This window comes from Eutrema salsugineum, unplaced genomic scaffold (genome assembly GCF_000478725.1).
Source record: "Eutrema salsugineum unplaced genomic scaffold, Eutsalg1_0 scaffold_11, whole genome shotgun sequence".
Classification (NCBI taxonomy): domain Eukaryota; kingdom Viridiplantae; phylum Streptophyta; class Magnoliopsida; order Brassicales; family Brassicaceae; genus Eutrema; species Eutrema salsugineum.
The window spans coordinates 10,058,521-10,130,609 of record NW_006256901.1 but is presented as its reverse complement, the minus strand read 5'-3'; the positions used below and the strand labels follow the sequence as shown (position 1 = coordinate 10,130,609).

At 38.1% G+C, this 72,089-nt stretch overlaps 3 protein-coding genes across 4 annotated transcripts; 1 reads left to right on the top strand and 2 right to left on the bottom strand.

Moving 5' to 3' along the window:
- The first annotated feature begins 27,239 nt into the window (after positions 1–27,239).
- Positions 27,240–29,104, top strand: LOC112089975 (phosphopantothenoylcysteine decarboxylase subunit VHS3). The gene is made up of 4 exons (XM_024160877.1): positions 27,240–27,345; positions 27,447–27,593; positions 28,361–28,401; positions 28,521–29,104. Exons 2-4 carry the CDS (start codon positions 27,477–27,479, stop codon positions 28,858–28,860), a joined length of 498 nt encoding a protein of 165 aa, XP_024016645.1. The 5' UTR covers positions 27,240–27,345; positions 27,447–27,476; the 3' UTR covers positions 28,861–29,104.
- Positions 29,105–50,880: 21,776 nt separating this feature from the next.
- LOC18026218 (monogalactosyldiacylglycerol synthase 3, chloroplastic) lies at positions 50,881–54,333 on the bottom strand. Of its 2 annotated transcripts, none has more exons than XM_024160873.1 (8): positions 53,867–54,333; positions 52,525–52,697; positions 52,264–52,425; positions 52,032–52,173; positions 51,720–51,944; positions 51,575–51,637; positions 51,366–51,443; positions 50,881–51,278 (listed from the first exon to the last, which is right to left on the bottom strand). In XM_024160873.1, the coding sequence occupies exons 1-8, from the start codon at positions 54,188–54,190 to the stop codon at positions 51,036–51,038; spliced, it is 1,410 nt and encodes a 469-aa protein (XP_024016641.1). In that variant the 5' UTR covers positions 54,191–54,333; the 3' UTR covers positions 50,881–51,035. The 2 variants fall into 2 exon arrangements, with proteins under 2 accessions (XP_024016641.1, XP_006409706.1); XM_006409643.2 differs by having other exon boundaries at positions 51,366–51,440; positions 53,867–54,332.
- A 1,308-nt stretch (positions 54,334–55,641) lies between these two features.
- On the bottom strand, positions 55,642–56,052 carry LOC112089850. Its single transcript, XM_024160604.1, has 2 exons — positions 55,878–56,052; positions 55,642–55,820 (listed from the first exon to the last, which is right to left on the bottom strand). The coding sequence occupies exons 1-2, from the start codon at positions 56,050–56,052 to the stop codon at positions 55,642–55,644; spliced, it is 354 nt and encodes a 117-aa protein (XP_024016372.1).
- Positions 56,053–72,089: the final 16,037 nt, after the last annotated feature.

Sequence of the window (72,089 nt, the reverse complement as noted above, 5' to 3'; positions counted from 1 at the left end):
CTCTCATGCAGTAAAAACGAATTCAGAAGAAAAAGTTCTAAGATTCAGCTCAATAGCCAATGGAATCCTCATCGAACATATAAATCCCCATCGAAAATCCCTTAATCCCAACAAAAAAAACTACTCAGACATAATGAACGAAATCAAAGACATAATATTAAGAAGTAGAATAGAAACCGAAATTGAAAAAGAAAGAACAAAGGTTCAAGAGAACAAATCTCTCTCTCCCTAAAAGCTAAAGCAAAAACAATAAGAATATGAAGTAAATATTTCGGTGGTCTCTAAGGTTACACGATTTCTAGGGCTCCTAAGACATGTATTTATAGTGCTCAAAGCCTCTCTGGACGTCACTTAGGGTTTCTCCAAATGTGGGCTTCAGAAATGGGCTTTTTGGGCTCGGAGGTTGAAGGCCGTGGTCGGGACAAGTGTGACCGCGGTGGATGAGTGATTTGCCGCGGTCGGGATACTCCTGACCGCGGGAAAATGCTTGTTGGCCGCGGATGGAAGTGCTGGCCCGCTGGTTTACGGGACATCTTGCTCTTCGCGTATCTTTTGATTGAACCGTTGGATTGCCAAGCTGTAAAGTGCACTGGAAAGCTGATACTTCCATCTTTAAGGTATCCAAATTTGAGCTGGATCAGACGGTGAGAAGGCCTTCAATCAGGGGTGAACTTCTGACGGTTTGACTCTGAGCTGAAATCTGGTTTTCTATCCATTTTGTTAAGCTTTTCCCTAAGTTACCTGAAAAGAGTCTTGAAACTACAAATACTAGAAAAACGTAATAAAAATACTTAAAAGCAATTAAAAACATAGAAAAAGTATTTCAAAACGATCCATAAAAGTGGTCAAAATACGGTGTTATCAACTCCCCCAGACTTAAACCTTTGTTTGTCCTCAAACAAAGCAAAAGCCTAAACTGGTCAAGTGAAAAAAAAAATAGGGAATGCACAAATCTCATAGACATGAACTCCTAAACTAGGACCAAAGATAGTGCATGAATCCACAACTTAGTCTAGAAAATTTTCACTAATGCACAAGAGATACTAGTCCACATTTTCCGTTATGCAAAACTTAAACAATTTAAATCTTGATTTCAGTCAACTAGCTCTCTACATTCATTAAGTTTAATAGTGAGTTCTCATTAAAGACATCATCTAGGGTAGACGGCGTTTGGCATTAAAGGGCTATTTAAGTGGTGGAGTTAAAGTGTTTTAGGTTACCTGAAGATCTGGAGGATGCAAGATAATATGCAAAACCGCAAGAGAGATAAGGATCTGTTGATGACCACAGTTTTCAATCACTTCTTCTTGCCAAATGTTGTTGCATAATCCTTCCTCCTTTGTTGTAAACAGCTGTTCCCCCAGACTTAAATTTTTTCTGGGAATCAGAAAATAATCTCCAAAACTCCATAAAATCAAACTCCAGTTGCCTTGGGACTTAAAATTCGACCTCTCTAGACTCTCTAAGGCTTTTATCTTCTTTCTTTTCTTATTTTCGGATTTTTTTTTTTTTTTTGGAAAGGAAATGCCTTTTTAAAGAGAGAGAGACTAGAGGACGAGATTGTACCAAAATTTTAGATTTTTCTAAGGCAAACTGAGTTTCCTCTTGTGTTGAATCCTTCCGGGAACTTTTCCGGCAAATCGCAAGTCTTTGTCCTTGGTGACTGAAAACTGCGTCGTTCCTCTTTCTCTCCAACGTTTTTGCACTTATCTGCATATAAGACAATAGAAAACAAGAGTGCATGTGGTTTGAAAGAGGATTGGTTAAGGTGGGGAACTAGCTAAAGATGAACTAGCCATTCAGGATCAACAGAGAGTGGTAAAAGGATAAAAGAGTCCTGAATGTATGATTCGTTTCCCTGGTCTAATACTTCAATGAGAAAATTAAGTCCAAATTAAGTCCAAATAAAATAGAGCTAGTGTATCCCTTCATCTAAATCGATATCATTCAAATTCCTCTGGGGTACTTCGTTTCAAATGTGCTTAGCTACCGCCTAGTCTAGTCCTAAATCATGAATGAGCATGTCACTAGGAACAGTCTAAAAGCACACAGTCAACTATCATTGATTCATGTTCACCATTCCCTTTAAAACGTATTTTGTTTTGAAAACCGATTTTGAAAAACTTTAAGGAAAATGCAAAAAGTGTAGATAATGCAAGACTCATGAAAGAAAAGTGGTTAGAAAGGGATGAAATCCTCCCCAGACTTAAATCACACTGTCCTCAGTGTGAAACAAGTCGAGATTGGATGAGAAAAATGCATAAATAATCGAATTGGTAAGAACAAAGAGAACTTACCTGGATCCGGGATGCTGGTGGAGATGAACCGGATTCATTCGAAGGGGTTTGGGAAGGTGGTTGGTGGTGATGAAGGTGGAGGGTGATTGGTGAGGTGAAATGAGGTGAAAGGGGTGGTTTTGGTCGGGTTTGGATGTCAACGACCAAGTGTCGCGGTCAGGGGCTGCACGACCGCGGCAAACAAGCACTTGGCCGCGGTCAGGATTACGCGACCGCGGCCGACGGTAGGTTTCCCGCGGTCAGAACGTCTGCGACCGCGGGGGCTTATATCGCGGCCTCTTCCTGCTTCTCTTTGGTTCTTGCTGGGCCGAGCAGTCAGGTACCATCCTTCTCTTTGGTTTTTTCGAGTTTTTTGATTTTTTTTGGCTTTTTTTTTTGTTTTATAAGAAACACTTGAAACTAAGAAAAAGAAAGATATCAAAAGAAAAAGAAAGAAAAATCCTAAAGAAAACAATACCTAAATGGGTTGCCTCCCATTAAGCGCTTTTGTTTTAAGTCGTTTAGCTCGACTTTCGGTATTGGACGTGACTTATTCCAATGAAGAAGACCTTGTCCTGAGACAAGTCTTTTTCGACATCTCCTTGCTTTGCTTAGCAGGTTCTTCGTCACTCCAAAGTTCTTCTTCAAACTCTTCTGCTGCAGAACGTTTTCATGCTTTGCTGTTGTATGGAACAGCTTCTGTGAAGACATCTTTGTCGATATTAGCAAATGAAATCCTCCGGTTTGGCCAGTCCATTATAGCTCCGGAAGTTGCTAGAAAAGACCATCCCAGAATCACTGGATATGTTGCATCTCTCGTCTCGACAATGTAGAAGTCGACAGGCACTATGCAATCTCCTATTCTCAAAGGAATTTCATGAATTATTCCTTGAGGTGTTGCATTAGAATCATCAGCTAAGCTAATCTTTGCTCTAGTCCTGCGCAGGTGTCTAATACCAAGTCTCAAAGCAATTGTCTTGGACATCATGTTAAGACAAGCTCCAGAATCACATAGCACGTTTTTAAACATTTCTCCTCTAATAGAACAAGAGATAAGAAACTGACCTGTAGTCTTTACCTTATGGAGAATTCGAACTTGCTTTTCTCTGTAGGTGTTGGCTGGTGTCTCAAACGCAGAATATGATTCACAAAAGAAAGCTGCAGCGTCATATTCAATGATTGAATCAATGTATGGCATCTTAATCTCGCTGCATGTCTGGTCTTCTTGGATTGAAGAATCAGCTGAATCTTCAACACCTTCCTTTGCCATCATACAAGGTAATGATTCCTGCCAATCTGTTTCTTCATCTGAAACTTGGGTTTCTTCTTCCTGAGTTGCTTTTTTAGGTGCTGGAGGCTGAAGTTGGGACAGAAGGTGTATTATTTTCCTCTCAAAACCCGGAGGAGCATCTGAACGACCAACTCCCGCGGTCAGAGGAGTCGCGACCGCGGGAAACAAGGCATTGGCCGCGGTCAGAACGCTTGGACCCGCGGCCCCGGATGTAAACTGCTCGTAGTCCGTCTCTTCCTTCTTGTACTTGATATGAACCTCTCCAGCTTCTTTATTGGGTAGACTAGCATCATATGAACTCATACCAGGGCGTTGATGTGCATCTTCATCAGGATCTTTGGGAGATTTCTTAGAAAACCTCTCAAATTGCTCAATGTTGGGCATCTGCTCCATTCTTGCATCAATCTCCCGTGCTTTGAGCTCGAGTTTGTTCAGCCTGTGCTCGATCTCTTGCAACTCTTCGTCTGTCTTCTCTCTATACCAGGAGGCGGATTCTCTGACTTCTTTAATCTCCTGTTTTGATTCAACAATATCACTTGAGTTTTGTATGATGTCATACCCTTGTCTTGTCTGCTCTGTTGCGACTTGTTGGATCATCCCAGCTAGTGTTTGTGAGTCCTCGTGGTTTTGCTCTTCCAAAACTCGAACATGATTGGCCATATCATCGAGTTTTTTGTTGAACTCTTCAGAGATTGAATCAATTTTCTTGAGCAGGGTGTTCTCGGTGAGAATCTGCTGATCAAGGAACTGGTTTATCATTCATTCGAGGCATCCCAAACGTCTGCTGATCCTCAAGTTGTCCTCTTGCTGACTAGGGTTCTGAAGTGGAGGATTATAGGCGTGTGGCTCGAAGTAGGTCGGAGGAGGGCCATAAGGATCTTCACGGCGTCGAACAGTCTCTCTGCACCGGTGGTAAGGGTGGTTTGGCTGGCTGTATCGATCCATGTAGCTCAAATTTCGGCCTTGGTATTCTTCGCTGCGTCTTGTGGCTTGAGGAGTGTTATAGAAACCTTCCTCATAGTGTATATTTTGATTTATAGGATCCATTTCTTCTGAAATGGAAACAAAATAACCGAAAAATGGAAAGTTGCAGAAAAGGGGGTTCTAGAGTCGATTTACTAACCTTTCTCGGGGTTTTGCAGAAAAGAAAACGCGTGCCTTCCCCGGCAACGGCGCCAAAAACTTGATGTGTCGTCTTGATGTGTGGGTTGTGGGTTGTCAAGTTTTACCCTAATTGAAATCAATAGCCGCAAGTGCACAACTGATCAATTGTAGTACTTAGGGATCGAATCCACAGGGAAGGAGGATTTTTTTCTGCAAAAAGCCTTTGAAATAAGTTAAAGTAAGGAAGTCTAGAACAAAACGGTTTAGTGGGGGTTTGGTAGTGTGTTTAAAATCTAAAAACGAAATATTAAAAGAGAATACGGAAATTAAATGACGTAATAACTAAACTTAATGAAAATGATTAAAAATAATAAAAACGGATATTCTAATGCTTAAATGAAAATGAACTAAAAAGGAAAGACAATATTGAACTAAAGCTTAAAGAAAAATCGCAGGAAATCAATGGAGAAAAAAGCGTTGGTGTTCAGGGAAGTTTTCTCAGGGGTACGAACGATTCAAAACATTGCTAGAGAGTAAATTGATAAGATCTTAGCTTAAACTTTTCGAACTGGAGTCACGGACGTATGAATACGCCACTGTTGTGATCATAGACAACTATCTCTCTCAACCCTGACCAGTAGGTTTCCACTCTGGCCCTGGAAGAGAAGAGATGCATTATGTTTAAGACTCGTCCTAATTCACAAATCGCCCATAGGTAGGTTTCCACTCCTATGTTTGTTTTGCTCTCCCAAACTAGATCTGATACCTGATGAACACTTTCGTGTCACCAAGCATCTGGATCAGATTGTAGTTCATGACGCTACTCTCATGCAGTAAAAACGAATTCAGAAGAAAAAGTTCTAAGATTCAGCTCAATAGCCAATGGAATCCTCATCGAACATATAAATCCCCATCGAAAATCCCTTAATCCCAACAATAAAACTACTCAGACATAATGAACGAAATCAAAGACATAATACTAAGAAGTAGAATAGAAACCGAAATTGAAAAAGAAAGAACAAGGGTTCAAGAGAACAAATCTCTCTCTCCCTAAAAGCTAAAGCAAAAACAATAAGAATATGAAGTAAATATTTCGGTGGTCTCTAAGGTTACACAATTTCTAGGGCTCCTAAGACATGTATTTATAGTGCTCAAGACCTCTCTGGACGTCACTTAGGTTTCTCCAAATGTGGGCTTCAGAAATGGGCTTTTTGGGCTCGGAGGTTGAAGGCCGCGGTCGAGACAAGTGTGACCGCGGTGGATGAGTGATTTGCCGCGGTCGGGATACTCTTGACCGCGGGAAAATGCTTGTTGGCCGCGGGTGGAAGTGCTGGACAGCTGGTTTACGGGACATCTTGCTCTTCGCGTATCTTTTGATTGAACCGTTGTATTGCCAAGCTGTAAAGTGCACTGGAAAGCTGATACTTCCATCTTTAAGGTCTCCAAATTTGAGCTGAATCAGACGGTGAGAAGGCCTTCAATCAGGGGTGAACTTCTGACGGTTTGACTCTGAGCTGAAATCTGGTTTTCTATCCATTTTGTTAAGCTTTTCCCTAAGTTACCTGAAAAGAGTCTTGAAACTACAAATACTAGAAAAACGTAATAAAAGTACTTAAAAGCAATTAAAAACATAGAAAAAGTATTTCAAAACGATCCATAAAAGTGGTCAAAATACGGTGTTATCAAGAGGCAAAACACATTCTGGCCGCGCCCCATCATTTCATCAGTCCCAGAAGACTCTCACCCGTGGTGCATCACAACTCGGCCCAAGGCCCAACATCTAGCCCATTTCGTCATTTCTCTTCTCTGAAGCCCTAAAGAAGACTTTAGGACCTATAAATACATTTCTTAGCAGTCCTAATCAGATGTGTCCTCCTGTAATGAGTTTTTCAGCCACCAAAATTTGTTTCTTAGGATTAGGTGAAGTAGAGAGAGATTCCTCCCTTAAACCTTTGACCTATCTCCTTTCTTTCTTTTTATCTATCTATTCTCTTTTGAGTTTATGCATATTTCATATTTGTTTATCTTTTCCTACATCATGTTCGAATAGTTTAGTAGTTGAGTTAGAAGGACCCATCAAAGGGACTGATGTGGGTGCAGTGGGTAACACAAGTTTTACCCTAGACAAGCTGCAAGTGCACAGCAAACGCAGTAGTACTTAGAGATCAAATCCACAGGGATTTGTGTGTTGAGGACTTCTAACTGATGCTAAAAACAATTGTAAACCTAATCTAATAAAAAGAGGTTTCTGTTTGTCACTAAATCTAATTAAACAGGGAATTAAAAAGCTGGAAATTGAAATTGGTTGAAAACAATAAGAAAAACGGCGCTGGGTTTAAGGTTCATCTTTAAGGTTCATGTTCTAAAACACAAGGAATTTAGACAAAGATTTTCTATGACTCTAAAACTAGGATAGACACCTATAAGATTAGCCAACTCTCGTCACCCTAATCATCTAATCACTCATTCATGGCAATTAACTATTGCTCTCATGCCAGAACAAGATCATGCTTTGTAGATAGGAATCCATCTTGGCTTACGTATCCTCTGTAGGTAGCTTTCGTCTCCTATGACAGTGACGTCCATAAAATCCAGTTCAGGCAACCCGGATACAACACTCTCGTGGCTCGGAATTAACCTAGGATCGGATTCTGGGTGATCAATCCAGAATTACCGCTTTGAGATTTGGATGAATGGGAGAATCATGTAAAAATCAAAATCATTTTTCCTAAAAACCTAGATGTCATTCGAACATGGGATCCCTTTGGATTACACCCAACTAGGTGACTACTAACACATGGCTGAGATCACTACAAGAATTCACCTATTTAGCGACATCATATACTATCGCTAAACAGTCGGTAAAGTCCAATTTACGACTGATTCACGACTAAATTCTTGTGTCGGTAATAATTCATCGCAAAACAGAGCAGTCGTAATACAGTCGTAATACAGTCCTAAAGTTACGTCTACATCATGACTAATTATCGACTAACATACATCGTCGGGAAACAGTGGCAACTTAGTCGTAAACTTTAACGACTAATTAACGACCAATGTAGTGACTAAGTTACGACTGGTATGTAGTCGTAACAAAGTTTGAGAATATAGTAGTAGATCAGTCATAAAATATAGCGACTTTTTTACGATGACTTAACGACCACACTAGCGACTAAGTTACGACTGGTACTTAGTCGTAACAGACTTTGAAAACGTAGTAGTACATCAGTCGTTAAATATTGCGATTATTTCAGATTTCTGACCTAGACAGCTACTAAATAACGACGGTTTGACGACTGACCCATAATCGAAATCGAAAATTGTTTGCATATTTACGACTGTTTTTTCACTGAGCCCCGACTAAGTAACGACTGATTTACGACTTCCTTGCCACTAATTTTAACAACGTAAATACGATTTGGTATTGCTCTTTATTTGGTAACCTGAATACAATAATTTGTTAAAAGGCATTTTGAAGTCTTTAAACATGCTAAACAAAAACCAAAAAACATATGAAACATATAATATACAAAAAGGCTATACAATGTTCACCACCATACCAAAATAAACTCCAATGGTTACAATATACAACCATTAAAGATAAGTTCTAAATAACGCTAACAAACATATGGTTTGAGAGACATAAAGAGAGAAGAGTCCTAGAGGAACCTACTCTTTTGGGGTGTGATGAGAGTTTTGATTCTCTGAATTGATCGGAGCTGCATTTGGTGGATTGTTTGAGTTCGGATCAGCAGTGCTCGACACAGTTGTTTGAGTAGCCAAAAAGTCATTGAACCTTAGATCAGTTTCAGTCAAGTACCTTTCAACCAGTGTGAATTTCTCGATCTTGGCTTCTTGAGCAGCTGATCTCTTCGCAAACTCTGCTTCACGCCTTGCATTCTCAGACGCTTGCACTTCTATTTGGTGTTGAGCTTGATGTAGCTGTTCCTGCAGAGTGTTGTACGATGAATAGCTTCCTGTGTACTTGCGTTTACCGTTAACATACAACTAGGACAGGCTTCCAACTCCATAAGGAACTCCTCGTTCACTCATGATAGTGGACTGCCGAAACAAAAAAAAAATGTCATACATCTGGTTCACGAAGACTCTAACCATACTAACAACACACATAAAGCAAAAAAAAAACAAATAAAGAAAGATAAGTATACCTGAAGAAATAACTCATTTTCCTCATCTATAGATAGCACTCGAGGCAATGTACCCTCACCAGTCTTTGAGTTCTCAGTCCCGATGGCATCCAACTTGGCTTGCAAGTTTTTCTTATATGTCTCAGCAACTCTCTGCGCTTTTCCCAGAAAGAACAAAAGTAAAGAAACAAAAGTTGCAGAAAAACATCTTTTATTGAAGACAGAGTGGCGAGGAAGAGCTTCTACAGATGCATAAAAATAAAAAACAAAACTACAGATGAGTTTCTCTCAAAGAGAAGAAAGATGCTCTCTTACAAAACACCTAAAAATGAGTATTTATAGAGTTTCTCCAAGTCTTGGGTGTCTAGGGCTTGTACAATAGGTGCAGGAAGTGTCTTAGGCCTTAGTTGGGCTCATGAGGTTCAGACATAGGTCCACCGGGGTGAAACCTCTTGAGCCGTGGTGGGAAAAAGTCTGGCCACGGGTGAAAGCTCATGTGCTTGACTGGACTTGTGTTGATCTAACCGTTGGATTGCTTTGATTCCAAGTGTGTTGGAAAGCTGGTTGTCTCCTCTATAATGTCTCTAAATTTTGGGGATGATCAGACGGTGAGAAAGTCTAGTTACCTGCAGATCCTAGAAACATATTAAGATATTCTTCCTGAAACTAGTCGGAAGATACTTAGATATCGATTAGGATAAACAGGAGATGTCTGCGTTGACCCCTATGAGTTTAGAACTCTAGTTTGAATAGAGCATCCCTAGATTGTCCTTAGCAAATCAACCTTATTTCATTTTTAGTCCCTTATCGATTTAGTTTAGAATTAGGTCTAGTTTTATTTTGTCTTTTCTTTTCTCGTAAAAACCTAAATCAACAAAAACCCACTTGAGTTTATTATTTCGCTTACTTATACCAGTTTGAAGTTTTTCCAGATTAGACATTCTCCATGTAGATCGACACCCTAAGTGTTACACTGCACGACTCTGCACTTGCAGGATACTAGGGTTTTATAAATTTAGAACTTATTTGCGATCCGTTAACCCTAGCACGCATCAAGTTTTTGGCGTCATTGCTGGGGAAGCTATAAATGTTGAGTTTCTGCTAAACTTCATAGGAAGTAATTTCGAATTCTAAATACCTTATTTCTTTTCTTTTAACTCTCTTTTATTTTTACCCTAGTTTCAGACTTCTGAGACATGGATCAACCACAAAGGAGAAACCCTAATCCCGAGCGAAGGTTTTGCAACTTGTGTGCTGCTCCCTGCTCATGTGAATCACCATTCAGGCGTGATTCCGGACATATGGATCAGATCCCTCATCCAACCTATTATCATGGAAGCCGCAAGCCTCCTTTTTACAGAGATGAACCCTATTCACCTCCCTTGGTGAACCGTCATCCATCTCACCCCCTGCATCATCAGATTCTGCACCAGAACTCTGAGAATAATCGATTTAGTTTCCAGCTTAATCGATTAGAAGACATGTTGAATCAATTCCTTGATTCTCAAGTTGTCGTCAAAGCTGCCCTACATATGAAGATAGATGCCATCTCCATTGATCTGAACAAGAAGTTTGATAATGTATATGATCATGTGAAGACCCTAGAAGAACAAAGACTCAAAGATAGTGCATTAGTGAATCAGAGAATGGAATCTATTGAAGAAGAGCAAGGGAAAAACACCTTTAACCTTCGACAAGCCGAGACGAGAATGGTGTGAGTGCGGGAACAAGTTTTACCCTAATAGAATCACTTAAATCCGCAAGTGCACAGCTAATTTATTGTAGTACTTAGGGATCGAATCCACATGGAAGGAGGATCTTTTGTGCAAAAACCTTTGAAAGAACTTGAAGTAAGGAAGTCTATAACTAATCGATATTTTAAAAGTTTTTGGGGTATTACTAACATGTAAATCGTAAACTAAACAGAAAAAGGAAGAAACGACTAAAAAGTAAATTTGACCTAATGCTAAAACTTAAGAATATTGGCTGAGAAAATAAAGAAGACTTAACGTAAAAAGCTTGAATGAAAATTGATGTACGACTAAAAAACGAGACGCTGAGATTTTTAGGAAATTATTTTCGGGGTATAAACGATCCAAAACATTGCTAAAAATTCACTTAAAAGATCCTAGCTAAAACTTTTAGAACTTGAGCTCCAAGGTATGACTACGTCACTGATCGTGATCGCAACCAATTGTCACCAACGACCCTGACCAGTAGGTTTCCACTCTGGCTCCGGGAGCGAGTGTACGCAATCTTGTACTAGACTCATCTACATTCACAATTCACCCATAGGCAGTGATGTGCTTGTTGTGTGTGAGGGTGTCAAGTTTTACCCTAAATGAAATCAATAGCAGCAAGTGCACAGCTGATCGATTGTAGTACTTAGGGATCGAATCCACAGGGAAGGAGGATCTTTCCTGCAAAAGCCTTCGAAAGAAATATAAAGTAAGGAAGTCTAGAACTAGGCGAGTTTTGTGAGGGTTTTGGTGGTGTATTTAAAACGTAAAAACAAATTTTAAAGAGAAACTACGGGAATTAAAATGACCTAATAACTAAACTTAATGAAAACAGGTAAAAACGATAAAAACGGCTAACCTAATTGCTTAAATGAAAATCGATTGAAAGAGTAAATAAACTAGACTAAAGCTTGAATGAAAATCGGTGTAAATCTATAAGAAAAGAGGCGATGGGGTTCAGGGAAGTTTTCTCAGGGGTATGAACGATTCAAAACATTGCTAGAGAGTAAATTTGATAAGATCTTAGCTTAAACTTTTCAAACTGGAGTCACGGACGTATGAATACGCCGCTGTTGTGATCATAGACAACTATCTCTCTCAACCCTGACCAGTAGGTTTCCACTCTGGCCCTGGAAAAGAAGAGATGCATTATGTTTAAGACTCGTCAGCATTCACAAATATCACATAGATAGGTTTCCACTCCTATGTTTGTTTTGCTCTCCCAAACTAGATCTGACACCGGATGAACACTTTCGTGTCACCAAACATTGTATTAAAAAGTAGAACAGAAACCGAAAAAAAAAAAAAGAAAGAACAAGGGTTCAAGAGACAAATCTCTCTCTCCCTAAAACCTAAAACTTAAAAAGTATTCTAAAACAATAAGAGCATATGAGGTCCTACAAATTAGGGTTCCTAAAACATGTATTTATAGTGCTCAAGACATCTCTAGGGTCTAGGGTTCCGGAATCAAGGCTGGGAAAATGATATGGGCTTCAGAAATGGGCCTTCGGAGTCAGAATTAGCTGGCTGCGGTCGGGATGTGCGTGACCGCGAGAAATGGTCTGTTGGCCACGGTCGCGGTGGTTGTGACCACGGAGAATGGCTTGTTGGCCACGGGTGGAAACGCTTGCCGGCTGGTTTACAAGACATCTTGCTCTTCGCGTATCTTTTGATTGAACCGTTAAATTGCCAAGCTGTAAAGTGTGCTGGAAAGCTGATACTTCCATCTTTAAGATCTCCAAATTTGAGCTGGATCAGACGGTGAGAAAGCCTTCAATCGGGGGTGAACTTCACGGTTTGACTCTGAGCTGAAATCTGGTTTTCTATCCATTTTGTTAAGTTTTTCCCAAAGTTACCTGAAAAGAGTCTTGGAACTACAAATACTAGAAAAACGTAATCAAAGTACTTAAAATCAATTAAAAACATAGAGAAAGTATTTCAAAACGATCCATAAAAGTGGTCAAAATACGGTGTTATCAGGCAGGTTTCCACTCCCATGGCAGAATTGCTCTTCTCAAACTAGATCTGGCCCTTAATGAAAACTTTCACAGCACTACGAACCTAAATCAGATTATAGTTCATGATGCTACTCCCATGCATTAAAAATAAGTTTAGAAGAAACAGTTCTAGGATTCGGATTTAATATATAATGGAATCCTCATCGAACATATATAGTCCCCATCGAAAATCCCTTAAACCCAATAAGTAAATTACTCAGACATAAACTAAAGAAAGCAAAACATTGTATTAAAATACTGAATAGAAATCAATATTGAAAAGAAAGGGTTCAATAGATAAATCTCTATTTTCCTAAACCAAAAAAGCTAAAAGTATGAAAAAAAACTCTAAGAAATGAATTAAAAAAAAAACTTAACATACGTCCTAGAGTTCCTAAAACATGTATTTATAGCGCTCAAGTAATTTTTGGACGTCACTTAGGGTTTCTCCAAATGAGAGAATCGATTTGGGCTTAAAAATGGGCTTCTAGGCCGAACAGACCATTCTCTGCGGTCAGAGGAGACATGACCGGTATAAAATGGGTGCTGGCTGCGGTCAGGAATGCTTGCCGCGGTCAGGAATGCTTGCCGGCTGGTTGACAAGACATCTTGCTCTTTGCGTAACTTTTGATTGAACCGTTGGATTGTCTTGTTGTCAAGTGTGCTGGAAAGCTGATTGTTCCATCTTTAAGGTTTCCAAATTTGAGCTGGATCAAACTGTTAGAAATTCTTCATTTGAAGGTGAACTTCTGACGGTTTGACTCTGAGCTGAAAATATGTTCTTCTATCCATTTTGCTAAGTTTTTTCTTAAGTTTCCTGAAAAGTGTCTTGAAACTACAAATACTAGAAAATCATAATAGTATTTAAAAACGATCCATAGAAGTGGTCAAAATATGGTGTTATCAACTCCCTCAGACTTAAACCTTTGTTTGTCCTCAAACAAAGCAAAAATCAAATCAGGTGAAGTGAAAACAAATATAGGAAATGCACAAATTTCAGAGACAACCTCTAAACTATGACCATCAATCGTACAACAATCGCAACTTAATCTAGAAAATTCTCACCAAGACACAAAAGATACTAGTCCATTTTTTCTGTCATGCAAAATTTAAACAATCTGATTCTTGATTCCAGTCAACTAGCTCTCTACAAATTAAGTGTATAGTGAATTCTCATCAAAAACATTATTCAGGGTAGACGGCGTTTGATATTAAGGGCTGTTTAAGTGGTGGAGTTAAAGTGTTTCAGGTTATCTGAAGATCTGGAGGATGCTAGACATTATGCAAAACCGCAAGAGAGAGTGGACCTGTTGATGTCCAAAATTTTCAGTCCATTCTCCTTGCCAAATGTTGTTGCACAATCATTCCTCCTTAGTTGAAAAACAGCTACTTCCCTCAGACTTAGATCTTTTCCGGGAATCGGAAAGATAATCTCCAAAACTCCAAATAATCGAACCAAGGCTTGCCACAAGGATAAAATTCGATCCTCCTAGACTCTCTAAGGTTTTTATTTCCTTTCCTTCATTTCTTTTCTTTTTTTTTTTTGAAAGAAAATACACCTCTTATTAAGAGAAAGAGTCTAAGGGACGAAAATATACCAATATTTTGCAGTTTTTCTGAGGCAAACCAAGTTTTTTCCTTTGTCGAATCATTCCGGTATCGCAGGTCTCCGTCTTCTATGACTGAAGACTGCATTGATCCTCTTTCTCTCTGACGTTTTTGCACATATCTGCATATAGGAAAATGAGAAACAAGAATGCATGTGGTTTGAAGAGGTTGGGTTAGGTGGGGAACTAGCTAAAGATGAACTAGCCATTCAGGATCAACAAAAAGTGGTAAAAGGGTAAAGGATTCCTGAATGTACGATTCGTTTCCCTGATCTAATGCTTCAATGAGAAAGTTAAGTCAATGTTAAGTCCAGATAAAACAAAGCTAGTGTATTCCTTCATCTTAATCGAAATCATTCAAATTCCTCTGGGGTACTTCATTTCAAATATGCTTAGCTACCTCCTAGTATAGTCTTAAATCACAAATGAGCATATCACTAGGGAATAGTCTAAAAGCACACAGTCAACTATCAACGATTTATGTTCACCATTCCCTTTAAAACATATTTTGTTTTGAAAACCGTTTTTGAAAAAAATTTAAGGAAAATAAGAAAAATGTAGATAATGTAAAACTAATGAAAGAAATATGGTTAGAAAGGGATGAAATTCTCCCCCATATTTAAATCACATTGTCCTCAGTATAAAAGAAATCGAGTTTGGATGAGAAATATGCATAGATGTATGGAAAAAGATAAGCAAAAGAGAACTTACCTGGACGCAAGACTTAATGTATGATGCAAATGCTGGCGGAATGCACTGGGGGATGGTGTTGATGATGCAAGTGATGTTGTGGCGGCTGAATGATGCATGAACTTCAAACCGGAATGTTGACGGGAATGAACCGGATCGATGCGGGAAGATGCAGGAAGATGCTAAAAGGTTATTGGAAGTGGTGGGAAGTGGTGGATGGGGTGAGATGATTCATGGTGAGGTGGAATGGGTGAAATTGGGTTGGAGGTTGTTTGAACGACCATTGGCCACGGTCTGGGCTCACGCGACCGCGGGTGGAGCATGTTTGGCCGCAGCCACGAGTACGCGACCGTGGGCGAGGTATGGTTGGCCGCGGTCCAGACTTAAGCGACTGCGGATGCTTAAATTCGGCCTAATCTTGATTCTCCTTGGTTCATGTTGGGTAGAGCAGGTGGGAACCAATCCTTCGTTATGCTATTTTCGGTTTTTGATTTTTTGGGGTTTTTTGATTTTTAAGAAACGCCTGAATCTAAAGATAAAAAGATCAATAGAAAAAGAAAAAAAAAATCCTAAACAAAAACAATACAAAATGGGTTGCCTCCCATTAAGCGCTTCTGTTTTAAGTCGTTTAGCTCGACTTAGTGTAGGAAGTGGCTTAGTCTGACGGAAACCTTGTCCTAAGACAAGTCTTTTTCGAAATATCCTTATTCTACCTTGTAAGTTCTTCGACACTCCAAAGTTCTGCTTCAAACACCTTTGTTGCAAGACGTTTTCCTCCTTTGCTATTAAAAAGAAAAGCATTGAAGAAGTTGTCCTTGTTGATATTAGCAAATGAGATCCTCTGATTTGGCCATTCCATGATGGCTCCGGCAGTTGCTAGGAAGGACCATGCAAGAATGATCGGATGTGAATCATCTTTGGTCTTGAAAATATAGAAATCGATAGGAACAATACAGTATCCTATCCTTAAAGGAATGTCATAGGATACTCCTTTAGGTGTGGCACTGGATTCATCAGCTAGGCTGATCCTTGTTCTAGTCCTGCGCAGATGCTTAATACCAAGCCTCAAAGCAGTTGCTTTGGACATCATGTTGAGACAAGCTCTAGAATCACAAAAAACATGGTTAAATCTTTCACCTCTAATGGAACAAGAGATGAGAAATTGACCTTTGTCTTCGATTTTATGCAGGCTTTGAAAAGGTTCTTCATCTTCAATGCTGGTGAATGTTTCAAAGGCTGAATAAGACTCACAATATGAAGCTGCAAAGTCAAAACAAACATATGAGTCTATGTATGGCATCCTGATCTCCTTGTGTGTCGGATTTTTGTGGCTTGAGGAGTCCGTTGAATCCTTGTCATATTCCATTGCCATCTTGCAGGGAACATTAGGAATGTGTTCTTCTGGATCCGGTTCTACAGCTGGAATCTGATCTCCTCTTTCCCAGATTGCTTTTTCAGGGGCTGGAGGTGGAGAGAAGGTCAAAGAGGTTCCAACATTTGTTGCGAATTTCGGAGGTGAGATTGAAAGACAAATCCCTGTGGCAAGAGGTCTCGCGACCGTGGTGGATGTGCCCTTGGCCGCGGTCAGGTAAGGCGTACCCGCAGCCATATATGACGTCTGCTCAAAGCTTGCTTCTTTTTCTTTCTTGGGGATGGGCTCCTCTTTATTGTCTTGCTCTAGGGATTCATTAACATCATCAAGTGGTTCCTTGGCTCTTCTTATGCTTGCATTGGGACTCAATATTTCCTTCTCTTCATGTTCCTTAGAAGATTTTCCAAAAAAACTTCTGGCCTGCTTAGAGTTGGAAATATGATCCATTCTCGCATCAATTTCTCATGCCTTGAGTTCAAGTTTTGATTTGATTCTTGAAAGCAATAAGGACTTAGAGTTGGAACCAGAAGATGGAGAGCAAGTATCCGAGGAACAAGAAGTTGTAACTGATCAAGAAGATCCCTTAAGCGTTCAAAGCGGCCCAATGACTCGATCCAAGGCAAGGAAACTCAAGCATATTATTGGAGTTATCATCAAAGGTCTTGATCCCATTCAAGAGGGAAAGGAGATGATTACAAGCACAGTGATTGTGATCCAAGTCCAAAATGGCTAAGTGGGCTTGAGATCCAGGCTTGTACTCTTTTTCCCTATCTCAAGTTTTGTCCCTATCTCAAGTTTTGTCCCAATGGGTTTTCTTGAGATAGGTTTTTAATGAGGCAAGAATGGATCTCTAATTCGCCTAAGTCCACAAAGCCTTAAGCCTAAGCTGTGCTGAACAAGAGGAGCGTCTAAATCAAATTAAAGCTTGCCAGCTTGTGCTTTGTTTATTTCCGAGATGTGTTTAATGTTTGCCAGACTCATCTCTTCTTTCTTTCTTCTTTATATTCTCTTGTAACCCTTTGTATCAAACTATCTTATCTTTTATTCTCAAACACTTTTCAAAGATTATGATCACGTTTGCTGGTGTGTTATATCCATCAAACAATTTGAATCAACTTTGTATGTGTCATATCACTTAGGAGATTCATGCCAGTATATCAAGAGTGTTCCGCGACTCTTGTGTGTGTCCATTCACTTCCCCAAACCTTGATTCAAACTTTGTTTGTTAGCAAGGCCTATCCCTTTTGTTTTCCAGTCATTAGAGTGTCGATCAAGGGCAGATCCTATCCAGGATCACATCAAGTGGTATCAGAGCACCAGTCTAATCATTGGATCGTCGAGTATCAGGTCGTGTCGATTCATATCTGAGTTTTCTTTCTGTTTTAGTCATCATATCGATTGAAAGAAAAATATAACCTTCGCTATAACCACGTTTTATGATCACTTGTGTTAGATCCATTGAGAATTCACTTGTTTGCATCACAAGACACATAGATCAAATTGTTTTGTGCTGTAAACTGACTTATCATTTCATATTTGCATCAGTTTCGATTTGTCTTTTCAACTTCCATCGCCGATCTGTTCTCTAAGTTCTTAAAGTGTCTATTAGGATTCCGTGTGGATCATGAATAGTTATCATCAAACAGAACCGATTGCTAGTGATTTTTGCTTGAGTTGGATTTCAGAAAGTCATGACAGAAGAAGAAGACACCAGTCAACAGCGAGACAACAAGCTTCTGATGGAGGCCATAACCGCAAAGATGAAAAAACTGATGGCTGCTCAGTTCGAGTTGTTTAAAAAAGAGATGCAGCAACAATCAGATGCGAAAACCGATAGAGAAATAAGGAGAAGGAACCATGTGCAATCCCCTGAGAGAACCAGAGAACAACTTAGACCACCGAGAGATGATGCGGCTGAAGCATATTACAGCTGAGATAGTAGTTCTTCCAGAAGCTATCATCGACGCCAAAGAAGAGCCAGAGAAGAGCCCATATCTCTTCAAGACAGTTTAGGAGGAATCAAATTGTGAATCCCTTTGTTCCGTGGAAAAAATGATCCAGACGCTTATCTGGAGTGGGAGAAGAAGATCGAATTGGTCTTTAACTGCCAACATTACACCGAGATCAATAGAGTAAGGGTCGCAGCTACTGAGTTATACGACTATGCCTTAAGCTGGTGGGATCAATTGGTTACTTCTAGGAGAAGAAATGGAGAATACCCTGTGGAGAGTTGGCAAGATATGAAAACTATCATGAGGAAGAGATTTGTTCCAAGACATTACCATAGGGAGTTGCATCAAAAGATCCGACGGCTTATTCAAGGCAATCAATCAGTTGAAGAGTATTACCAAAAAGAATGGAAGCTGGCGCATGTGTGTTGATTGAGCAATTAACAACATAACGGTTAAGTATAGGCATCCAATTCCTAGATTAGATGACATGTTAGATGAAATGCATGGGTCTAGCATTTTCTCTAAATAGATCTTAAGAGTGGGTATCACCAAATTAGGATGAAAGACGGAGATGAGTGGAAAACCGCTTTTAAAACCAAACATGGCCTATATGGATGGTTATTTATGCCTTTCGGCTTATGAGATTGATGAATCATGTTCTTAGGGCATTTATAGGTGTATTTTTGGTCGTATACTTTGATGACATATTGGTCTATAGTAGGAGTCTAAGTGATCACATTTTGCATTTGAAATCTGTCGTAGAAGTGCTTAGGAAGGAGAAACTGTATGCCAATCTTAAAAAATGCACATTCTCTACAGAGAACCTGGTGTTTTTAGGCTTTGTTGTAAGCGCAGATGGAATCAAAGTCGATGAAGAAAAGGTGAAGGCAATCAAAGAATGGCCAAGTCCCAAAACCGTGAGTGAGGTGAGGAGTTTTCACGGATTGGCCAGGTTTTATAGAAGATTTGTGAAGGACTTTAGAACTATTTCTGCTCCACTTACTGAGATTATCAAGAAAGAAGTTGGATTCAAATGGGAGCAGGCACAAGAGGATGCGTTCCAAGCCTTAAAGGATAAGCTTACTAATGTTCCCCTCTTAGTTCTTCCTGATTTCCTTAAAACATTTGAAATCGAATGTGATGCCTCCGGAATAGGTATTGGTGCTGTTTTGATGCAGGACAGAAAGCCCATTGCATTCTTTAGTGAGTAACTCGGAGGAGCCACAATTAACTATCCCACATACGACAAGGAACTCTATGTCCTAGTTCGAGCATTACAAACGTGGCAACACTACCTGTGGCCTAAAGAGTTTGTCAAACATACGGATCATGAGTCTCTCAAACACCTAAAGGGACAACAAAAACTCAACAAGAGACACGCAAGGTGGGTGGAATTCATAGAAACATTTCCCTATGTGATCAAATACAAACAAAGTAAAGATAATGTAGTTGCTGAGAGGTATTCCTTGATCTCTACTCTTTATGCTAAGCTTATAGGATTTGAACAGCTCAAACATATGTATGCATCAGATTCTGACTTAGGAGAGAAGTATCAATCTTGCGAAAAGTTTGCTAAAGACCATTACTTTAGGAAAGATGGTTTTCTTTTCTATGATAACCGTTTATGCATCCCTAATTGTTCTATTCGAGATCTTTTAGTCAGAGAAGCACACAGAGGAGGTCTTATGGGTCACTTTGGTATTACCAAGACTTTGAAAGTGATGGAGGATCACATTTACTTGTCGCACATGAAGAGAGATGTGGAGAAAATCTGTGAGAGATGTGCAACTTGTAAACAGGCTAAGTCTAAGGTTAAGCCTCACGGTTTGTACTCTCCCTTACCTATTCCTTCTCTTCCTTGGGTTTGCCTAGGACTAAAACAGGAAAAGATTTCATATTCGTTGTAGTGGATAGATTTTCAAAGATGGCTCATTTCATTGCATGTAACAAACAAATGATGCATCTCGTGTAGCTAACTTGTTCTTCAAAGAAGTAATTCGTTTACATGGCATGCCTAGGACCATTGTTTCTGATCGTGATACTAAGTTTCTTAGTTATTTTTGGAAATTATTATGGTCTAAACTAGGAACTAAGCTTCTATTCTCTACTACATGTCATCCACAAACTGATGGGCAAACTGAAGTAGTCAATAGAACTCTGTCTACTTTACTGCATGCATTAGTTAAGAAGAATCTTACGTCATGGGAAGAATGTTTGCCTCATTTTGAATTCGCATATAATCACTTTATGCATACGGCTTCTAAGTTTTCCCCATTTGAGATTGTTTATGGCCTTAATCATATAACTCCTTTGGATCTAACTCCCATTCCGTTTAGTGAAAGATCTAGCCTTGATGGGCATAAGAAAGATGAGTTAATGAAACAAATCCACGAAAAAGCCAAGAAAAATATAGAGGAAAAGACTAAGCTTTATGTTGAACAAGCCAACAAGAAATGGTGAGAAATGATCTTTGATGTTGGTGATCATATCTGGGTTCACCTAAGGAAAGAAAGATTCCCAGCCGAAAGGAGATCCAAGCTTATGACAAGATTTGATGGTCCATTCAAGATCACAAAGAAGATTCATAACAACGCTTATCAACTTGATCTCCAAGGTAAGTATAACATCAGTCCTAGTTTCAACGTTTCTGACCTTGCTCTTTTTTGCGCAGATGATCCAGATTTGAGGTCAAATCTTTTTCAAGAAGACGGGGATGATGTGATTCTAGTAAGCAATAAGGACTTAGAGTTGGAACCAGAAGATGGAGAGCAAGTAGCCGAGGAACAAGAAGCTGTAGCTGATCAAGAAGATCCCTTAAGCGTTCCAAGCGGCCCAATGACCCGATCCAAGGCAAGGAAACTCAAGCAGATTATTGGAGCTATCATCAAAGGTCTTGATCCGATTCAAGAGGGAAAAGAGATGATCACAAGCACACTAATTGTGATCCAAGTCCAAAACGGCTAAGTGGGCTTGAGATCCAGGCTTGTACTCTTTTTCCCTATCTCAAGTTTTGTCCCAATGGGTTTTCTTGAGATAGGTTTTTAATGAGGCAAGAATGGATCTCTAATTCGCCTAAGTCCACAAAGCCTTAAGCCCAAGCTGTGCCGAATAAGAGGAGCGTCTAAATCAAATTCAACTTGCCAGCTTGTGCTTTGTTTATTTCCGAGATGTGTTTAATGTTTGCCAGACTCATCTCTTCTTTCTTTCTTCTTTATATTCTCTTGTAACCATTTGTATCAAACTATCTTATCTTTTATTCTCAAACTCTTTTCAAAGATTAAGATCACGTTTGCTGGTGTGTTATATCCATTAAACAACTTGAATCAACTCTGTGTGTGTCATATCACTTAGGAGATTCAAGCCGGCGTATCAATAGTGTTCCGCAACTCTTGTGTGTGTCCATTCACTTCCCCAAACCTTGATTCAAACTTTGTTTGTTTGCAAGGCTTATCCCTTTTGTTATCTAGTCATTAGAGTGTCGATCAAGGGCAGATCCTGTCCAGGATCACATCAAGTTTACTAAGACGATACTCAATCTCTTGAAGTTCCTCATCTGTCATTTCTCTATACCAAGAGGCGAATTCTCCAACTTCCTTGATCTCTTTCTTCGACTCAGCAATATCACTAGAGTTCTGGATGATATCATAACATTGTCTTGTTTGTTCTCCTGCGACCTGCTCTATCATCCCGGCAAGTGTTTGTGCGTCCTTCTGAGTCTGTTCCTCCAAGGTTTTGGCGTGATCAGCTAGGTCATCAAGCTTCTTATTGTACTCTAAAGAGATAGAATCGATCCTCTTGAGCACATTGGTCTCGGTTAGGATCTATTGTTCAAGGAATTGGTTGATCATTTCCTCAAGTTGCTCCAGGCGTCTGCTAATATTCAAGTTTTCCTCCTGCGGGCTTCGGATTTGATGAGGGAGAGGTTGAGCGTATGATCTAGAGTAGAACATAGGTGATGCATAAGGGTCATCACGGTAATGGGGAGGCTCACGGCGCCTGTAGGGCTGGTAATTTGGATTTTGAACCATCAAGCAGTAGTCACGATGGTACTGCTCTTCTCTGCGTCTGGTTGCTTAAGGAGGGCTGCAGAAACCGTCCTCGTAGTGGGGATTTTGGGTCATGGGATTCATTGCTTCAAAGTCTAAAACAAAGAGAACCAAAAACAAAAATAGGTAGAAAAAGTGTTCTAGAGTCGATTTATTAACCTTTATTCGGGTTTTGCGGAAGAGAAAATGCTTCCCTTCCCCGACAACGGCACCAAAAACTTGATGTGGTGTGAGTGCGGGAACAAGTTTTAGATCCTAGTTAAAAATTTTAAAACTCGAGCTCGAAGGTATGACTACATCGCTGTCATGATCGCAGCCAACTGTCACCAACAACTCTGACCAGTAGGTTTCCACTCTGGCCCCGGAAGTGAGTGTACACAATCTTGTACTAGACTCATCTACACGCATAACTCACCCATAGGTAGGTTTCCACTCTTATGGCAGAATTGCTCTTCTCTTACTACATCTGGCCCCTAATGAAAACTTTTGCAACACTACGAACCTAAATCAGATTATAGTTCATGACGCTACTCCTATGCATTAAAAATAAGTTTAGAAGAAAAAGTTCTAGGATTCGTCTTTAATAGCTAACTAGGTTTTAACCCCGTGCGTCCGCACGAGAATATTTTATTTTTTATTTCTAATATAAGTTGTATTTATCTTTTTTGTTTAGATATAATTTGTTTTTGTTATTTATTTTTTTTAAATCAAAAAATTGTTATCATATTTTAATTTTAAACAGTAAAATTTGTATATTAGTAGGATAAGAGTATGCGTTAATTAAGTATACATTGATCTAATGTTAATTATAAACTTTGTTATTATGTGAATTTAGATTTACACATAAAAAATCTATATATCTATGAATTTGCTAATCCATCCGTTTAGTTTCTTAAATCATTTTTAATATCTTACATGTTTTAACAAACTAATCCGTATAAGACTATAATTATAATTGTATAACCCTATAAATATTTACTAATATGGAATATTTGGACCAATTGATTATGAAAAAATATAATAAGATATTTATTTATTATTTGTGCTATTAAAAATATATATATATATATATATATATATATATAAACTGGCTAACCTGTTAGTTTAATTGTCTCAAATCATCTTAATATCTTACATGATAAATTAACTCATGGACCTTAAATATATTTATATATATATATATATATATAACTCTAATCAGCTCGATCATATTATTGTATAATATAAATATTTATTAATCTCAAATATTTGATATTTTAGACCAATTGATTATGATAAAATACGATAAAATATTTATTTACTATGCATTTTTATAAAAATATTATTTAAATTTAAAATTTTAAATTAAATCTCTCCTGTATTTAAGAAATTTTAAACTATTAAAATTATTATCTAAATTTTTGTAATAAAATTTAATTATAATTTTTTTGATTTTTTGAATTTAAATTAAATTGAATGCAAATTTTTGTAATTAAATTTAATTAAATTTCTAATAATATGAAATTTAAATTAAAGATGACCTAGATTTTAGGAAATCTAAAAATATCTAAATTAATAACTAATTTTTGGAAATTAAATATAAAAATAAAATAAAATATTATAAAAAACTTTAGGAGTGTTTGGATGCAAGCACTAAATGTGCTTCTGTTTTAATAGAATAGATGGAATCCTCCTCAAATATATACCCCATTGAAAATCACTTAAATCCAACAAGTAAATTACTCAGACATGAATAAAGAAAGCAAAAACATTGTATTGAAATACTGAATAGAAATTGATATTGAAAAGAAACAAAAAGGGTTCAAGAGATAGATTTCTATCTCTCTAAACCTAAAAAGCTAAAATTATGAAAAAAAACTCTAAGGAATGAATAAAAAAAACTTAACATACGTCATAGGGTTCCTTAAACATGTATTTATAGCGTTCAAGTCATTTCTGGACGTCACTTAGGGTTTCTCCAAATGAAAGAATCGATTTGGGCTTGGAAATGGGTTTCTAGGCCGAACTGACCATTCTCTGCGGTCAGAGGAGACGTGACTGGTGTAAAATGGTGCTGGCCGCGGTCAGGAATGCTTGTCGGCTGGTTGACAGGACATCTTGTTCTTTGCGTAACTTTTGATTGAAACGTTGGATTGTCTTGGTGTCAAGTGTGCTGGAAAGCTGATTTTCCATCTTTAAGGTCTACAAATTTGAGCTGGATCAGACGGTGAGAAAGTCTTCATTTTTAGGGTGAACTTCTAACCGTTTGACTATGAGCTGAAAATTTGGTCTTCTATCTATTTTGCTAAGTTTTTTCCTAAGTTTCCTAAAAAGAGTCTTGAAAGAACAAGTACTAGAAAAATCATAATAAAAACACTTAAACAAAATGAAAAGCATTGAAAAAATATTTAAAATGATCCTTAAAAGTGGTCAAAATACGGTATCATCAATCTTGTAGCAAGTCTCCATTGTATGTCCATTATACATGCAGTGAGAGCAAACAGGCCTTGGTATTGCAGTAGTTTGTGTTGCATTCACTGATATCTGATCATTTGCAGAAACATTGAAGGCTGATGCATTTTGAAGTGGAAGAATATTCCTTTGACGGTGATCCTGATCAAGGGGATTGTAGACTTCAGACAATTCAGGAACATGATTCTTCATGATAATTTGACTTTGGATGACAAATAAGAATCATTCAAACCAGCAAAAAATTTTGTCATCTTCGCATGAGATGCTTTAGTCTCAGTCGCCTTGCAACAACAACAGTTTCTGCAGGTTTCAACATAGTTTGCTCCGTCTAATTCATACCAAAGTGTCTTCAGCATTGTATAATAGGTAGCTAGATCCATAGAACCTTGATTAAGAGACCAAATTTGCTGAGACAACTGGTACGATCGTGGAAGATTTGTGATGTGAAACCTAGTCAAAAGATCCTTCCATATCTCTGATGCATCATTAAACCTCAGTATACTATAGATCTGCTTAGACACCGAGTTTAAGAGCCAAGACTTAACCATTGAGTTACACATAGACCAGATTCTGAAGATTCATTCTGATTCACTAGGTCTAACTATAGATCCATCAATAAAATCCATCTTATTCTTTGCATCTAAGGCTATAGTCATGGCGATACTCCAATTATCATAGTTAGAACCAACGAGTACCTCTAAGATGATGGAAAGACTTGGATTGTCACCGCTTGTTAGATAGTATGGTGAATGAATGCTATCTACCGATTGAGACAGCGAACGTTCTAAATCCGATGATGGCGAAGATAAACGTTTGTGCGAAGACTTGTTTTGCGATTAATCACCATTTTGAGGATTTCAAAGTTCAAGATGAAGATAGATTGTGAAAATCGTGATTCTTGGAAGAATAACCAAAAGAATCGATTGCAAATCAAAAGAAATAGATTAATCGAGAAAATCACCAATTAATCTAGGTCAAAACGAAAGATAAAGTGAATTCGGGATCGCATTAAGGTTATTGCCTCAAGCTCTGATACCATGTTAGAGATCATGAATCACGAAGAAGAAGATCGAAAATGATTCTGTTATTCAACAATGAAGAACTGTTTACAACTACTTGAGCTTATATACGAGAGTGTTTTCTCTGTCTCGGTTTACTATATCATAACCGGAGACATTGACTTAACCAAACTAACCAAGTTATACCAGTATAAACCATACTCTAATAACAGCTAAAGAGCACTGAGAAGTTCAACAAGTTCTTTCTTGGGAAGAAGGAATCCAATTGTAAGTTCATAGAGTGTGCATGAAGGTAAATCTCAAGATGAAATATGCCATAATTTCTCAAAAGAAATTGTGTCATTATGGTGAGTGAATCCACATAAAATTATAGTTTAATTTGACCTATATTCATTTTTCGATAGTGAAAATTTGATTGGGTTGCTTAAAGAATAATTTCGATGAAACGTATTTCCATGTTATTATTAGATTGATAAATAAAAAATCAGTCAAAAGATATATAATACAATTAATCATAGTTTATGCTAAGAAAAGAAAACAAGTAACAATTTTGTTTTTTTTTTTCAAGCACAATAATTTAGTTTGTAGTTGTATTAATTATTTTTGAATGTTTTTTTTTTAACACTACTAAATTGTAGTAGAAAATTTTATATTAATAGTTGACAAAAAAAAAAATTTATATTAATATTACATATCTTATATATAAAAGTTGCTCAACTTTCTCCATATGCTTGACACATCAGCATTGGAGAAGTTGACATCTGTCACTTAAATTTTAATTAATAAAATTTAATATTAAATTTTAAAGCAGTTAAAGAATATGAAAAGTTTATTTTATTAATTAACTCTTAACTAATATTTATATTAATGTTAAACAAAAATTTATGTTATAACTAATTAAAAATATCGATAGATATGTATTTAATTTTTATATAACTGTAAATCACTTAATAATATTCAAGATATATTTTAAATTAATTTTTTAAAATTATTTACAATAAAATACTAATAAGTAACAAATGAAATGATGATTATATTAATTTTAATTTTTTATTAATTGATTATTAATTAATATTTGTGTAAATATTAAACAAAAATTTATGTTATAACTAATTCAAAATATTGAATGATATTTATTAATTTTAATATAATTTTAAATTATTAAATAATATTCAATATGTATTTTAAATTAATATTTTTTAATTTTTTAAAATAAAATATTAACAAATAAGTAAATAACAAGTAATGATTATATTAATTTTTATAAAAATATAAATAAAAAAAATTGAAAATTTTGAAGAAAAAATTGTACGTAACGTGCGCGGATATTCACTTAGTTCTTAAATAAAACTTTCTAATTAATTTTATTGCATTTAAAATTTTAATTCTAAATAAATACTTAGTTTTTTATCAAGTTATTTTTAAATATTGTTATTTCAAACTTATCCGATTTTTTTTTAATTAATTATTCCTTAAGAAGTCAAGGACAAAATATACTGTATACGATTCGCACCAATCAAAATATTTGTTACATCTCTCGACATAGAAATTAAATCTGTCTATATATGAAATTTAACCTCAAAGACAAAAACCCTACTCGTACCAAAATCTAGGGTTTACGCTTGACCGGATCTAGACACATAAGCTGTTCAGGTTCTCCTCACTCCCTCCTCTTATTCTCCCTCTCTCTCTCTTCGTCTCCTTACAAATTTCGTTAAAGTTTAAGACTTTTTCTGTCTTCTCATCTCTTACAGGAGTCCTTTTAGGTTCAATTTCGAGTAGATATGGAAGTGCTTCCCGTTAGGTTGATGGAGGCACAGAGACAACAGACATGGGCTTGTTCTGTCACTGAGACGCTTCTCATCCTCGTCGGAAGAAATCTCGCTTGTCTGCTCCTTGCGGTATAGAACAGTTTTTGAAAATTCCGAGATTTTACTTGTTCGCTTGTTAGCTTGAATTAGGGCTTGTTCGTCTCTTGTTGTGTACTTCTGTTCTGTTGGATTTGTCATGTATTTGAGGCCGAAATTGAAACATACCATACCGGAGATAACTCTGTGTTCCTGAATATAAAGGTTTATAGATTTGTTTTTGAGTCCGTTGTGAGAAATTGCTTCGTATTTAAATACTCAGATTTCTGTTTAAGGGATGAGATTTTGTCTTGATTTGAATTTGGACAAGCTAATTTAACTTCTGTGCAAATGGTTTTAGATGGGTCTGTGCACCCTTGAAGTTGACTGCAGATTGGAACAATGTCAAGTTCGATTCCATCTGTTAAGTGGTCACTTTTACGCTGTGGCTTTATCCAATTTCTGAAAATTCGTTGTGGATTGCTCTCGTGTACTTCTTTGTAATGAAAAATGTGTTATTGGAGTTGGGTAATAGAGCAAAACTCAATAAAACTTCATCTATGCAAAGTTTATATCCATACAAATTGACTGCTATCTTGGAGATTATCATGGCTTATTGTTGTGTTGGTTGTTTTTTGCTAGGTCATTTTCATGCTCCTTTTTAATTTATTCCGTTTTCGCCGAATATTGGATTAATATACTAGATGGTTTTCACATTCTGCTGTTTTGTTCTTTATCCAATTAAGCTGATTATCACTTATGGTAAGTTCAGTATTGTATAAATTACATAAAACCTTGTCTAACATTTATTCTAATCGCAGGTGGAAAGTTTACTGTTAGGGTTGATTGCTGAAGATCAGAGGTGAGTATAACGGCCACACTTTTCCCTTTTTCCCTTTCTTTATCGAGGCAATCTGAGTTTATCTTTTCTGTACTTTTCCCTTTCTTTATCGACGCAATCTGAGTTTATTTTTTCTGTAGGCTTTCTGTGAAGGAGGGTTACAAAAAAGGACGCCGTGATGAGGAAAACAAAGATGCCAGCGACTCTGATGATGACGATGATGATGACGACGCTGATGAGGACGATGATGATGATGATGCTAATGATGAAGATTTCTCGGGCGATGAAGGGGAAGAAGCTGATCCAGAGGATGATCCAGTGACAAATGGTGCAGGAGGAAGCGATGATGATGATGATGATGATGATGATGATGACGATGGTGATAATGATGATGATGGAGATGAGGACGACGAGGACGAAGATGATGATGAGGAAGAGGACGAAGATGTTCGCCAGCCTCCTGCTAAGAAGAGAAAATGAAACATGAGATAAGAGAGGCGTGTTATGTGTGCTTAAGACTTGAAGAGGATCCTTTATGTTGGTCTAAGTAGTGTAGGGAAACTCATCCTCTTATTCAATTTCATCTTGTTGTGTTACTATTTGTTGTCAAGTGTGACTTTTCGGCCTGGATTTTAGTTATCTTCCCTGTTTAGAATGTTGGTCTCTTCTTTATTCTTCTTTTAGCATCTGCCTATGAATATGATAGAGGGAAGATCTTTCGCAATGCTTGACAATTTTTTATTTTAAATTTTTATTTTTTTTTTATTAAATTTGGTTACACTTTCCCTCAGGGTTACAGCACCATTGCATCAGAGCATATACAAAAAGCGATCTGCAAATTACATGGAAGCTTGAAGCTTCAACTTGAAATAAAGAAAACCAAGAAGTAAGATCTGAGATTGTACGTACTTGGGGTTTTTGGTGGTTGAGCCCGAGAAAGAGGGTTGAGCCTAGCTCTTATCATCCTATTAATGTCAGTGATGGTGACCGAGGCTGGCTGAAGGTGGAGGTGTGAAGCCTTGCATTCCTTTCTTTCCAAATCCCTCTTCATGATTAGCGAGATGTTGCCGTCTCTTGAGGGATTGATGATCCATAGTAGTAGCTGATCAAAATCATACTTCACGTCTACTTTCATTGTTGCTGTTGCCATATTTCTTGCCATTGTTGCTTCTGTTTAAAAGGAAACGTACATAACACTAAGCTAGTCTATTTATTGCGAGGATTTGTGGAAAAACGTAAGAGTAAGTGGCCATATTAGACAAACCCAAGCAAGTTTTTGTACATCACTTGTTATTCACATAAAGAGCTGAAAACAAAAAGTAGAACCTCTGTAACTTAATTCAAAATAAATTAATAATCACTATAAATTAATAAATTTTTCTGGTCTTGAGTTAGATTAGTGTAAAAATTCATCAAATTCGATATTATAATAAGTTAATAATTTTTTTGAAACCCTTATGTAAAAATATGGTCCCATTATAAGCATAAATTAATAATTATATAAATTTATGTATATATATGTTAAATATAATATACTAAAATATGATTAATGTGATGTTTGTTTTTATTTAAGTTTTAAAATTTTATTGAAAATCATCTCTTTATTTATTTACGTCAATAAATTTTAATGTTGTTTTTTTATCTCTATTCAAAATTTGTGAACAAATTTAGATGTGATAGTTAATTTTCTTACGCGTAACTGTTTTCAAATATATTATGTTATTGTCTTTAATTTCAGCACCAACATTAAGGATAATAGTCATATTTTTTATAAATTTTATACAGTTAAACTTTTATATTTTTACATAGATAATTCAGCTCACAATTATTAAATAGAAATAACTATTCTTTTACGATTATTATGATTAGTAATTATAATTTAAATTTTTGCATAGAATTTTATAAGGATATGAGTTTAGATTCTTAATTATAACATTATTTGAAAAAACATTAAGAATAAAATGAGCGAAAAACGATTTTCTTTTATAAATTAATAATTATTAATTTATAAATAAATTAATATTACGATAAATTAATAAAATATTATGGTTCCGATATTTTTAATTTGTCGAGGTTTTACTATAATATGGTTCACACACTTCATGCTGTATTTGGATTTTCAAAACAGAACACCAACCAATATTAAAAGCGGTATGTCTCATCCTATTTATGAACCATGTTGCTTCATATACTATGAACCCATGCTATCTATGCTATCTGTGCTACCTATGAACCCATGTCGTGTGATAACGCACGGTCTAACAAGATTTCATAGTTTAGAAAAATGTAGAGCAATCTCACATAATTACCAAAACCACAGAAGTGATATAAGTTGCATGAAATGGGAAGCAGGTAGCCGAAGCGAAGCGTTCTCAAAAATTTAGAAAACGGGTACGCGTATATATAATGAAACACTAAACATCAAATCATATTTCTGATTTTTTTTACAAATCATAAACGTAATACAGAATATTTAATATCAAAAAAGTTAAATTCATCATGCTCAAAATCAAAGGTATTAGCATAATAATATAATATATTATTGCTAACATTTTAGGCTAACTCAGCAAGAAGAAACCAGAAAGACGATCTATGGTTTTAGGGTTTCTGCACCAAATAGGATATTGGAGATGAAAACCGCATCTCTGATTTTCTTTGTATGAACCGAGATTGGTCCAATTGAACCTGATTGACGATGGTAAAATACTGAGAGGATTAAACCAACCAAACATATGGACCAACATAAGCCAAGAAGAAGAAGGTCGGCGGAACCTTCCTATAGGAAAAAAATAAAATTTTCATGTTTCGACCTAAGGAAAAGGAAACTATTTCAGATATCCTAAGTCAAAATGGAAAAGGAAAATTACATCTAAACCGACTACAAGACTGTATAAAAAAGAGGGAGAGCCCTCATTCCGCCACACAGAAAAATTGAGAGAAGCTTTGAGATTGAAAGCTCAAGACCTTCAAACTTTTGATTTCGTAGTTCTTTCTAAGTCGCAGTTTGTTTATTATTCTTAGATGAACGAACTCAGTTGTATTTCCGAACTCTTTAATATCCATAAAGAAACTTTTGATACCAGATTCCGATATAAATTAGTGTTATACCCTTTTGTGTGATATTGCAAATCAACATAGGATTTTGGAGGCCATGGAGACGCTGGAATGTGAGCCTCCACTGCTGCTGGTTGTAGAGAATCAGCCAAGTCAACAATCTCAATCAGCACAGAAGGGTTTGTGGGTCAATATCATCAAAAATAAACCATCATTATCAAGTCATGTCGTCGAAGTGGAGATGGTGGATGGTGCATCCACAGTCGAAGTCCTTAATGAACTCATCAGCAACTTAGTTCTCGCTTTGGGAGGATCTCTTGGAGGGAAAAATTTTTTTTCTATGACTCCACATAACAAAATAAATGTAATTGTCAGTAAAATATGGCCAATAGGGGAAAAGAAGTTTGAATCGATGTTTTTCCAGTCAAGTCAATGACGGTTAAATTTTGGATTAGAGATAAAGCAACAAGGAAGAGTGTTCTAAGGAGAGGGATGTGAAATATTGCAGACATCTTGATGATCATTTCAAAGCGATCACCAGTTATTGAGGAAGAACAAGAGCCAGAGATTAAGGTGATCTCGATATGGATTAAAATTGAAAACGTCACTCATAAGATCTTTTCTTAGGAGGGTTTAAGTTTCATTAAAAGTGCAATGGGTCATCCAGTCCGGCTACACCCAGGCACTAAGCTATGCACAAGCTTAGAAGAGGCAAAAGTATACGTGAATGCTAACATGGAAAAGGAGTTACCAAAGAAGTATCGATTTAAATCAAAGATGGGAGTTGATGCTGTAGTCGAATTTGTGTATCCTTGCTTACTATTAAGATGTTCTCACTGTTCTAAATGGGGTCGTATTGAGAGTAGATGTTCAACCAAGGGAGGTAGTAAGAATGTCAAAATGTTGAAGAAGCAGGTATTGAAAAAAGATGCAGAGATGGTATCGAAAAGTGTGGACTTGGCAGAGGAAACAGAGGTTAATGGAAACTCTTCAAGTAAAGAAGATTCATCAATTTTGGCCACTGTTGTTGATGCGCCAAAAAAATTCTGATTACTGAGCCTGTGTTGCCTTTAGCAATTGTGGAAGACACAATAGCAAAGGAGGCTTTGAGTGATAAAACAGAGGAATCAGCAGAGGAGAAACAAAAGGAGCAACAACCAGTAAGCTCTCCATCACAGTTTGCAATTCTAAGCACAACCGAAACGAATACCAAGGATAATTGTGAAACGGAGGAAGACAAGAAGAATAAATTTGAAGACAATGAAGAAGATGATAGTAAAGAAGGTATTAGAGGATAAAAAAGTAGTGCAAGAGGAGTAGCATGTGGACAGATCACTACGATCAAACTTGTAACGCTTTACGATAGGCACAAATAAAAAGAAATCAGTTTCTTTTGCTCACACCACAAAGGATGTAAATCCGAGTGCTGCAAGTAAAAGAAGAATCCCAAAAAATACTAATTATGACAGGGTTCTTTTGGAATGTTCGGGGCTTAAATCAAATTACAAAATATTCCATAGTAAGGCGTTGGATAAGAAGTGGATCTTTTCAGTTTGGAGGTTTGTTGGAGACACGAGTTAAAGAGTAAGTCTCAGCAGCTTGTGGCTTCGATTTTTGATTATTGGTCAATTATGACGAATTAACCGTTTGGGTCGTATTTGGGTGGTGTGGAATAAGAATGTGAGAGTCACACATTTCTTTAAGAGTGGACAGATAATTACTTTTTCAATAAAGATGGAAGACTACAAGGAGTTCTTTTGTTCATTCATTTATGCTTCAAACTTTGCGGATGAACAGAAATTTCTATGCAGTGATATTTGAAATCATCACGGCTCTCCTATCATTCAAAATAAGCCGTGGTTAGTATTTGGGAACTTTAAAGAGACACTCAATGTAGATGAGCATTTGGGTTTTGAAAATTCGCCGCTGGTAACATCGCGGATGAGTGATTTTCAGGAGGTGGTGAGGCATATCTTGTTTATGGACTTGGCATTTCATGGTCCTTTGTATATAAGAGGGGAATGGTCTGATTTTAAAGAAGTTGGATCGAGTGTACTGAATGAGCATCGGTTGCGTGTTTTCCCCAATCATAGCATTTTTGACGTTGGAGGCTGCTCCGACCATTTTCATTGCAGGATTCATTTAAATTCTAATATGGTTTCACGGCGAAGGCCTTTCAAAAAATTCCAAATACTATTGCAGATATGGCTGACTATATACCAATGGTGGAGAGCTACTAGAATAATACATAGCCTATTTACTTGTCAAATTCATCGCTTTTTCGGTTCTCTAAGAAACTAAAAGGGTTGAAGCCTCTGATTCGTGAATGGCCAAAAGAAAGGATGAGGAATTTGTTAAAGAAAATCAAGAGATGTCACTACAAGAAAATAATCGTTTTCCAACGGTCTATTACGACGGTTTTCAAATCGTCGCAAGTTTACGACGATTTTACGACGATCTTACGTCTAATTTTAAAACCGTCATAACACCGTCGTATAAAAAAATCGTCGTAAACTCGACGTACAATTTACGACGAATTACAACGATTATACATCGATAACGAGAGATTTGGTAGTAAATGTAAAATCGTCGTAAATTCGATGTAACATTACGACGAATATACAACGACTGCATTTCGATGTACATATTACGACGATTTTACGTCAAAAAGAAGTTAGGTGGAAAACATTTAAAACATGTTTACCTAAAAATTGCAGGGGATAGATTTTATCGCATAATCGTCGTAAATTCGTCGTAATATTATTTTTGAATGTAAATTGTCGTAAAATGTTGTCGTAAAAGCGTTGTAAAGCCCGAAATTTTCCTATAAATAGATCTTCATTCCTTCTTTCAATCACAACACATCATCATTCAAACATAAGAGCATCTTCATCTTTGAGACCCATTGTAGGTCTCTTAAATTTTAGTATAGTGTTGTAAATCCTTATATATTGGGTTGTCCATTGCTGGAAACCCGAATTAAGAGTTATATTACTTTGAAAAAAAGAAGTAATAATATTATTATAAGGTTAATTTACTCCATTCACGTGGCTAGATCGTGACACAATTGTCTAATCAATAAAAAGAGATAGTATTTTGAGTTTATTTTCAAGATGTCTATATACGAGCTAAGAAGTTGGATGTATATGCGTAAAAATTCAGATGGGGCATTGACAGAAGAGTTCAAGAACGGGTTAGAAATATTTATGTTTCAGGCTACAAACATGGAGAGAACGAAAGATAGTGGGAAGATGTTTTGTCCTTGTTTGAAATGCAAGAATACGAGGTATACACTAACCAAAACCGTGTGGACGCATTTATTAAATAGAGGGTTTATGCCGCAATATTTTGTTTGGTATCTACATGGAGAAGGATATGGCAGTAATACTCATGGGAATGCTGGTAGTAGTAGTAATTATCAAAGTCATGTTGATATTGATGAATCAAATTATGGTCATCAGCCTAATCAATATCAATATGATCAAAGTGTAGATCATGATAGGATGCACGAAATGGTGACTGATGCATTTCATGAAACGTATACTGGTAATGCTGTTGAGGAACCTAATGTAGATGCCAAACGATTTTATGATTTGTTAGACAATGCTAATCAGCCAATCTACGAAGGATGTAGAGAAGGCTTGTCTAAATTATCGTTGGCAGCTAGGATGATGTCAATTAAAACAGATCATAACCTGGCTGAGTTTTGCATGGATGATTGGGTTGATCTTCTGAAGGAGTATCTACCGGAGGATAACTTGACAGCGGGAACATACTATGAAATTCAGAAGTTGATTTTAGTCTTGGTCTACCTTCTGAGATGATAGATGTATGTGTTGACAACTGTATGATTTTTTGGAAAGATGATAATCAGCTGGAGGAATGTCGATTTTGCCAAAAACCAAGATACAGGCCGCAAACTGGTGGGCGTAAAAGGATACCGTACCAACGTATGTGGTATCTCCCTATAACTGATAGGTTAAAACGGCTTTATCAATCTGAAAGGACAGCTGCATCAATGAGATGACATGCAGAACATACACAAGTAGATGGAGAAGTTGTTCATCCATCAGATGCAAAGGCATGGAAACACTTCAATATGGTATACCCAGATTTTTCTAAGTTCAAACGGAATGTCTATCTTGGTATGTGCACTGATGGTTTTAGTCCATTTGGTATGTCTGGTAGACAATATTCATTATGGCCAGTAATCCTAACTCCTTATAACTTTCCTCCAGATTTGTGCATGCAAAGGGAATTTCTTTTCCTAAGTATTTTGGTTCCAGGTCCAAATCATCCGAAGCGAGCTCTCGATGTATTTCTGCAGCCACTCATACATGAGTTGAATCAGTTATGGTATACTGGCGTTCGTACATATGACTGTTCTACGAGGAAAAATTTTACTATGCGGGCTGTGCTTATGTGGACAATAAGCGATTTCTCCGCTTATGGTATGCTATCAGGATGGACTACACATGGGAGGCTATCTTGTCCTTATTGTCTTCATCGAACTGATGCGTTTCAGCTAAAACATGGTAGAAAAACTTGTTGGTTTGATTGTCACCGGAGGTTTTTACCGGATAACCATCCATATCGGAGGAACAAGAGGTTATTTATGAAGAACAAAAGTGTACATGTCCCTCCACCCGTTAATTTAACAGGAGCTGATATACAGGCGCAAATCGATCATTGGAGGGCAGAGGAAACAGTAACGCGTGGGGGAAACTGGCACACTCCTGCAAATATGCCTGAAGGTTATGGAGTTCATCATAATTGGCACAAGAAAAGTATCTTTTGGCAACTACCTTATTGGAAAGATCATCTGCTCAGACACAATCTTGATGTCATGCACATTGAAAAAAACTTTTTTGATAACATCATGCATACAGTTATGAACGTAGCGGGAAGAACAAATGACAATAGTAAGTCAAGATTGGACTTGCCTGATTTATGCAACAGAAGTGAGTTGCATCTACTGAGAAACGGGAAAGCACCAGTTCTTGTATTTCGGTTGAGTGCAGATCAAAAGTCAGCATTGTTCAGATGGGTTTCTTCTGACGTTAAATTTCCTGATGGGTATGTCTCTAATCTTTCCAAATCTGTTGAGAAGGTGGTAAAGTTTGCTGGGATGAAAAGCCATGACTGTCATGTGTTTATGCAACGATTATTTCCATTTGCATTTGCTGAACTCTTGCCCAAAAACGTCCATGAAGCTATTGGAGGCATTGGTGCTTTTTTTCGGGATCTTAGTACACGAACATTATCAGTTGATGTAATATCACAACTGACATTGAATATTCTAATCTTGTTGTGCAATTTGGAAAAGATCTTCCCACCATCATTTTTGATGTTATGGAACATCTTCCTGTTCATCTCCCACACGAAGCAGAGCTCGGTGGACCCGTTCAGTACAGGTGGATGTATCCGTTCGAGCGTTTCATGAAGCATCTTAAAGGTAAAGCCAAAAACCTAGCTAAAGTGGAAGGCTCAATTGTGGCGGGAAGCTTGACGCAAGAGACTTCACACTTCACTTCATACTATTTTGCACCGAAAGTACGAACACGCAAAAGAGCTACTCGTCGATATGATGATGGAGGAGTTGGCCATACATATGCCGTTGAAGGTGTAACTGACATATTCTCGCCGATCGGACGTCTTAGTGGAAAACTAAAAGATGTTTGGTGGTCCAGTGAAAAAGATTATCACAGTGCACATACGTATATCCTGTTAAATTGTAAAGAGTTGTCATCGTATGAAATGTACTTTTTAATTAATAATATCTTTATATGAGTTGTCAGTATTAATAACTATTTGTTGTTTTTCTCAGCACATTTGTTGATGAGGTTAAAGAATGCATATCTGGGGTTTCTGAAACTGAAATCAATGATCGTAAAGATCAACACTATGCCCAGTGGTTAAAAGGGCAAGTACGTATAAAATTTTAATTAAAAGACTACTTTAATTTGCTATATATCCAAATCAAGAAATTAAAGCGGAATTTTTTTCTTATTAGGTGGACCCGAATGATCCGGATGAATTTCCAACATGGTTCCATGAGTTACTACTAGGTCCGATGGCAAAAATAACTACAGCCTCAATGTATTTCACTCGGGGCTATGTTTTTCACACATACCGTCACGGTGCAAAGCGGGCGACAACTAACTATGGAGTTTGTGTGAGGGGTGAAATCGATTTTTATGGAGTTGTGCAAGAAATAATTGAAGTAGAGTATCCTGGATTGTTAAGGCTGAAAACTGTTCTCTTCAAATGTGATTGGTTTGATCCAACTGTTGGACGAGGGGTACGTCTAAACAAGTTTGGAGTTGTTGACGTGAACAAATCACGACGGTACAACAGGTTTGAGCCATTTATATTAGCTTCTCAAGCAGAACAGGTAACATTTCTGCCATACCCTCAAGTTCGATCAACAGGAATTTCATGGTTAATTAGCTGTAGTTAAAGTGGCTCCGAGGGGCAAGATTGTAGGGGTTGAGGATGTTCCACTTCAACAGGACACTTGCGTAGATCTGTCTGACCAGATGTTGATGAGGAGATTTTCTTAATAGACCCTCGGAACAGGCAAGTTGAAGATCTTCCCGATGATACAGAAGAAGAAGGTGGTGATGAGTTTGTTGAAACCGATGATGACGATTTGGCGGAAGAAGACGGTGATGGTGATGAAGTAATAGAGGAAGATGAATCTGATTGAGTTTCATGCATTGTAATTAGTGAATGTTTGTTATTATGTAATTTGTAACTTTGTTTGTTTGAATTTTTTTAAAACCCTAAAATTCGATTTTACGACGGTTTTACGACGGTTTTTCTAAACCCTAAACCCTAAGTTTAGGTTTTAAGCCCTGAATGAATAGGGTTTCAACATTACGACGTCTTTACGACGAACCATCGTAATATCGTCGTAAAGTTACGATGGTTTTACGACGAGTACACTATTTCGTCGTAAAATCGTCGTAATGTTGAAATCCAAGAATTTGAATCTTTTATATCTTATTGGTTGTAAGGTATTTCACAAATGTTTTTGATTGGTTATCTTATTTTATATGAAATGCTATCAATCTGATCAAAATCAAAATTTTGAAAAAAAACATACATATTTACAAGTTCATGCATGTTTTCGTAAATGTTAAGTGAAAGGTTATATATTAGATTACGGAATTTCAATTTTTACTATCTCATGTCATAAATCCATCATACATGCAAAGTTGTAAACCTTTTGTTATATGTTAGGATACAATAACCTTTGCATTGTTCTTTATGCAATATCCCATTTATAAGATTTAGGGTTTACTCACTTCTTTAAAAAACTTCGTAAAACCGTCGTAATATAATCGTAAATTTACGACGGTTTTACGTCTAAGTTCTCTAAAACCGTCGTAAAACCGTCGTAACATTTGCACCGGATAGGCTCTTGATCCGAGATACGAGGTTATAAATGTTTAGACGTTACGACGATTTTACGACGGTTTTGGGTAAAATCATCGTAAAACCGTCGTAACGGTCAAATGCTCCCATCACGACACGTGTCATGTCATGCAGTGGACCGACTGTTATACAACCGAATCATCGTAAAATCATCGCAAAGTTCCGACGATTTTACGACGATCACAAAATCTATATAAGGGACGCGAGTTTTCCCCCTTTCGTCGCTCATTCCTCTCTTCTCCCCTCTCTCTCTACAATACTTTCTCTCTCTAAACCCTAAACCACTCCCTCTCTCCCTACTCTCCCAGCCAATACTTGTAAGTTTTTTTTTAAAATTAATTTCATTACATATTCTTTTAGATTTAGGTTTGGAATTTAGATTTAGGATCAGAATTTAGATTTAGGTTTCGGAATTTAGATAGGCCCGGATTTTGTAAATTTAAATAAATATTTAAAAAATTAGTAATAAATTTTTTTAAATTTTGTAGATTATGTCGATATGGCTCCTCGGGCTAAGAGATTTCACTACCGACAGCTGGTCGATTCTGTCGGTATGGCGCCGTCTACCTAGGCGACCGGATCAGCCATCCCGGAGTCCTCGGGAACACAACGGACGGTTTCCCAACCGGTCGTTGTACCGCAGCCGGCACCGCCTCCACCACCACTAGCCGAACCAGCGGCTCCCGCACCGGCCGATCCTGAGGCTGATCCGATCCCGCCTGTACCGTATGCCCAGTTTACGGTACAGGATCTTCTGGCAGAGCCGGGTCGTGAGACCATGAACAAACTCGACCCGGATCGAGCCCCGGGCACATTGTGGTACGTAATTTTTTTCCTACAATATTTTTAAATTAATTAATATTTATTCTTATATATTTGATATTAATTTACTTTTCTCTTTCTATTTGACTAGGTTTACGACCGACAATGCAGTCGGTCGTAACGTTGCGGATATCATCAAGGGGTTTTTCGTACAACCCTATACCAGCTGGAAGAAGCTGGATCAGGCCACACTTGACACTTGGTTCAAGTGTTTTGCGGTAAGTAATTTAGAATTTCGTTTAATTTTAATTTAAATTTTAACTTTTTACAATAATTACTAACTTCTTTTTTTTTCGTAGCAAAACTGGCATTGGGAAACATCCGCACACGGACGTGTGGAGACGGCCTTCAAGGAGAAGGTCAAATTCCGCCTCAACAACACCGTTTCCGACTGGAAACGGAAGTGGGAGGTTGATGGCGACAAGACCAAGCCGGCGCCTATGGCCAATACCGTCTGGCGGGGCTTTGTCCAATACTGGTTGGATCCGCACAACCAGACTACGGCCGCCAAGTGTTCCGGATCTAGGTAAGTAGTTAATTCCAATAATATTATATTATTTGTTTTCTTATAATAGATTCTAATGAAAATATTTTTCAGGAACGCTACTGACGATGCGGGAAATCGGAAGAACGTTTCGCACACTTCCGACCAGATTCCTTTTGCCGAAAGACGGCTTATGATGGTAAGTAAATTACAATTACTAATTTTTTTGTTTTCAAATAATTAACCCTTATTTGTCGATACTAGTTTTTTCATTTTGATTTTGTAGGTCGAAGATAACGGAGGAGAACTTCCTCCGATGACAAAGGTTTTCGCCGAGACGCATAAGAAGCGGAACGGCGAATTCACGGATCCTCGGGCGGAGGAGATCTACAACGCCGCCTGTGCGGCGATCGAGGAGCGACAGACGCAGCTGACTCAGCAGGCGCGTCAAACGTCTCCCGGAGATAGCTCGGTCCAATCGATCCCGGTGCTGACGGTGGCGGAGATGGACCAGATCTTCGAAGAGGTAAATTTAATTACTATATTTAATTAATGTAACTTTAGTTTTAAATTGAATTTCTAACCATAATGTTTTTAAATATTTGTAGGTTGCCCCAAAGAAAAAAGGGCGGGTATTAGGGATGGGGTCCATCCGTGATACCCCGAGAGCTACGGCGACTGGTCACGTCCGGGTCCCGGATCCGGTTATCTGCCAAGAGATCGATCAGATGCGGACCCGTTACGAGACGAGGATCGACCAGCTCTACGGTCTCTTCGAGATCATGGGAGCCGACAATCCAGTGCTCATGGCGCAGTTGGACAAGCTGCGGGCTGATGGGGTTGTCGGATCGTCTGCCGCCGGGTCATCCACTAGGACGCAACCGCCGGTGCAGACGGACGAGGAGATGTTCCGATCTCTCGGAGTTGAGCCTCCTAGAGCCGGAGATCAGGCGCCGGCGGAAGCATCAAACCGAAGACCCGGCAAGGAACACGTCCAGGACGATGGGGAGGAGGCCGGTGACGGGATCGACGATATAGATTTAGGTTTAGATTTAGAGCTGTAGGGTTTTTATGTAAATTACAATTAATTTTAATTTGAAATTTTAATTTCAAATTTTAATAAATTTTAAATTGTAAATTATTTTTTTTTAATTTAAATTTTAATTCGAATTATTTTTTTTTTTAATTTTCAATTATATTAAACGTCGTATAATCGTCGTAATATCTTTATTTAAAACCGTTGTACATTCGTCGTAAATATTACGACGAATTTACGACCACAATGTACGACGACAAATACGACGATTATACGTCCGTGCTTTACGACGACTTTACGATGAAATGATTAAATTTTTTACGATTGATTTACGACGATTTATGCGTCGTAGACCATTGACGACCACTTAACGACGGTCCAGGCGAAGACCAAGTCGACGCAATTCGATGTAAAATAGTCGTAAAATGTACGACGCATTTACGACGATTTTGTTTCCCTCGATGTTACAACGAAACGAAACCGTCGTATATTATACGACGATTTGACGACGATTTGTCTATTACGACGATGACTTTACAACGATTTCGAAATCGTCGGTAGTTCGTCGTAATAGCCCTATTACGACAGCAAATATGGAGGTGGAGATGGCTGCTCATACACGTTGGGAGATTGTTTCTGGCTTCAAGGAGAAGTTTTCCAAGCAAAGATCCAAGATGCATTGGCTCTAAGTTGGGGATAAAAACAACAAAGAATTTTTTAACGGAGTGGAGGCACGAGTAGCTCAAAATATGATAAGAGAGATTCAATGTAGAGATGGACACATTGTGACAAACGGAACTTAGATAAAAGCTGAAACAGATGATTTTTTTCGAAATTTTCTCGAGAACAGAGGATATTGAGGGCATATCTATAGCAGATCTTGAGCAGGTGATACTTTACTGTTCTGATGATGATCATGACAAGCTAATACGAGAGGTGACAGGGAAGGAAATAAATAAGATATTATTCTTGATGCCAAATGACAAGTCACCATGACCAGATGAATATAGGACAGAATTCTTAAGCGAGCGTGGCCAATTGTTGGGAAATAATTTATCATTGCTGTCTAAGTGATGTGGTCGTGTGTGAGGGTGTCAAGTTTTACCCTAAATGAAATCAATAGCTGCAAGTGCACAGCTGATCGATTGTAGTACTTAGGGATCGAATCCACAGGAAAAGAGAATCTTTCCTACAAAAGCCTTCGAAATAAATATAAAGTAAGGAAGTCTAGAACCAGGCGAGTTTTGTGAGGGTTTTGGTGGTGTGTTTAAAACGTAAAAACGAATTTTAAAGAGAAATTACGGGAATTAAAATGACCTAACAACTAAACTTAACGAAAAAGGGTAAAAACGAGAAAAACGGCTAACCTAATTGCTTAAACGAAAATCGATTGAAAGAGTAAAGAAACTAGATTAAAGCTTGAATGAAAATCGGTGTAAATCTATAAGAAAAGAAGCGTTGGGGTTCAGGGAAGTTTTCTCAAGGGTTTGAACGATTCAAAACATTGCTAGAGAGTAAATTTGATAAGATCTTAGCTTAAACTTTTTGAACTGGAGTCATAGACGTATGAATACGCCACTGTCATGATCATAGACAACTATCTCTCTCAACCCTGACCAGTAGGTTTCCACTCTGGCCCTGGAAAAGAAGAGATGCATTATGTTTAAGACTCGTCAGCATTCACAAATCGCCCATAAGTAGGTTTCCACTCCTATGTTTGTTTTGCTCTCCCAAACTAGATCTGACACCGGATGAACACTTTCGTGTCACCAAGCATCTAGATCAGATTGTAGTTCATGACGCTACTCTCATGCAGTAAAAAGGAATTTAGAAGAAAAATTTCTAAGATTCGGCTCAAAAGCCAATGGAATAATCACCGAACATATATATCCCCATCGAAAATCCTTTAATCCCAACAATAAAACTACTCAGACATGATGAACGAAATCAAAAACATAGTATTAAAAAGTAGAATAGAAACCGAAATTGAAAAAGAAAGAACAAGGGTTCAAGAAACAAATCTCTCTCTCCCTAAAACCTAAAACTTAAAAAGTATTCTAAAACAATAAGAGCATATGAGGTCATACGAATTAGGGTTCTTAAAACATGTATTTATAGTGCTCAAGACATCTCTAGGGTCTAGGGTTCTGGAATCAAAGCTGGGAAAATGATATGGGCTTCAGAAATGGGCCTTCGGAGTCGGAGTTAGCTAGCCACGGTCGGGATGAGTGTGACCGCGGGGAATGGGTGGCTGGCCGAGGTCGGGATGATTGTGACCGCGGGAAATGGCCTGTTGGCCGCGGGTGGAAACGCTTGCCGGCTGGTTTATGGGACATCTTGCTCTTCGCGTATCTTTTGATTGAACCGTTGGATTGCCAAGCTGTAAAGTGTTCTGGAAAGCTGATACTTACATCTTTAAGATCTCCAAATTTGAGCTGGATCAGACGGTGAGAAGGCCTTCAATCGGGGGTGAACTTCTGACGGTTTGACTCTGAGCTGAAATCTGGTTTTCTATCCATTTTGTTAAGCTTTTCCCAAAGTTACCTGAAAAGAGTCTTGGAACTACAAATACTAGAAAAGCGTAATAAAAGTACTTAAAAGCAATTAAAAACATGGAAAAAGTATTTCAAAGCGATCCATAAAAGTGGTCAAAATACGGTGTTATCAACTCCCCCAGACTTAAACCTTTGTTTGTCCTCAAACAAAGCAAAGTCTAAACTGATTAAGTGAAAACAAAAATAGGGAATGCACAAATCTCAGAGACATGAACTCCTAAACTAGGACCAAAGATCGTGCATCAATCCACAACTTAGTCTAGAAAATTCTCACCAATACACAAGAGATACTAGTCCACTTTACCGTCATGCAAAACTTAAACAATCTAAATCTTGATTCCAGTCAACTAGCTCTCTACATTCATTAAGTTCAATAGTGAGTTCTCATTAAAGACATCATCCAGGGTAGACGGCGTTTGGCATTAAAGGGCTGTTTAAGTGGTGGAGTTAAAGTGTTTTGGGTTACATGATAAATCTGGAGAATGCAAGATAATATGCAAAACCGCAAGAGAGATAAGGACCTGTTGATGACCGCAATTTTCAGTCACTTCTTCTTGCCAAATGTTGTTGCATAATCCTTTCTCCTTTGTTGTAAACAGCTATTCCCCCAGACTTAGATTCTTTCCGGGAATCAGAAAATGATCTCCAAAACTCCATAAAATCGAACTCCAGTTGCTTTGGGACTTAAAATTCGACCTCTCTAGACTCTCTAAGGCTTTTATTTCATTTCTTTTCTTATTTTCGGATTTTTGTTTTTTTTTTCTTTTTTTTTTTAGAAATGAAATGCCTTTTAAAGAGAGAGAGACTAGAGGACGAGATTGTACCAAAATTTGAGATTTTTCTAAGACAAACTGAGCTTCCTCTTGTGTTGAGTCCTTCCGGAAACTTTTCCGGCAAATCGCAGGTCTCTGTCCTTGGTGACTGAAAACTGAGTCGTTCCTCTTTCTCTCCAACGTTTTTGCACTTATCTGCATATAAGACAATAGAAAACAAGAGTGCATGTGGTTTGAAAGAGGATTGGTTAAGGTGGGGAACTAGCTAAAGATGAACTAGCCATTCAGGATCAACATAGAGTGGAGTGTGATTAATGAGGTGGAGTGGGGATTGGTTAGGTGAAATGAGGTGAAGTGGGTGGTTTGGGGTCGGGTTTGATCTCAACGACCATTTGCCGCGGTCAGGAGCCACGCGACCGCGGCAAACCGGTGCTCGGCCGTGGTCAGAAAGACGCGGCCGCGGTCGATCGTGCATTTCCCGCGGTCAGAACACCTGCGATCGCGGAGGCTTATATCGCGGCCGTTCCTGCTTCTCCTTGGTTCTTGCTGGGCCGAGCAGTCAGAGACCATCCTTCTTTTTGGTTTTTTCGGGTTTTTTGATTTTTTGGCTTTTTTTTTTTATAAGAAACACCTGAAACTAAGAAAAACAAAGAAATCAAAAGAAAACTAAAGAAAACAATACCTAAATGGGTTGTCTCCCATTAAGCGCTTCTGTTTTAAGTCGTTTAGCTCGACTTTTGGTGTTGGACGTGGCTTAGTCCAATGAAGAAGACCTTGTCCTGAGACAAGTCTTTTTTGACATCTCCTTGCTTTGCCTAGTAGGTTCTTCGTCACTCCAAAGCTCTTCTTCAAATTCTTCTGTTGCAGAACGTTTTCCTGCTTTGCTGTTGTATGGGACAGCTTCTGTGAAGACATCTTTGTCGATATTAGCAAATGAAATCCTCCGGTTTGGCCAGTCCATTATAGCTCCGGAAGTTGCTAGAAAAGACCATCGCTGGATATGTTGCGTCTCTCGTTTCGACAATGTAGAAGTCGACAGACACTATGCAATCTCCCAATCTCAAAGGAATTTCATGAGCTATTCCTTGAGGCGTTGCATTGGAATCATCAGCTAGACTAATCTTTGCTCTAGTCCTGTGCAGGTGTTTAATACCAAGTCTCAAAGCAATTGCCTTGGACATCATGTTAAGACAAGCTCCAGAATCACAAAGCACGTTTTTAAACATTTCTCCTCTAATAGAACAAGAGATGAGAAACTGACCTACACCTTCGATTTTGTGAAGTGTTCGAACAGGTTTACCTCTTCTGGCGTGGTTGAACAAGTCTTCTATCTCAGGGATTGATTTCTTGCTCTCACAGAAGTAATGGCCTATCATGAAGTCCTTGCAAGCTCTGGCAAAGGTGATTCCTTCAGGCAAATTTCAGACTACATCATTGAATTCATCGAGCTTTTCTTTGCTGATTTTGTTGGTGTAGTGGCTACAGTCTTCAGGCTTTTTGAGGTGAATCGCATAGACAGCTGCTTCTGGTGTTTTCATGTATCGAGCTCGCATAAAGTATCTATGGATATCCTCTTTAGACTCCTTGCAGTACCTGAAAAAGACTTGCAAACGACCAAGCTTCCAGATTTCATCAAAGCTTAGGTGAGCAGGGAATGACTTGACCACGTTGTTGAACTCCATGAGCTTCTCTCTACTGATGTTGTTGGTGATCCATTTAATTTCTCCTGAACTGTCGTCTGAGGAATATCCTGCGTTTGGATCTTCTACAAACAACCCATACTCTTCATCTTCAGAGTATTGTTCTTCATACTCATCTTCACAAGACAAAGCCATGTTGCAGGGCCATGACTTGTCCTCGTCTTCAGATCTTTGGGTGCTGATGGAGCAAACCAGTTGTTGATGGAGTGGTTTAGTCATCCCAGGAGGTGTATCAGACGCACAACTGCTTGTATGAGCTGAACGGGACTGTTTTGGAACGTTTTTCCGGTTGGCTTTGACTGCAGGGGACGCGACCGCAGGAAAACGCCCATGGGGCGCGGGTAGACCAAGCACGACCGCGGGAGAAGGCATCTTGGCCGCGGTCGGAAGCGACGCGACCACGGGAAAGTGTCTCTGAGTTGATTTGCTGCTGTTGCTTGCTCTTTTGCTTCCTAGATGATCTCCTGGGTCTTCTGGCTTGATGTACCTCCTCTCTGGACTTGAGTCTTTAGTTCTGGCTGCTGGAATCTGCTCTCCAAGTCCTTGTATGATCTCCTCAAACTTTTTTTCAATTTCATCAAGAGCATAGACTACTTTGTCCATGGTTGAGTCAAGTTCTTCGATTTTGTCAATGACTTTGTAAACCTTCTCTGAAACTTCGACTGTGAAGTCATAAGACTCGTTCTTAGCTTCGTTTAGGGCTTTTTTCCACATCATCAAGTTTGAAATCCAGGTCCATGACTTTGTTTTTGGTGTTGCGAAGCTCGTAGGTGTGCTTTGCTTGCTCTTCCTCCATGGTGTCGAACCTATTAGCGATCATAACTGCGTCCTTTGTTGCTCGTTCTTCTATTGATTTGACTTGTGAAGCTAGGTTATCAATCTTCTCATTGAAAAGTTTTGATATCCCGTCAATCCTTTCGTTTAAAGCTGCTGTAGCTGTTGCTTGAGCTTCTATAAACTGCTTGATCATGCCCTCGAGCTGACTCAATCGGTTACTGAGCTGGACATTCTCATCTTGGTGGAGAACTTGGTGAGGTAGGCGATACATAGGATATCTAGGGTTTGCCATTGGAGGTACGTATGGCTCGTTCTGGAACGTTCTGTAGTCTTCGGTTTGAATTTCTTCGTAGAGATCGCGTAACTACTGCTTCTCTCTGCGTCTGGTGGCTTGAGGAGTGTTGTAAAAACCTTTCTCATAGTGTGGATTTCGATTTATAGGATCCATATCTTCTGAAATGGAAACAAAATAACAGAAAAATGGAAATATGCAGAAAAAGTGGTTCTAGAGTCGATTTACCAACCTTTCTTAGGGTTTTGCGGAAAAGAAAATGCGTGCCTTTCCCGACAACGGCGCCAAAAACTTGATGTGGTTGTGTGTGAGGGTGTCAAGTTTTACCCTAAATGAAATCAATAGCCACAAGTGCACAGCTGATCGATTGTAGTACTTAGGGATCGAATCCACAGGGAAGGAGGATCTTTCCTGCAAAAGCCTTCGAAAAAAATATAAAGTAAGGAAGTCTAGAACCAGGCGAGTTTTGTGAGGGTTTTGGTGGTGTGTTTAAAACGTAAAAACGAATTTTAAAGAGAAACTACGGGAATTAAAATGACCTAATAACTAAACTTAACGAAAAAGGGTAAAAACGAGAAAAACAACTAACCTAATTGCTTAAATGAAAATCGATTGAAAGAGTAAAGAAACTAGATTAAATCTTGAATGAAAATCGGTGTAAATCTATAAGAAAAGAGGCGCTGGGGTTCAGGGAAGTTTTCTCAGGGGTATGAACGATTCAAAACATTGTTAGAGAGTAAATTTGATAAAATCTTAGCTTAAACTTTTCGAACTGGAGTCACGGACATATGAATACGCCACTGTCGTGATCATAGACAATTATTTCTCTCAACCCTGACCAGTAGGTTTCCACTCTGGCACTGGAAAAGAAGAGATGCATTATGTTTAAGACTCATCAGCATTCGAAAATCGCCCATAGGTAGGTTCCACTCCTATGTTTGTTTTGCTCTCCCAAACTAGATCTGACACCGGATGAACACTTTCGTGTCACCAAGCATCTGGATCAGATTGTAGTTCATGACGCTACTCTCATGCAGTAAAAAGGAATTCAGAAGAAAAAGTTCTAAGATTCGGCTCAAAAGCCAATGGAATCCTCACCGAACATATATATCCCCATCGAAAATCCCTTAATCCCAACAATAAAACTACTGAGACATGATAAACGAAATCAAAAACATGGTATTAAAAAGTAGAATAGAAACCGATTGAAAAAGAAAGAACAAGGGTTCAAGAGACAAATCTCTCTCTCCCTAAAACCTAAAACTTAAAAAGTATTCTAAAACAATAAGAGCATATGAGGTCATACGAATTAGGGTTCCTAAAACATGTATTTATAGTGCTCAAGACATCTCTAGGGTTTAGGGTTCCGGAATCAAGGCTGGGAAAATGATATGGGCTTCAGAAATGGGCCTTCGGAGTCGGAGTTAGCTGGCCGCGATCGAGATGAGTGTGACCGCGGGGAATGGGTGGCTGGCCGCGGTCGGGATGATTGTGACCACGGGAAATGGCCTGTTGGCCGTGGGTGGAAACGCTTGCCGGCTGGTTTACGGGACATCTTGCTCTTTGCATATCTTTTGATTGAACCGTTGGATTGCCAAGCTGTAAAGTGTGCTAGAAAGCTGATACTTCCATCTTTAAGATCTCCAAATTTGAGCTGGATCAGACGGTGAAAAGACATTCAATCGGGGGGTGAACTTCTGACGGTTTGACTCTGAACTGAAATCTGGTATTCTATCCATTTTGTTAAGCTTTTCCCAAAATTATCTGAAAAGAGTCTTGGAACTACAAATACTAGAAAAGCGTAATAAAAGTACTTAAAAGCAATTAAAAACATGGAAAAAATATTTCAAAACGATCCATAAAAGTGGTCAAAATACAGTGTTATCATTAAGCTTTCTTTGTAAAAGGCTTTTTACCAAAATGAATCAATACGACGATTCTAGCTCTGATTCTAAAAAAGCTAGATGCGAAGGATATAAGATTATACGCCAGTTTCATGTCGCAATGTGATATACAAGGTAAGGTAATATCAAATCATCGCCAATAAGTTAAAAGTATCCTCCTGAACCTTATATCCTTGAACCAATCCACATTTATTAAAGACGTTTTATTGATTGAGAGTCTGCTCCTGGCAACAGAATTGGTTAAGGATTATCGCAAGAATTCAATCTCTTCTCGGTGTGCCATGAAATTAGATAGATCAAAGGCTTTTGACTCCATGTAGTGGCCTTTCTTTCTGAACACTCTTTCAGCCATGAATCTTCCACCGAGGTTTATCCACTGGATACTCCTTTCTCAGTCTAAGTAAATGGAGAGCTAGCACAGTTTTTTTTGAAGTGAACGAGGATTTAGACAAGGCTGTTCTTTGTCTCCATACTTGTTTGTAATCTGTATGAATGTGCTGTCAAAACTTCTGGATGGAGCAGCTATTGTGTACGAGATTGCCTATAATCCGAGATGAAAGAACATTAGTCTCAACTCATTTGAGTTTTGCAGACGATATAATAGTACTCACCGATGGTAATATTCGATCAGTGGAGGGGAGCATTAAATTTTTTTGATGTTTTTGCAAAGATATCGGTCGGAGAATTAGGATAGAGAAGTCGACGATTTACTTGGCAGGAGTTTCATATATCACTAGACAGAGCATTGAGGATCATTTTCCTTTTGCATCAGGTGAATTACCAGTGTGTTACCTTGGGTTGCCTCTCCTTACAAAGCAAATGACAACTCGGGATTATATTCCGCTCCTAGAAAAAATTTGAAAGCGGATTAGCTCGTGGACCACTTGGTTTTATCATTTGCAGGCATGCTCCAGCTTATTAAATCAGTCATTCTTAGTTTGACAAAATATGGGCTCTTGGCGTTTAGACTCCCCTCAGAATGCCTTCGAGAGATTGATAAGCTATGTTCTGCATTTCTTTTGGTCTGGTCAACCTTTAAATGCTAAAAAAGCAAAAACTATCATGGACTGAAGTTTGTAAACTGCTGAAAGACGGCGGACTTGGTTTGCGACCTTTGAAAGAAGTAAATACGGCCTGTTGCCTTAAGCTAGCATGAATTGCTTCTTCTCACCCTTCCTTGAGGGTGAAATGGATCAAGCAATAATTGATTAAAGAAGGGTCATTCTAGGCAGTCAAGGATAACACCAAGTCAGGTTCATGGATGTGGAAAAAAGTGTTGAAATGCAGGGAGAAGGCGAAACAATTTTACAAGATTGATATTGGTAATGGTCAAGTGACATCGTTTTGGTTTGAAGCATGGTCGCCTATGGGTCGACTAATTGAGATAACGGGGTCAAGAGGCTTTATAAATATGGGGATTCGAATTCTTTCATCGATGGCACATGCTCTGGTTAATCGACGAAGAAACCATCATGTGGACTGCCTAAATAAAATTGAAAACGTGTTGGCTGTGCATCGAGAGAGAAATCCAGGGGTTTTGGATAATGATATCCCTTTTTGGAGAGGCAATGCTACTGATTACAAGAAGATTAACGCAAAGAAAACATGGGATCTGATACGAGAAGATCCAGGTTGGATATTCCAAATTGTGTTGTTCACCATATATAAACTTTTTGGTTATTAATTAAAGCACAGTTAAAACAATTAAAAATGTGTTGACAAACATATATAAATATTTTAAAAGAGTGATCAAAGAATGACTATGTACTAAACAATATGCAACGAAAATGATCATGGAATCCGAGAAATCTAGAGGCTTCAGTAAGAAAAATCATTAAAAAGTTGAATACGTTGTTGCTGCTGTTGGGATAGATGATGAATATCCTTGACAATGTCAAACACTGCCTCAGGCTGCGCCAACTTAAGAGCATTCTCGGACATGTTCTTTAATTCTTCTTTATTGCTGCTGAACCAATCAGCCACAATTTTTGCCGTCTCTTTGGGACTTCGGGTGAAAATTCCAGCCCCGTTGTCCACAACATATGGCACATTACCTTTTTCCTATGTAGAGTTGCATTCACACGAGTTAGTTTTTGGATTAATGATAATTGATTAATATAAGAGTAAAGCAGAAAAGTTTATATGTACCTGCCCAGGAATGTAGTCATTGAGGATAATTGGGAGGCCGCAAATCAATGCCTCTGCAATCGTACCTGGACCGGCCTGCTTGGTGTCATAAAACTTGTAAAACATAAGTTTTGTGATGATGCAATCACAAGCTCATGGCGTTTCTAATATAAGAACATAAGTAGTACTAGTACTATGAAGCGGATGGAGGAATCAAAGATATGACTAACCTTTGTGATGATGCAATCACAAGCTCCCATCCATTTCTCCATTTGTGTCTCAAAGCCACGAACCTATAATCATCACAATAATATTTATTAATCACTTGCGACTAGAATTCACTAGCAATGAAAATCTCACATTTTAAAATCCTACCTTTATCGGAATCTTCCATTCATGGGATATTAATGCAGAAGCAAGGATTTTGTTCCGGCCGCATATGACAATCAATTGTCCTATAGGATTTCTTTCTTTAGAGTTATATAAAGAATCTCCGAGGGCTTGAGCAGTTTTCTGAACCGGACCCATTCCTTCACCGCCTCCCATTAATAAAACCGCAGGTAAATCTGAATTTATGTCAAGCTCTTTCCTTAGTTCATCCTGACAAAACATAATAAATAAATATGGATGATCTTCTAGTGGTTGAAAAACAAAACCTCTAAGTGGTATGAATTGGACAAAGTTTACCTTGTAGATAATAGTTCGAGGGAATGATGGGCGGACCGGTAAGCCAAAGACCCGAACCTGAGAGTCTCCAAGGCCGTCTAGTAATGCTCTCTTTGCAACTTCCTTTGACGGGCAATAACATCTGCTGACTCCATGATGGAACCTGATTACATCAATATTGAATAATGCATTTTGAGCTACAAAATTAGTAAACAATTACTTAATATTTTAAACCCGAGCAGCATCATCTTACCATGTACGGTGGCAAGTGTTTAGATCAGTGATGACCGTCACGAAAATGACTTTCTTTTGAAGTTCTTGCCTTTTCATTACCCATAATGGGATGTGTTGCATCAGAGGATGTACGCTAATAATAATCTCTGGTTTGTACTCCATTAAACCGGTTTCAATTTCTCTATACACCCAAAAATAAAAATAGAAATTCCATTATATAAATGAAATCTTGTGAAACTAAAGTATCATAAGGAAACCGAAAAGGCAAAATAGAGTGTACTTCGCATAATAAGCGGCAAGAGCACTGAGATAACTTCTGTGAATCCATTTGGGAGAGGTACCATGAAAGGCGACTGACCAAAGACCAACATGTTTCACCATGAACTTGTACTGTCTCTCCATGTCGTTCAGTGGCCATCCTGTGTATTCTTTCCAAACGTCTTTTATGATTATCTGTAATTAAAAAAAAACATTAGTTCATAGAAGCTAGAAGCATAAATAATTCGAATTTTAAATTATTAATATTAACAAAAACAAAAAAAATGAGTAAGGAACGTGGGACAGGTTATTAAGAACATCAAATGTTGACATCACTCAAGTATCTCCGACAACCTGGCAAACGCCGAGATACACACTAGACTACAAAACTTCCAAGTAGATATTTGTTTTTTTTTTTTTTCAAAATTAAGGAGACTGCGACAGCTTTAATATTGACGGCTGAGATTCATCGCGATTACAATTACAAATCAGAACTTCTTGGTGTTATATTTGAGCATTATCAACACATGTTTTGAAAATTTCTAAATTTTATAAATATATATATTTTTTTGTTTCTTTTCAGAATAGGTCTTTAAACAGAAACTAAAAAGAGAGACATTTGAATAGTTAGAGATATTTGTAAAGTTTTAGACCCTTTAAACAAAACCAAAGTGAAATAGTTTTAAAATTCTTTACTAAAATAGTCTAACGTAGGAAAAGTGGTTACCTTAATCTTTAAGAACTATAATTTTTAAAAATATTGATTGAAAGATTTATATATGTTATATTGCAAGCATAATCAATTGGAAAATATGTCAGAATCAATACAAATTTATTCCGAATATATATTAACAAGATTTGAAATCTTTAAATGAACCCTTCAAATTATATATATATATATATATATTAATTTTTCTTTCAAAATAGATTCTAAACAAAAACTTTTAAAAACCTTATATGGTTAGATATTTCTCCAAAAAGAAAAAAAAAACATGGTTAGATATTTTTGTAGAGTACTAAATTTTGGTTTTCAGTTTTTTATAAACCCAAAGTGAAATGGATTTAAAAGTCTCTACTAGAATACCACACGTAGAAAAATAGCCTTCTTAATTTTAATAAACTTAATTTTTCGAAAACTTAATTCAAATGATTTAATGAGTTTTAATTTCAAAACCAAAAACTATAAAACCCATTTGAAAAGAAAATTACTAATTAATATGCTGGAATTTTGTAGCTTATATGGTTCAAGAAGCAATAAAATTGGCTCCACCTCCAGTGTATGCGTTCGAGTTAAGGTAAAGAGAAAGAAGATGCATAGAGAAAGAAAATATATGATTACGTCATAAACAAATATTTATAATTACCCGATAGTCATCTCCGAATTCGATCTTGAAAGCGTCACGGATAGCCTCGGCGGAGGCACGGTGGCCACCGCCGGTATCACTCATCAGAATAAGAACAGTTTTGATCCTCTCTGCTCCCATCTGTTCCATCTCCATAACCTCTTCATTTTCTTGGAACCCTCTCGCCCTTAAACTTTGTTTCCCATACTCACCCGATCTCGATCTCCCGCGAGAATGGTTGTAATCACCTTCGACCGTCGTGAAGCTAAAATTGCTGTAAACTCGTCGGAAAACTTTCTCGGTGATTGAATCAGCCTGTGTACGAGGTGAAACCACTTTCATCATCACTCTTTGATGTTGTAAGAAACAAGAAGAAGAACGATGGTTGTGGTTTTCTGCGGGCTGGTTGGTAATCTTTATGTATTTTTTTTCTTTTTGACGTGTTTTAAAGTTTTCGAAGCAAAAGAATGGAAGACCAAGTTGATGCTTTGAATATTTATTTAATTAATTGAGGAATGATGCTGGAATTATTCTTCTTCTTTTTTTGGATTCCTATAGTTTTGCTTCTGCTTTTTATATTTCGTGTCTTTATTGTTTTAAATGGGGTTTAATTTTGTGGAGGAGTAACTGAGTAAGGAGGGAATAAGGCAGCTTGTAGCCGTCGGATCTACATTTGGTTTCGGAATCTTCGGATATGAAGATTCGGATCTTTCGTTTTATCATAAAAAACAAAAAAAAAAATTATTCATAAGTTTCTGGCCAAAAATAAAATAAAATAATTCATAAGTTTTTAAACAACTTAACATTTTATTTCTTTTTAATTTTTTTTATGACCTGGAGTGTCCTTTTGTTTGGTTGTTCAATTTATGGTGATTTTCTCTAACTGAGTTAAATCCAAATTTGTTTGGTTTGGTTTAGTTTATTTAGGTTTAATTCGATTCAGTTTACTTTGGCTCAACTTTTGATATTCTACACATAGTTATTAAAAGTTCAATTTAATAATTTTTTTTGGTTCAAGTTAATTTCGACTTAGCTTAGTGTTTGATTCCGTTCGTAGGTACTATGACTGTTTGTTCGTGAGAGTTTTTCAGTCCAGCGGTTTTGTTGTGAAGCCTAGGGTCCTTTCCCATTTTTTCTCAATCTCTACGCACTTATCGCTATGGTATTTTACGGTCAAGTTTGATTTACCTATTAGTAATAATGTTAGACATCGTCTTCTTTGTATGGTTTTTCTCTTTTCGACTAGCACGTCCTTTTCCTCCGAATTTGTTTCCAGGGAAATATAGATTATAACTTCAATTACAGTAAAAACTTTTTAATAATGCCGATATTTTGATATTTTATTAATTTATAAAGTTATTATAAATTTCAAAATACTTTTTTATTAATTTTAAAAGAGATTTTATTTAAAACAAAGATGATAATCTTTAAAAAATATATATTCTAAAATTAAAGATGAGTTCCAAGAAGGCGTTAAGTTAAAATAAATACAAAACATTACTAAACTCATATTTTAGTAAACTATCTCATTTATATATTTATATCAAATTTTATTTATGGTAATTATTAATTTATGATATATATATTTTTTTCATCAGCCTTTATACCTAGAACGGTTCGACAAGCCAAACCGGATGTACCGAGTTTACATAAATAATATTATGAGGGTAGATCCGAGCACTCCTTGCTAAGGTGTCCGCTTTCAAACTCATCACGCGCTGGATATGTTGTAGAAGAAAAAAACTGAATCTGTCCTTCATCTTCCCGATCTCCTCCAAGTGTAAGTTAAAAGCTGGTCATTCTTCGGGTGTAGACACCATCTTCACCAACTCCAAACAGTCTGTTGCAAAAGCCACTTCCATCTTCTGGTTCTCCAGCATGCAGTGCATGACCCCTATGAGGTCTTCCGTTTCCGCATGTAGACGTGTGAGACTTCGTCTTACGTTTTGTGCTCCTACTATCTTTTCTGTGACTCCTTCATAAAAATAGTACCATCATAAACCCGTTAGTAAAGCCGTATCTTTCCAAGAACCATCAATGTAACACCACCACCTTCCGTAGGCCATAGGCACTGACATGGTCGGAGAAACGCTAGGATCTACAGGGATTGATTCCTGTCCAGACCTTTCCGCCTCTTCCCATAATGTGGCTTCGGTTTCTGCCATTCTTAAAGTAACATAAGGATCTATATCCTTGTTAGAGTACATTTTCTTATTCTGGGCTTTCCAAATACACCAAGCGATCCATGAAAACTGTGTGTTATTTAGCTCATTTGAAAGTCTCTAGAAAAGATGGTCGAAATTCGAATAAAGCGATGGTCCAGGAAAAACCCCAGGCGGTGTTGGTATCCTGGATAAGGCCCAAGTTTGTAACGCAGGAGGACATTCAAACATGACATGATTAATTGTTTCTCCTCCGTTCCACATCGTGCATATTGTGTATCACATTGTATTCCGCAAGTTCGTAACCTGGTCGACACTGAGAGGCACCCATATATTGATTGCCATATGAAGTGTATCAACTTTGGTGCGCATTTTAATTTCCAAGTATATGCTCGTAAAGCCTTTATGTCTGGGCCGAAGTAAGCCGCGGAGTTCTCCTCGTTAAGATAACACTCAGTTTTGTACCCTGATTTAACCGTATATTGTCCTGATTTTGTGAAATGCCATCCCAGTGAGTCTCACCTGTAGGAGGTAATAATGAGAATTCCACAAATGATTTTCACATCCGCTGGTTCAATAATTGCAGTTATCAAACCCAGTTTCCACGAGTTTATCGTTGGGTCAATCAGATGATTAACCATTAGGTTCGGGTAAAAATTGAAACCCTTACAATTGGCTGATCTCGGGCGAGAAGAAGGTATCCAATGATCATTCCATACCGAGATAGAACATCCCGAACCAACTCTTTTAGTTAGCCCTTTATTAACCAGAGATCTAGCCGAGATTATGCTCCGCCATCCATAAGATGGTGAATAGAATCTGACTGGGTCTAAAGGACTTGCGTTCCGAAAGTATCGTCCTTTAAAGACATTCGCAAATAAAGATTGAGGTCTATCAATCAACCTCCACAGTTGTTTTGCCAACAAGACCATATTAAAATCTTCCACATCTCGAAATCCAAGTCCCCCTTCCGTTTTATCTCTACACATCTTTTTCCACGCTAAGCAATGCATACCACGATGGTGTCCATCCGAACTCCACCAGTACCTTGCCGTTGCGCTAGTGAGCCACAATTGATTTAGGTAAACGAAAGCATGCCATAACGAAGGTGGGCATAGCGGATGCCACGGATTTAATCAAAACCTCTTTACCCTTTTTTGATAACAGACGCGACGTCCAGCTATTGACCCTGTCATGCTGTCTTTCTGCTACAAAATTGAAGATTTTGGTTTTGACACCATCTAGGCTTTCCGGGATACCAAGATAGGATCCTCTCCCTCCGTTTCTAGAGATTCCTAGAATTTGTTTCACCTCATTTTTAACATCCTCTGGAACCGTATGACCAAATTGGATCGAAGATTTGTCAAAATTAATCTGCTGTCCCGAGACACCTTCATAATGTTTCTGTATAGCAAGTATTTTCTGACATTCAGCCGAGTTTGCTTTACAAAAGAATAAATTATCATCCGCAAAAAGTAGATGTGATACGGATGGACTTGCCAGTGCAATTTTTAGGCCAGTCAATAATGTTTCCTCTTCAGCTTTCTTTGTATTCGATATTAGGACCTCCGTACATAGTATGAATAAGTATGGAGATAGCGGATCTCCTTGGCGGAGACCCCTCCTCGGGACTATTTGTCCCTTTGGTTGTCCATTGAGTAGAACTTTATATTTAACTGAGGTGATACACCGCATCATTCATACTATCCATTTCTCTGCAAAACCAAATCGTCTCAATATATTTTCAATAAATGCCCATTAAACTCTATCATAGCCATATATTTATTTTTGCATGATTTATTAGTCCGCAATCCGTGAATAGTGGTTGCTTTTTGCTCCAAAACTTTCGACAATCTAAGACTCATTAGGCTTTTTGTTTCCCTCTCTTTCATAATTTTTTTTTTTTTGAAAGAGGGAACACCATTAGATATAGAGTCATAGAGAGCACGGAATTACCAATAAAAATGAGTCATGTAAAGCTTAATAAGGTTTCTGATACTCTTCCTTCCCAATTCCATTCAGTCTTCCTCTTGAGTGACCAAAAACTGCGTCGTTCCTCTTCTCTCCGACGTTGTTGCACATATCTGCTGATATAAACTAAAGAGAGAATGCATGAGGATTGAAAACAAGGGTTTTGGGTTTAAGGTATGGTACCAGATAAAGATGAACTGGCTATCTAGGACGACAAAGAGTGGTAAAAATGAGGGTAAAAGACGTCCTAGATGTATATCTCGAAACCTACCTAAAATCAATGATGAGAAAATTAGATATCAATATTAAGGTCAAATAAAATAAGCTAGTATATCCCGTCAGAAATAATCTCCATGAATAGAAGTCCTCTGGTAGGAGTTCGTAGTGCAAGTACTCTAGCTACCGCCTAGTCTAGTGCTAACCACAAATGAGCTATCATGCGTAGTGTAGAAACGTGCAGGTCTAAATCATCACAGTTTTGTGTCAAACATTCCTGAAAAATACTCAAGGTCGAATAGGTTACATATTAAAATTTAAAAAGTACTTGAAATTTTGAAAGCAAAACAAGAAAATGATTAGTACGGATATGCATCCTCCCCCAAAATTAAATCACACTGTCCCCAGTGTGAAAAAGTTGGTGAGAAAATGGTGAATAAAAGCGAAAACAAAATAAGAAGCGTGCAGGTCTAAATCATCACAGTTTTGTGTCAAACATTCCTGAAAAATACTCAAGGTCGAATAGATTACATATTAAAATTTAAAAAGTACTTGAAATTTTGAAAGCAAAACAAGAAAATGATTAGTACGGATATGCATCCTCCCCCAAAATTAAATCACACTGTCCCCAGTGTGAAAAAGTTGGTGAGAAGATGGTGAATAAAAGCGAAAACAAAATAAGATAAAAAAAAAAGAAAATGATGATAGAACCGTGATGGCTGTTTCTTATGGTTTCGGATAACCTCTTTGTTCACCTACGCAACTTAATTTATATAGAGATCTGACCAGAACTGAGCCAAACAGAGGTCAGATTTAGATTCAGAACGAAAAACTAGGTTAGACAGGAGACTTCGAGCTAAAACGACCTACCTGACTATTCTCGACTAGCTACCCGACTACGGCTCGCGCAGTGGTTCGCGGTGGTCGACGGCGGTCACGGTCGCCGGAACTTTTCTAGCAGAGCTTCACTGCTCTTTTTTTATCCTGAAACCTAAATCCTAAAGCTTCTATTTCTAGGGAAAATATGGAGATTCTAAAAAGATTACCGAACAGCTGTGTCGTGCTTGCGGAAAAGATTCTCGAGCAGCTGCGTCGTGCTTTTGTGTGGAGTTGTAAGCAGGTGAAGCAGGATACGGAGCTTCTGTGTCGTGCATGGCGTGTGCCGATGCGTGGAGAGCGTGTCCCGGTGATGCGTGTCAACTGCGTGAGGGAACAAGTTTTACCCTTAACAAAAACAAATGAAACCCGCAAGTCCACAGCTAATCAGTTGTAGTATTTAGGGATCAAATCCACAAAGATTTGTCTAGTATTCTTCTACGGTTTCTAACTTTATGTCTAGACTAGATTGGTTTTAGAGGTTGGTTGTTTGTCACGGACTAAACTAAAACAAAAGAAAGAAAATAAATCTATCTTAGAAAACAAGTAGAAAAATCGAATGGAAAGCAAATAAAGCAAGCACAATATCGAACTAAAGCAATTGAAATGCAGATCTAAATAAGCAAGTAAAAATCGATTAGTTTGTAAACTATGGCTAAAAACGCTGAGCTTTCGTGAACTCTACAGGGATCATAATCGGTTTTAACACTAGGGTTGATAGATTGGGATTGACAGATATCGATATATGGGGTTCTAGAGCTAGAGTACGGCGGTATGACTACGTCACTGTCGTGATCATAACCAACTGTTTCTCGCAACCCTGACCAGTAGGTTTCCACTCTGGCCCTGGAAGGGAGAGAACGCAAGAGCTGCACAAGACTCGTCAATACTCACGATCTCGCCGCAGGTAGGTTTCCACTCCTACAGAAAAATTGCCTGTTTCATTCTAGGGCTGATACTTAATGAAAACTTTCGCAACACTAACTATCTAGATCAGGTACTAGGTGATCAATCAAGCATACATGCAATAAGAACGAGAATAAACAGAGAACCAAGTTAAAATCCCGGATCTATAAACCTAGATGTCTTAATCGATTATGAGAGCCCCTTTCGGGAACCCTAAGCCCAACTCGGGATCTACTCAGACATAGCTGAGGTCGACATTATCATTGGTTTTAATAAAACAAAATAAAAAAACAGTAAAGAAAAGAGATGAAAGAAAGCTTCTCTATTGAAGAACTCAGACTTGAACAATCTTCTACACTGGAAAGCTAATACTTCCATATTTAAGGTCTCCAAATTTGAGCTGGATCAGACGGTGAGAAGGCCTACAATCAGGGGTGAACTTCTGACGGTTTGACTCTGAGCTGAAATCTCGTTTTCAATCCATTTTGTTAAGCCTTTCCCTAAGTTTCCTGAAAAGAGTCTTGGAACTACAAATACTAGAAAAACATAATAAAATTACTTAAAAGAAATTAAAAACATAGAAAAAGTATTTCAAAACGATCCATAAAAGTGGTCAAAATACGGTGTTATCAATGACTTTGGGCTTCGGAAATGTGGGCTTTAATTCGGAGTTGGTCGGCCGCGGTCGGGAATGACGTGACCACGGGAAATAGGTGGCTGGCCGCGGTCGGGAGGCTTGTGACCGCGGGGAATGGGCTGGTGGCCGCGGTCGCGTGATTCGCTGGCTGTCTTCGAGTGGCTCCGGGGCTAATGGAATATATCTTGAGATCCAACCGTTGGAATGTCTCCAAACCAAGTGAATTTGAAAGCTGGTTGATTCTTCTATAAGTTGTCCAATTTTGAGGGTGATCAGATGGTGAGAAGGTCTTCGTCTCTCCATGAGAGTTCTGACGGTGTGCATTTATCCGAAAGAGTCTTTTTGTTCTAATTTGTGCCTCTTTATCCCAAATTACCTGAAAAGTCTTTTAAATTCCGAAAACATAGAAATCCTTTGAAAACCTTTGAAAATGGAGTAAAAACACCTGTAAAAGAAATTAAAGTGATCCATAAAAATGGTCAAAATCTGGTGTTATCACCCGGGACGTGCAGAACGTTTCCCGGCTCGTGGAAAGCGTTTTCCGTCGCATGGAAAACGTTTCCCGGCGCGTGAAAAGCGTTTCCTGGCACATGTCTGGCGTGTGTCTAAGCTGCTCAAGAGGCAAGCAGACTGCTGAGTTATGCTGCTGAGTTAAGCTACTGAGTCATCGAGCAGCTTCTCCTGACCAACCCATTTCCTACCTTCCGATCGAACCGAAGAGACCCACCGATTCACCTGCGCGACTAAATATTTGACTTCCTTAGACAAAAACTTAACTTCCATAGCTGCTTCTTTGCTTTAGTAAGCTTTTTCATTGACCGCGTCCTGATTTCTTGAACGGGTTATTATAGCTTTCCTCCCTGATTCACCAGAAAGCAGTCCACCAATGGAGCCATCTCCATCCTGTTCCACGTCCAACCCCTCATACTATGTGGGGTCTGACCTCAGCGACTAGGTACTTTCTCCAAACCCTTTGTAGATATCCATATAGTTCTTATTTTTCGTTTTGTATTTTGCTTGTTTTGCTTTGCACTCCTTTTCTCATGCTTTTATAACACAATGGACTGTGTTATTTAAGTGTGGGGGAGGAGTTTTATGTTTGGTAATCATGTTTTCTTTGATCTTATTTTCCATTTTGAGTCTTGAGTCTCATGCATTTATGTAGTTGCATCTAAGTGCATATTAAAAAAAAAAAAAACAGAAAAAGTTTTACAAAAAATGTTCATTTAGTTGCATTCAAATTTTTAGGATTGAGTCTAACTTCATCATGTAGGTTGCATCATTGCATGGGAGTAATGATAGATTTTTTCCTTGAGAGAACATCACTTTGAGAATTTAGATCTTCCATGCTTGTTGATTCTTCTATGCTTGCGAGACTTGAAAAGATTTGGATCTGTGAAACAAGTTTGAATTGAACTCAGCTCTAGCAAGTGAAAACCTTTGAACCTGACTTTGAATTATCTTGTGATGCATTGTTTGAGTGAGCATTGTGGATTCTCATATACATATCTGAGCTAGAACCCGTTTTTACCACTCTTTTCCTTAGCTCAAATAGCTGATTCCACATTTGGATCAGTTTTCCACACCTTGAATCCATCCTTCTTTCAAGCCTTAACGTTTTGTGAGTGTTCTGAAGCCACCTTGGATCAAACTTAGCAGAAAGTGTTAGGTTTAGAGCGAGAAGGGCAAGTCTCAAACTCTCTAAGTTCCATCATCAAGGAACTATTAGGTCTAGGCTGTGAATAAGTGTGGGGGAGAGGTTTCTTTGAGCGAGAGTTTTGAGAGAAAAGATTTTTGAGAGAGAAAAGAGAAAGAGTTGTAAAAATGAGAGTGATGAGAGCTAAGAGTTTTTAAAAGAAAAGAAACCGGTTTTGGGTCTTGTATTTTGAAAGAAAAGAAAGCTCTAAGTGTTTTTTTTATTTAAAAAAAGCTTCTAACCTCTAAGTGCAAAAGAAAAGAAAAGAAAAACAAATTCTCATGTGTCTAAAAAGAAAGTGAGAGGTTAGATGATTGAAAGTGTGAAAAGAGGTGTGTGTAAAGAAAGATCCCAAACCGAGTGTCTAAAGTGAAAAAGAAAACCATTTTTGAGAGATGAAAGTGAGTGAGAAGAGAGTTGTGAGGTTCATTGTGAGAGTGTGAGTTAGAGGCATCTTAGGTAAAGGGAGTGAGTTGAGTTTTGCTCTTGTATGCATCGGTTGCTCCTTACCTTTAGCCTTCTGCCAAAGTTTTATCATTCATAGAGAGATCCCCAATTGCATTGAACCTGCTTGTGCATTGAATGAGATCATTTTAGTCTCATAGCCTCAGCCTTAGCCAAACTTTGCTTGCTTGAACTTGCATCACTTGATTCACATCGTAAAGAGCTTAATGAATGTCAAAGAGTTGAGGGATAAGAAAAATTTGTGGAGATCATTGTTGAATTTTAAAGCATCAAAGTAAAGTCTTGCATTGCATCTTAGAATTGGCAACTTGGAATCTGAATCTCGTTGTGGTTACTTCTCTTTTCCTCTAGGAAATATGAACTCCCAATGCATTCAACCTCTCTCTCTCAACTGTTCTTTTTGCTTGGGGACAAGCAAAGGACAAGTGTGGACGCTATCATTGACCATGCGAATTGCTGTTTAGTTTTCTTAAATGTGGACAGGAAAAATTTCTATAGAACTACACTGGATCAAGCTCCAATCCGCAAGGACAAGCTCAAGGAGAAAGTTTTGGAAGACAAGAAGGAACTAAAAGCACTTGCATCTAAGCAGTTTGCAAAGATCAAGATAGTGGTACCACCAGACATCAGCAAGGAGAAGGAAAAAAACCTTGAAGGAATTGTTGAGAGGACAAAACATATCCTCAAGGATGCAAAAATCTTTAAGCGAGGAAAGGAGATTGTCATTCAAGATGAAGGAGATCCAAAGTTCAAGCTCAAGAGGACTCCAAGGCCTCTTAGTCCAAGAGATCCTACTTCTTCTTCTCAATCCTGATCCCACCAAGAGTCTAGCTACAAGACTTTAAACAAAAGCTCTTGATGGGAGGCAACCCATCTGGTATGTTTTTCTTTTCTTTTTATTTCTTTTATATTTGATCTTTTTCTTTTTTATGCATTTCAGGCTCTCATAAAACCGAGAAATAACAAAAAACATTAAAAAAAACCAGGAAAATACAAAAAGATAGGAGGAAGAAACCGGGAACCAGAAAGAAGCAAGAGAAGGCCGAAGCCATTTGCCGCGTCCGCAATCACCTCAGCCACGGCCAAGCCACATTCTGTCATGGTCCAAGTCTCCAAACCGTGGCAAAACCTTCACCGCCACGTCCGCGCACACCTGACCCGCGGCCAGACTCATTTTTTTCCTTTCCCGACTTGTTTTCCTGATTTCTTGAAAGCTGGAGTGTAAAAATTCCAATTCATCTCGGGATTAACCGGAAATGCTCGGAAAACTTTTCGGGGCCAAACACGCCAAGGTATGTCCTTAAACACTTTTAAAATAATTTTTTTCTTAGGAAAAACACCTTTTTAAAAGAAAAAGAGGATTTCAAAGATCAAAAGACACATTTTCATCATCTTCTCCAACAAGCTTAGAGATTTGGAGAAAAACCAAATTAAAAAATTGAAAAAAATACCTTTCAAATTTTTGATTCTGTCTTACTTTTTTCAAAGGAGATTCTAAATCTATCATCACATCACACACTCATCAAGGTATGGATACAAATTCTTCACTTTTTCATATGAATTAAAAATTTAGGGTTTCTTAGAATCAGTAGAAATTCATCTTTAGATGATTGGCGATTGTCTTTGAGCTCAAGATTAGACTTCTGGGTAGTTTAATTGCACGATTTAACACCTAGACTCTATAGATTTGTGATTCTCGAAATCTGAAATTTGAACACTTGAGAAAATCAAATTTGAAGAATAGTTTAGTTTAGCATTGGCAAATCTAGATTAGTGAGTTACTGTTAATAGATAGTATGATTAGATTGCATATGAATGAGCATTCACATCATCTTAATTTGTGAAATCTTATATGTAGAACATCATTATCCCGAAATCGATCAGGAACTCCTAAATTTTGCCATGTTCAATGCAATTATAGTTTGTTTGTAGTTTGAATGTGTTTGTGATAGCTGTATGAACATCTTAGCTCATAAAAATCGATTCAAAATGCAGCCTCATTCATTCTTTGTCTCGAGAATTCTGTTTTGCAGGTCATGGAACTTTCTCGAGCACGTCTCATTCGTACGAAGCATAGCCCTCATGCAAAAAATCCTTACTCCCGGAGATATATGATGCCTTGAACGAGACACAGCTGAGCAATGATGAGACCTTCTCCACTTTCATATCCACGCAGAGGAGAATCTTTTTGGGACAGATCGAGACGGCCTCCACTCGAAGATCAGTACCTCGGAGAGCCAAGTCTTCCTCTAGACCGAAGGTGAAGTTTGTTGGTCATACCATTAATCAAGACATCAACCACTTGGAGAACCTTGAGAAGCTGAAGATCAAACCAACTCCAGAAATCGATTACTATACTCTCGAGATGCTTCGAATCAGAGAGGATATGATATGGTACCTCGATAAGCTTGGGATCAGATCATTCATGGAGCAGACTTTCCCAACTTATGAGAGCCACACAAGAGAGTTCCTAGCATCAGTGACATTGTGCTACAAGAAGAGAGCTACTCCTAGAGCTCTAGATGGCACACTTTTTTTTCTCTATTAGAGGACATCTCTATTCTCTCACCATTTTAGAGATGTGTGAAGCCTTGAAGCTGTAATATTGTGATGTGATTGCTTTGGAGAAAGATCCAGATGAGGATCTATGGAGATTGATGGATCATAGAGTATATGTCAAAGGGAGATCCAAAGCCTCAGTTCTCTCTCACCCTGCAGTTTGATATGTACATAAGTTGTTGGCACACACTATGTTTTCTAAAGCCAACCAGGCGAATGTGCTCAAACCCGAGCTGGAGACACTTCAGCTACCCTTCACAGATCATCCAATGTTCCCTTATTTTGCTTGCATCATTGGCAAGAAATTAGTGAAGGTTAAGCATGAGATGATCACTTCTGAGTGCCAAGATTTCTCACCAGAATTTGGGAGCATCATTACATCGCTTATGATTGCAGCAGGAGTGGAATTTTCAGCTGAGACACCTCTTAGGGAAGATTGGTTCGATCTATCCCAGTTTTCTAGAGACAGGACTATTTCCAGAGCCAAGATGGATCCCATCGGATTTGCTTACAAGTTCTGTACCAGTACATCTGCGTACAAAGTTCTATTGCCATCAGATTCAGTGCCCCGAATCCGAGATGGAGCAGACCCAGTATGGAGACCAGAGACTCACGACTTCTTGCCATCTTTTCCACTCCGCTCTTTGACTATGAAGCAATTTCTGGCTACAAAAGCCAAGAGAGAGACAGCTGCAAACAGAAGGAGACATCAGCCTGCACCATCATCAACCCGAGCCAGCTCCTCTCACACTAGAGCATCCACTAGCAGCGATGCAGACTTTGCAGCCTTGAAGAAGAAGCTTGACCAGCACGAGAGGATCAACAAGCGCATGAAGAATTTCCTGAAGAAGAATCACAAGTTTGATGATGATTCCTCTGCCACAGAGACAGACAGCAGCCGAGAGACATAGGCTCTTATCCATCACCTCACCATACCCACGGTTCTGTCATCATTTTCTTTTCTTTTTGTTTTAGATACTTTTGCTTCTATTTACCATCTTCTCACCAACTTTTACACACTGGAGACAGTGTGATTTAAGTCTGGGGGAAGATGTCTATCCGTACTGATTTATTTTATTTGTTTCTTATCTTTTTATATGCTTATTAAAAGACCTTTAGTATTTTTCAGGAATGTTTGACACAAAAATATGATGAGTAAGACCCATGTCCTTCTAGAGTCTACATGATAGTTTCTTTTTATGGTTAGTACTAGATTAGGAGGTAGCTAGAGTACTTGCACTACGAACTCCTACCAGAGGACTTCTATTCATGGAGATTTTTTTTTTATCACTCTTTGTTGTCCTAGATGGCCAGTTCACCTTTAGCTGGTACCACACCCTTTACCCAAACCTTTAGGTTCTAACCTCATACATTCTCTTTTGATTTTTTTATCGACAAATGTGTGCAGAAACGCCAGAGAGGCAGGATTAATATAGTTTTCAGTCACTCAAAGAAACACTGAAGGAAATTGGGAAAGAGGAGTATCAGGAATCCTATCAAGCTTAATGATGCCTCAAAAAGCTCATTCATAAAGGTAAATTCCGTGTTCTTAAGACTCTGCATCTAAAGGCGGTTTCTCTTTTTTTTTAAAAAAAAAAATAATCAGAAAACAATGAAAGGAAAGGAAACCAAAAGCCTAAAACAGTCTAGGATAGCCGAAATAATGTTAGCAAATGCTACAAGTATTCATCTATGGAGCTATGGTTTTACAACCTAGACAAAAATCTAAGTCTGGAAACTATGGACATTCAACAGGTCCATTGTTACTTGAGGAAAGGCTACAAGTAACCCTAAACCACCATGAACTTCACCCCTAAAAAGCCATTTTAAATACCCAGCCTTGCTTGTTTTAATAAATTACTTTTGATGAGAACCATTGCAACTTTTAAATGAATGCTAAGAGCTAGTTGACTGTAAGATAGGTCTAAGTGTGTAGATTTTCGCATGACGGATCAACGGACTAGTTATGCTTGTATTCTGGTGAGAATTTTCTAGACTATACCTTATTTGAGCATAATGATTGACTTTAGTTTAGAAGCATAGTCTCTGAGATTTTGTTAGTTCCTGCGATTTTCAAACCTCTTTTCTAGAATTAGATCTTTTGTTTTGTTTGAGGACAAACAAAGGTTTAAGTCTGGGGGAGTTGATAACACCTGATTTTGACCATTTTTATGGATCACTTTTAATATCTTATGCAGGTGTTTTCACTCAGTTTTAAGGGTTTTGATAAATGTTTTCCATGTTTTGGAGTTTTAAAAGACTTTTCAGAAAACTTGGATTCTTGGAGTGCATCTTGGAGCAAAAGTACATTTTTGGATAAATTCATGCCGTCCAAAGTTTGGCAATCAAAGGAGACCTTCTCACCGTGTGATCATCCCCAAATTTGGAGAAATTATAGAGGAGAAAACCCGCTTTCCAACACACTTGGAATCAATAAAATCCAATGATTAGATCTACATATATCGTCCATGCACTGAAGGCCAATCAACACAGTCTAGGAAGGACAGGAGTTTTCACCCACGGCAAAACACCTCTCCACTGCGGCTCAGGAGTTCTCACCCGCGGTGGACCTCTATCCGAGCTCAGAAGCTCAACTAAGGCCCAAGACACTTTCTGCACTCATTTTACAAACCATAGACGCCCAGAAGGAAAGAAACACTATAAATACTCATTTTTAGGTTTTTTGTAACTAAGCCTCTTTCATCTCTTTGAGAGAGAAATTTATCTTAGTTTCAGGTTTTATATTTTAGGCACTTGTAGAAGCTTTTCATCGCTAAACTCTGACTTGAATAAGAGAAGTTTTTGTGCAACTTTATTTCTTTACTTTATTGCTTTTTCATTCTTAAATCAATGATGATGTCAAGCTCAGCCATGTCTGTGTAGTTACCTTGTTCGGTGAAGGGACCATCAAAGGGGATCCCATGTTCGAATCACATCTAGGTTTTTAGGTTAAAGGATTTCATGTTTTTAAATGATTCCCCCATTTATCCCAATCTCAAAGCGGTTCTCTGGATTGATCACCCAGAGTCTGATCCAAGATTGAATCCGAGCCACGAGAGTGTTGTATCTGGGTTACCTGAACTACATCTTATGGACGTCACCATCGTAGGAGACAAAAACTACCTACGGAGGTTACATAAGCCGTGATGGATTCCGATCTGAAATGCATGATCTTATTCCGGCATGAGAACTAGAGTTAATTGCCGAGGATAAGTGATTAGATGATTAGGGTGATGAGAGTTGGTTAATCTTATAAGTGTCTATCCTAGTCTCAGAATCATAAAAAATCCTTACCTAGATTCCCTGTGTCATAGATCATGAACCCTAGAGATGAACCCTAAACCCAGCGCCGTTTTTCATATAGTTTTAAATCGATTTTTCAAGCCCTTTTTAATTTCCTGCATATTTAGATTTAGTCACAACCAAAACTCCTTTTTAATCTGATTTGTTCTACAATTGATTTTAGCATCAGTTAGGAGTCCTCAAAACACAAATCCATGTGGATTCGATCCCTAAGTACTACTGCGTTTGTTGTGCACTTGCAGCTTTGTTTAGGGAAAAACTTATAGTTGCCCACTGCACTCACATCATATACATACCGATACGAAGCTATCAAATCAATATTTCCATATCTACTTTTAGATTTCCATTCCAACGAATGGACATTGAGTTGCGGCTGTTACTCTCCGACCTTGGGACTTCTATTCCAACCAGTTCTTCTGATGCATCATAACTACAACCACAAGGCAAAGGTGAGGCAGGACTTGTGGATCTATAGGTTTTCTTTAAAATAGTTTTATATGTGTGTGCTGGACCTAGAATTAGAGATTGATTGATAATCAAATCGAACATGAATGATTGTTTGAGAAATGTTGAATGTATTGGTTATTGGTGTTAGTCTAGGTGCGTTAGGGCGCATTATTGATCCCGACCTATGGACGAATTGCTTACTGGTCTTCATGAAGGACGTTTTGTGAAGTGGGACCATAGCTATACCATACACAGGGGAAGTATGGCCAGTACATGTGCTGACAGGCCTATGAGATTTGTGGCTGATGAGTCATCAGATTTAAACAGATTTACAGTGTGTTGTTCTCGTGCTTGTGTTCTAGGTTTCTGTGTACATGTGAAAGATTTATGATTGTTGTTTGTCTAATATTAGGTTAAGTAGACATATATGTGGTTATGTTTGATTCTTCATATATATCAAGTGGGCAGGTTGGATCGTTTTAACTGAGTATGTCCTAAATGCTCACCCCTCTTTTTCCTTTCAGATGTTGTTTAAGAGATCATTTTGGTGTGGAGTGCAAGTCAAGTTATCAATACGGTTCTCCCGGTTTAGGGTGTCACAATTTGGTATCAGAGCCTAAGTAAAGGCCACTTCGGTTCTGTCTTGGAGGGTCAGTAGTTTATGCTTGGATCCTTAGTTGGGTATAAAGGCTATATGGTTTATAATCTAAGATCATTCTAACTTTATCAAGTGCAGAGTTAGATCAACAATCGGTTTTGTGAGGGAGTTTTCAAATGAAGTTCACGAGTCCATCATTATGCTGGAGCTTGTTGACGTAAGAAGGGACTCGAGAGAGTAGAGCAAAGGATCGTAGGTAGTTATTTTAGCATGGCGAGGTTGTTGTCCTTGGGATTTCACAGTCAGAGATCGAAAAGAAAGACGCTCCAAGGTATAGCCGATAATCAAGTGGGGGAGAAGCCTATCAGAAAACTCTCAAGCCCAAGTTTCTTATTTACATCTCTAAAACCCTAAACTTAGAAATCTTTCAACACCACTCTATAAATAGAGGAGTCATGTCTTAGAAGAGATCAAAGAGCTATCTTGTGGCGAAGCACCTTAAAGGCGAAGAACCTTAAAGGCGCAGCAACTGTAGCCATCTAGGAGGCAGATCTAGCCTGTTGAGGCAGATCCGACCTGTTCTGGCGTAAGAGAGAAGCAGACAGGAGAATCGGATTGGATCGGCCTAAAAATTGGTAAGAATATTCACGACTCTCATATTTAGCTATAGCCTCTAGCAGATCTTCATTTGGAGTTTTAGTTTGAAAGTTATGTGCATTTTTCCGAAGCAGATTCGCACAGATCAGATTCGCTGAAAACCAACTTCGGAAGAGTTTTTCCAGCGATTTGAGAAGCTCCACAAGGCAATCTATATACCGATACAAAGCTCTTGAATCCATATTTCCTGATATACCTTGAGATTTCCATTCTGACTTAAGGACATTGAGTTTCGGTAGTTTATTTCCGAACTTGGGACTCCTATTCAGACAAGTTCTTCCGACACATCGTAACTTTAACCACAAGGCAAAGGTGAGGCAGGACTTGTGGATCTATAGGTTGTCTTAAAAATAGTTGTATATCTGTGTGTTGTACCTAAAATTAGAGATTAATCGGTAATTAAAACGAACATGAATGATTGTTTGAGAACTGTTGTATGTATTGTTGATTGGTATTAGTCTAGGTGCAGTAGAGCGCTTGAATTATCCCGGCCTATGGACGAATTCCTTGCTGGTCTTTACGAAGAACCTTTTGCAAAGTGGGACCATGGCTAGACCATACACATAGGAAGTATGGCCAGTACATGGGCTGACAGGCCTGTGAGATTTGTGGCTGACGAGTCACCAAATTTAAACAGATTTACAATGTGACGCTCTCGTGAGTGCGAACTTGTGTATTAGGTTTCTGTGTACTTGTGAAAGACTTATGATTTTTGTTTGTCTAACATTAGGTTAAGTAGACATATATGTGGTCATATTTAAATCTTCGTATAGATCAAATGGGCAGGTAGTATCGTTCTCACTGAGTATCTCCAAAATGCTTACCTCTCTTTTCCCTTTCAGGTGTTGTCTAAGAGATGATTTTGGCGTGGAATGCAAGTCAAGTTATTCAGTAGGGTTTCCTCGGTTTAGGGTGTCTCACTTACCCTGCACTTATTGTGAGACCCCACTCCCGTCTTCCCTTCTGAGAACCAGACGGACCAGCTATCAAATTCATGAGACCCCAAGTCCGTCTTTCATCTGGATTGTCAATCAACTCTGAACGCCCCAACTGCCCCTCCCAGTGAGCCCAACATCTTCTCTCTAGGCCCGTGGGACCAACGTCTTCTCTCTAGGCCTATTGACCCAACATCCTCTTTTCTAGGCTCGTTGGCCCACCACTGTCTAATGGTCGGTGCGTTAGTCCGAGAGACTCGTTAGACTTGTCTACTGTCCCTGCAATCACCACATGATCTTTCTCCGTCCTTTGTCCTCACTCACACGGTACCGCGAACTACTTCCCGGTATGTCATCTATCCTGAAATTGCTCCAACTTTTAGCACGCTTAACTCTGGAGTTCTCTTATGACACTTAATCGAAAAAGATATGTGCACTTTAAGACATAAGTAACCAAATCAATTTTTATAAGTCTTTTCATATATACTAGAAATCTGGATGTTACACGTACCCTACCTAATACCCAAATTACTCGACCCTTATTTTAACAAGTATAGATTTATATATCCGATATATATATACCCAACCATTACCTGCCATATCCGACCCTTTACCCGTAATGCTCAGGCCTACTCTTCTCTATCAAAGATCGGTAACTCGACTCGCTTCAACATACTCTCTTGAGCTCCAACAAACGCACTTCTAGGTCTAGAATGCTCTGATATAACATTAAGGTTTGGTTCCAAGTTCGGTAAACGTACACAATGGGCATAGTGTGAGTAATTTGGATTGGAAAACTCGATCACCTCTTCGCGT

What these genes read in the sequence shown, in the direction of transcription:
- LOC112089975 (XM_024160877.1), top strand. Translation starts at nt 27,477, where the DNA reads ATGGAAGTGCTTCCCGTTAGGTTGATGGAGGCACAGAGACAACAGACA. An exon ending in TCGCTTGTCTGCTCCTTGCG is followed by an intron (nt 27,594 to 28,360) that starts GTATAGAACAGT and finishes TTCTAATCGCAG; the next exon opens with GTGGAAAGTTTACTGTTAGG. An exon ending in TTGATTGCTGAAGATCAGAG is followed by an intron (nt 28,402 to 28,520) that starts GTGAGTATAACG and finishes TTTTTTCTGTAG; the next exon opens with GCTTTCTGTGAAGGAGGGTT.
- LOC18026218 (XM_024160873.1), bottom strand. Translation starts at nt 54,190, where the DNA reads ATGATGAAAGTGGTTTCACCTCGTACACAGGCTGATTCAATCACCGAG. An exon ending in CTTGCCGCTTATTATGCGAA is followed by an intron (nt 52,426 to 52,524) that starts GTACACTCTATT and finishes TTGGGTGTATAG; the next exon opens with AGAAATTGAAACCGGTTTAA. An exon ending in CTCGAACTATTATCTACAAG is followed by an intron (nt 51,945 to 52,031) that starts GTAAACTTTGTC and finishes ATGTTTTGTCAG; the next exon opens with GATGAACTAAGGAAAGAGCT.
- LOC112089850 (XM_024160604.1), bottom strand. Translation starts at nt 56,052, where the DNA reads ATGTACTCTAACAAGGATATAGATCCTTATGTTACTTTAAGAATGGCA. An exon ending in GTGGTGGTGTTACATTGATG is followed by an intron (nt 55,821 to 55,877) that starts GTTCTTGGAAAG and finishes ATTTTTATGAAG; the next exon opens with GAGTCACAGAAAAGATAGTA.